Raw genomic sequence first — 72,089 nt, forward strand, 5'->3', positions numbered from 1 at the left:
AACAGTATTTATCAAGGTCTTCTTATCTTTAAAAAGCACTCCAGCTGTTTGGAACATTGAAACCAAACTACTCGCATGTAGCCTTGATCCTTCGTGTGCTCTGCTTTTCAAGCTTTTTTTTTTTTTTTAGGCTGAGGCAGTTCTGCCTTAGGTCCACAAACTCCAGATAAATAGCATTAAGAAAACAAACCACAATACTGTCACTGCGCTTTTACTAGGAACCTGAACGATTATGTACTCGGTTGGGAAAATGCTATTTACAACTTTAAAGAAGGCAAATACCATTGAATGAACTCCCCACCTTTTTCTCAAGGACCTCAGTTGGTCTGACTAGGGGACTAAGTTTATGATTAGAGACAGAAAAAAGGCTCTACTTAATAGGAAGGGTTTAGAAGTCTAGGGAGCACTAACCTTCAAACAGGGAGCACAAGCCTGTGGGTGCGGCAGAACAGGAGGCCAAGAAAAATTCTCTAGGGGTGAAAACAGTAAGACTTTTGAAAATAAAAATGTTGAGTGTTTCGTTAAAGTTGTTTCTTTGGCTGAAATACCTTTTTCCCTCCCCATGTAATCTCCTCTTAGTAAAGTTCACTGCTGAAAAAAAGAAGGTTTTGCGTGGGAAGTTTTATTTTTGCCGGCCTTTGCTTTTCTAGGAGGGCAGTGTGGGAGAGGAACCCATAAAAAGTGTTTAAGTTTGACACAGGACAGGAGACACAGGAGGGGCAGTGGGCAACTGGGAATCAAAGTAATTAAATAGAAGCAAGGAGCAGACAGAGTGAATGGGGAGCGGTGTTGGGAAGGGCTTTGATCTCCTTAGGACATGGAAGAAAGTCAGAGCCAGTCTCATCTAGAAATTAGAAGGAAGGAGAACCATAGCTACTGCTGGTAAAAACACTCTCACCCTCTGTCTGACTCTCTGTCTCTCTCTCTCCTTCTCTTTGGAAGGTGGGTAGTTAACAGATAGGTAAGTATCTTTACCCAACTTAATTTTTTCACCCTTGGGAGGTGTTGCTTTACGTCATTGCACTTCACAGGTGTGTTTTTCACAAATCAAAGACAAAACCCTCCACCAGCAGAGCTGCGGCTCACTTTACTGGGGTGGAACAGCCTTCAATATCTACCAGGTGTGCCTGCAGTAGCTTCTATTTAACTTTATGGATGAAGACATTAGAGCCCTGAGTGGCTTTCCCAGGTCACTCAGGAACTAGTGGCAGAGGTAGGGACTAAACTGGGCTTTGACTCTAGTGTAATGTTTATTCTTCCAGGCAACCGGGAAGTGCCTTGGGCCGCTCCCTGAAAAGCACACTCCTTTACCGCACTGGGGCCTGGGGCGGCTTCTGTGACTTAGCATCTACAAAGCTGTCTTGAAACATGAGTGACTCTAATTGTTTATTGATCTATGATCTGATCCCTAAAGAAACAGGTAGGTGATTTAAAAGAAATGAATGACCTTTGCCTTATCCCAATTCTCTTTTTGTTTTTCAGCATTTGCTCTTCATCAGAGTCAGTTTTCTTGGGTGAATGTTGTCGAGAAAATAGAACATTGCCGTTTCTTTGATGGAAATTGCAGGAATTAGAAAATAAGCATGATGAAAATATGGGAAAGGGTTCATTATGTGGAATTTAGGGACAAGTGGGAGAGAATGACAAGTAGGCTGCGATTTAAATAAAATACTGGGAAGGTAAGAAAGGCAGTTAAATGTCCGTTAACATAGATGAGATCAGATGTTAATTACAAATGGGAGCAACCGGAAAATTTGCAGATGAGAAATCACAGTGAGGAAGGACTGTGGAGGCTGTTAAGGAAGAAGAGGCTGAAGAAAAGCTCATCATGGCATTTCTGACAGTGGAGGGTGGTGAAGTCAGAACCCAAAGCAAGGACAGAATTGGAGAGTGGACAGCTCAGGCAATTCAGGTGTTTTTGTTTTTTTTTTTAGGGTTGTGAGATAAAGTTAATTTCATTTCCTTATTTGCTCTTTCAACTTTTTCTAATTTTACAAATACAGTTTTTTTGTCTATTTCTCCCATCCCAGCCTCCCCCGCCCCTTGCTCCCCACCTCCCTCCCATTTCCACCCCCCTTAGTTCTCTTCCCTGTGTCCTTCCTATTTGTTCCTCCAAATCCCTCCCCCTTTTTCCCCTTAACTTCCCTTCCCTCTCCCCTCTGGTCGCTAAACAAAGCACGTCAGAGGCGAACTTTGACTCGGACTCCACTAAGGAGCAAGATCGAGGAACATATGAAGACACCAGAAGTGCAGAAACATTCAAGGAGAAAAACCGTTCTCTCTTATCTCTCTGTGGGGAGGGGAGGAAGGAAAGGAGAGAGGGACAGAATTAATGAGAATAAAGCAGACAAGACTATTTCAGGAAATAAAGAGCCGAAGGAAATTATGAAAAGTCAATAAGAAAAAAGATTGTTGGGGGCTGAGGGACTGTCTGAAAAAAGTCGAAGGGATTAAGAAGTACAAATTAGCTGTACAGAATGGTCACAGGGATGTAAATTACAGCATAGGGAATATAGTCAATAATATTGTAATTTCTATGTACGATTCCAGGTGGTACTAGACTTACTGGGGGAAAATTACTTCTCAAGTTAACTAAGTATCTAACCACTATGCTGTATACCCGAATCTAATATAATATTGAATGTCAACTGTAATTGAAAAATTTTAAAGAAGAAAAGATATTGTTCTAAATGAAGAGTCACAAAGCAGCAGAGTGGCACGGACTGTTGAGTTTTTTAGTGATAAAGACCTCAGAGAAGTGACTAATTATGTAATCAGAGTACTCAGTGGTGCAGAGATAATGAGGGAAATTTCACACCAACTCCTCATACTACACAGAGAGAATCAAAGAAGCAGGAGTGGAAATAAGAATGAAATAAAACGAAAGCCTACAACAGTGAGGAACAAAGAAAATATTTTAAAAAATTTAGAATAGAAGAAAAATAGGTCAACCATCTGGAGGTTAATGGCAAAAGCATAGTAGTTAGTTGCTACACTATGCATTATTTTATATAAATCCCATTACCTTTGTATCAAATTTTGGCCAGTGTAATCAGGTAACTAAGGTATTGAGTTTTAATGCCTAGACTAGCTGGTGAATGGTGAAGTCAGGGTCAGACCCAGGCCTGTCTCCAAAGCTTATACTCTGGTACCCTTGTTAACTAACCCTTGTTTGCTAACATATAGTATTAATGAGCATTAACAGTCTTTGAAGACTTGACTTTAGTATACATTAAATAGGAATATTTTTCTACACACCTAAAAACATTATCACACTTCACAAAATCAATCATTATTTTCAATACATCCAGCCTGTATTTTATAAGTTGCCATCAAAATATCATGTATAGCTGGTATTTCCAATCAGGATCTAGTCCAAGTCACACTGGTCCAGCTGTATTCCTTTCCTCTCCTGTAGTCTAGAAGAGTCTCTTCTTTCCATGATGCTGAGCTGTCGTGTAAAATGTTTTTCTTCTGGCTTTGTCAGATTAATTTTTGTGTGGCAACATCAACTTACTCTTCCGCCTATTCCCTGTGAGCTGAAAGTTACAACTAAAGGCCCATTAGACTCATGTGAGATGCTGTAGTTGAGTACATGGCAGGTGATATGTATGCACCACAGGTCGTCCAGTAGGCGATGCATCAAACCTGGTTGTTCCACCGTCATGGGGGCCAGGTTTGGCCAGTGAGTTAGGAAGACGACATTGTTCCCTGCCTCATTGCTCCTCTTCACGGAAGTTATGATGTTCCCCTTGTGATGAGAGTGTAATCCACTAATAATTTTAACACCAACTGGTCATCCTTGCCCGAGTCAATAATTTTATGAGGGACTGCAAAATTTTGATTTTATATTTCTATCATCATCTACATTTGTTAGCTGGCATTTTTCCGTAAAGTGCAATGAGGGCCATTGGTACTCAGGAGCATGGGGCTTACTGGAAAGGCAGGATAAATACATACTTCCCTCTGCTTACCGGTTTCCAAAGTAAGGAGCGGTTAATGGCTACCTCAGTGGTGACGAAGAGGTTCCAATGACTCCTCTGAGAATCATGAAGGCCTTAGGGGTTTTTACAGACTTGATTTTCGTTAACTGATATTTTGATACTGAAACGGTGCCAAACGAGGCCAGTGGGAACCGCTGCAAGCTGGCTTTCGTGCCCTTTTGCTCTGACTCCACAGGTCTTTGAAATCACCTTCACTTCCAGTCACAGCATAGCCTGTGCTCATCTTGTATTTCCCTGTCCCTGAAATCAGCCATTTCTTCAAGGAGCCCTGGTTACTTTTTATACTTTAAAATTTCTATTTATTTATTTTCAGAGAGAGGGGAAGGAAGGGAGAAAGTGAAGAAGAGAAGCATCAGTGTGTGAGAGAAATATCAACTGGTTGGCACTTACATGTCTCCAACTTGGGGACCTGGCCTGCAACCCAGGCATGTGCACTGACTGGGAACTGAACCAGCAGCCTTTTGGTTTGCAGGCCAGTACTCAAACCACTGATCCACACCAGCCAGGGCTTTTAAAAAAGATTTTGTTTATTTACTTTTAGAGAGACGACGGTAAGGGAGGGAGAAAGATGAGGGAATAAAATATCTATGTGTAGTTGCCTCTTGCATGTCCCCTACTGGGGACCTGGCCTGCAGTCCAGGCATGTGCCCTGACTGGGAATCGAACTGGTGATGCTTTGGTTTGCAGGCCAGCTTCCTGGTTAATTTTAGTGGGAATTATAAAAGACCTAAATTTGGGTCGGAAATGGTAAGCAGGGTTAAAAAAAAAACCAACTAGACTCCATTGATTTGTTGTTCCACTTTATTCATGCATTCATTGGTTGATTCGTGTATGTTCCCTGACCGGAGATCAAACCCACAACCTTGGTGTATTGGGATGAGGCTCTAACCAACTGAGCTATCTGGACAGGGCAACTTTGCTCTTATCATGACTTTTTTTCCCACATCACTAAAAATTCTATGAAACATTTAAAAATAACAACAGTATTATATGAAGGCACCAACCTATTTTGTTGAATAGATTTGTGCCTAGGAAAACTGTATCACCTGCAGAATTTTCATTGACTAACCTGTTTGTTAATGCTATCCTTTACCAGCTATTCCACAGATATTACTACACTGAATACATTTTTAATAAGAATTCTCAAAATTTCTTATCAGTAAATAGCCCCAGAAAACCAACCCAAAAGGAAGACAATAAACAACAAAATCGATATCTTCTCTGGATTTATTCACTGGTTTCCAATGAGTTGTATCATTTGTCTATCTTTAAGTCCATTATAACATCTTCAGGCATGTTGTGTTGGTTAGTGCTTAATTTTGTAAAAAAAAGAATCAGAATGAAGAACTGAAGGATTGTGTTGTGATCTTGTTCTGGAGATGAGAACACTGGGACCCGCAGAGTTGGTGGTAGACACACGATAAGGAATTCAGGGCCTCCCACCTTTATGCCAATTGCTCCATTTTCATTTCACAATCCTGCCACTCACATTTCTATTAGCAGACCTGGCAATCGTAAAGTTGCACCCACTCTTTTGGAGGAGGGAAAGGTGAAGATGAAAGGAGAATTCATGATAGTGAGTAGTGGTGAGTGCAGAGATATAAAGAACCCAAGAACTGAAATCTGAGCAACTCCAATTTAGCATAAAAAACGGAAAAGGAGTAAAGGAGTAATTTATTGGCAGCGCATCAAAATGCAGTAAGCATAATCGAGGGAGTTGAGACCCTAGTGGGCATTTTAAATTTCTTCCAGGGAGAACGTTCAGTGGCCATACACCAACGTGATAAACAACGGGGCAATGTTTAATGAGCAATATCACACCATTAGCTAGTGCCCAGATGTACTGACATTATCGATATTTTTAGAATTTAACATTATTGCATCTTGGAAAAATGCTAATTATTTTTAGCCAAGTATTCCTTATCTATACTGTAGGAGGAGAGAAAAAGCAGAACTAAATAATACTGATGTCTGGGTTACTCCTTGCTCTTCTTTGAATGAGTAACTTCTATTCTGTCCCTTCATTTTACTAAACCAGCCAAGGGAAAGATAATGACATGAATTCTTTGCCAGGGCCCACACACCCTCTGGTGGAGAGGATAAGTAACCAAATTCCCATACACAGATGTCCTAATGTTAACTCGTCAAAGGTAACTAGAGATTTTGTTTTACTATCGGCAGCTTCTTTGTGAAAATTAACAGGGCCTGTGACCTTAAGCATTTATTACCAGATAACAACATATAAAAAAATTCATTCACTGTTAGTTCACATGACTCCTCCTTCATACATACATATCAGCAGGTGAAAATGCACTTCTTCTCATGTTACATCCTGGGCTGTTGCATGAGATTGGAGGGATCTCAATAACTGATATAGAACTATCCTACAAGGCCATTGTAACCTGAACAGCCTGGTGCCGGCATAAGAACAGGCACATAGACCAATGGAACAGTAAAGAGAGCTGAGAAATAAAACCATGCTTTACGTACAATTCATGTTTGACGGAAAAGGCAAGAGAATACAATGGGGTAAAGACCATCTCTTCAATAAATGGTGTTAGAAGAACTGGACAGGTACATGCCTAAAATGAAACAAGATCACTAACTTACACCATACGAAAGAATAAACTCAAAATAGATGAAGCCATAAAAGTCCTAGACGAAAACACAGGCAGTAAAATCTCACACCTCTCTCATAGCAGTGTTTTTGCTGATATGCTTCCTAGGGCAAGGGGAACAAAGGAAAAGAATAAAACTATATCAAACTAAAAACGTTCTGCACAGCAAAATAAACAACAAAATGAAACAGCACTCCACAGTAAGGGAGAATATATTTGCCAATGATGTATCTATCTAATCAGTGGTCAATTTTCAAAATACATAAAGAATTTATACAACTCAATCCCAGGAAGACAAACAATCCAATTAAAAAATAAGCAAAGGCTCTCATTATACACTTCTCTAAAGAGTACCTACAGATGGCCAATTGAACTATGAAAAAATGCTCAACCTCACTAAACATAAGAGAAGTGCAAATTGAAATCACAATGAGATGCCACTCACACCTGTCAGAAGGCTATCGTCAATAAATTGATAAACAAGTGCTAGCAAGGATGTGGAGACAAGGGGACCCTAGTGCACTGTTCGGGGAAAGCAGGTTGGTGGACCCACTGTAGAAAGTTTCTTCTACATTTTTCAAAGTTTCTTCTACATTCTTCAAAGTTTCTTCTTTTTGAAGAAAGTATGCAGTTTCTTCAAAAAATTAAAAATGAAACTGCCTTATGACCCAGCAATTCCTCTTCTGGGTTACCCTAAGAAACCTGAAACATTAATTTGAAAGACTCTATGCACCCCCATGCTCACAGCAGCATTATTTACAACAGCCAAGATCTGGAAACAGCCCAAGTGCCCCTTAGTAGATGAGTGGATAAAAAAAACTGTGGTGCACTCACACAATGGAATACTATATGGCCATAAAAAGAAGGAAAATCTTATCTTTTGCAACACATGGATGGATCTTGAGATTATTATGTTAAGTGAAATAAACCACTCAGAGAAAGACAAATACCATATTATGTGTCTTATATGTGGAATCTAATGAACAAACTAGTGAACAAAATAGAAATAGGGACATGGATATATAGAACAGACTGACAGCTGTCAGAGGGAGGAGTCGAGGGAGTACTGGATGAAAGAAGGTAAAGGGATCAGCCAAAGAACACATGTGCATAATCCATGGACACAGATACCAGTGTGGCGATGGCCTGAGGGAAGGAGGGTCAGGGACTGGGTGGAGGTGGGCAATAGGGGCTGGGGGGAGGGGATTTGGGGACATCTGTAATAGTGCCAACAATAAAAACAAAGTTAAAAAAGAACCTTTTAAAAAAAGGAATGCAAACACCTTTTATAATTTTATTTTCACTATTAGATTCAATTTTAAATATCTTTTTAAAAAACAATTTAGAAAAAGAAAAACAGTTTGTGAATCATCAGTGGTCCTGTGCACTTGAGGAGATTAGATCAAATGAACAGATGCCATGGCATTCTTGGAACTAAATCCAGCCTCTTTGCTACTTTCATTATACCTAAAACAAATGGCCTATAATGCTTGTGACTAAAGTGCTACATTAAAAGTAATTTCTTATTTCAAGATTGCATATAGAGAACCCCTGCTCACTTATAATTATAAGCTTTGGTGCCATTTTTAATGTCAAGTATGCTTAAGATTTGTACTTACGTGTTTTTTTAAAAGAAACCTATGCACATTAAGCAAGTACTAGTTGAGTATTTTAACATATATAAAAGGTGGCTATTAAGAAATATCAAAATTAGAAGAATTCTATAATATCACTGCCTTTCTGAAAAATAAGAACATTGAAACTCATAGATGTTTGCAGATATCCTTGGCTGTTTAAAAGGTTATTAGGAAATCAGTAACTCCAGGTCTTTTCTGCCTTCTTTGCTTGTGTAGAAGATTGGGTAACGGGGTTAATTTAGAGAACAAGAACAATATCTAATGACTAGTGAGTATTTTCTTTACAAGTTCAGCCAACTTGAGAGGGTTGCCAAAGTCAACATCTCCTCAAATTAGTGTGATTTTAAAGTGATATCTGATGAGCATCTAGTATCATCCTTCTGTAGCTTCTCAGTTTATAAAGGTGCTTACGTATATTTTAGCACACTCCCAATTTATTGTGATTAAATTTCATAAAATCAACTTTCACTTTTTGGAGCTTATCAGCATTAAAGTAAATAAATGATGATGTAGTATTATATTCTAAAATGAAACATCAGCCCTGGCTGGTGTGGCTCAGTGGATTGAGCGCTGGCCTGCGAATCAAAGGTCATTGGTTCTATTCCCAGTCAGGGAATAGACTTGGGTTACAGGCCAGGTCCTTAGTAGGGGGCGTGAAAGAAGCAACCACACATTGGTGTTTCTCTTCTTCTCTTTCTCCATCCTTTCCCCTCTCTAAAAATCTAAATAAATATAAAAAATAAATAAAATAAAACATCAATGGCTAATAATTTAAAATTATGTGTAATTAATAAAATATATCAAGGAATAGCTATTATAAGGCTAGTGGTATTTTAACTCTGATATACAGATACAATCTATGAGGAAATTTTTATTATAAGCAATCAGATTACATGACAAGTGACCAATATACTTTCCTCGGTAATCAAAGAGAACTTAACAGGTTGAGAGGTTTTCATTATGTCGCCATAGAACAGTACTCACCTTTATCTCCAAATTTCTAAATCACAGCACCTGCCTTGTATCGGATTCAGACACACCCAGGTACTTCACGTACTGTTATTTTCTCAGGAGGGCATTCCTCAGCCCTCTTCATCTGTTCTACTCTGGGAAACTGCCAGGACCTCTCATTTGCAGGAACAGGTGCCCCCACCCCTGGAAATGAGCCAAGCTGCTACTTATACAATATGTCTCTACCCCTTCCTTTAAAATCCAATCAAAATGTACGAGCGTTTTCTATCACCATTGTTAATTCTGTTGACACTATTCTGAATCTCCCATTTTTAAACCATCAATGCATAGATTCCAATGTTCAGAGGTCCCATTCATAATTCATAGATTTATTACTGGTTAACAATTTACTGAGTGACTCCTCCATTTAAGATACTGCTCTAGGCTGCAAGGATACAGCCATGGAAAAGAAAAATACCTGCCTTCACAAAGTCGTTCTGAGAATCTGGGGTGATAAAGTTAATTCATATATCAGGACTCACAAAAGGGAGGCGGCCCCACATCACAAATCTAAACCTAAGTCAGCTTCACGTATGGGAAATAGGACCTACTATCTTTATAAGGACATCCTTGCCCTTCTAGCCCATCATGGCCTGTTTCGGGTTGCCATTATAAAACTCACTCTTGCCCACATCCCTTGCTCCACTGCTTGTGAAGCACTGTATCTCCCCCCTTACTCGTCTATCGATAGACGTTCCCCCCTTCAAATAAAGAGCATTAACCGCATCACTATATCATTTTGGCATATGACAGGAGGTAAGAATGGGAACGGCTGCCTCTACGTTAAGAGATGGGGTAAATGTCAAGCAGACCCTCCCATCAAGATGGCAGTGTAGCAGACATGGCTCACCTCTTCACACGACCACATTGAAATTACAGCTAACATACAGAACCATCATCAGATCCATCAGATATCAAGTTGAATGGAAGTCTGACAACTATAGAATTAAAGAAACCCCATCCATCCGGACTGGTAGGTGGGGTAGAGACACAAAATGGGCTGGTCCCACACCCATGCATGGTGGATCAAAATTCGGGAGGGATATCTTGGGAGCAAGGAGTCCCAGTCCCACACCAGGCCTCCCCAGCCCAGGGTTCCAGTGCCAGGAAGATAAGTCACCACCACTTCTGGCTGCAAAAACCACTGGGAATTGAGTCAGTGGAAGAAACTTCTGGACCCTCAAGCAGTTTCTCTTAAAGCAGCCACACATGGACTCACCTACTCAGACTCACTCCCTCTGAGCTCCAGCACCAGGGTAGCAGCTTGAAAGGCACCAGTGACATAAAGGGAGGAACTAAAGTATCTGGCACCAAGGCAAGAGCTAGGGAATAGCTTCTTCCCAGACAGAAGCACAGGCAAAGGCCATGGTCCCTTTCTTAAACCCGCCCCCACAGAGAGCCACTGAGATGGCAAGCAGGTGCCATATCTGAGACTCCATCAACCTGGCTAACACTGACTCACCAGGGAGATCTACAGAGACTACAACCCACACAACTTATGGGCCCACACCAGCTGCTTTTCCATATGAATAGCTGGTCCTGGCTCTTGAAGCACAAATTCCTAAATCCTCTCAAACAAGCAACAGTTGGTCTCAGTGAAACCCCATGCCTGGCACTAGCAGCAGCCACCCTAAATTCATATTTTGGCTTCACTTGGGAATCTCCAATCCCAGCACAAGTAGCAGCCATCTCAGATTGCTTTATAGCTCAGGCAGGGTAGTCCCGGGAAAAACACAGGTGGGGGCTGACCTTGGCCTGCACCACCCTGCTGAAAACCCCAGGGCACGCCCAGTAGACAGCTATAGACCACATGTGAACCCCACCACCCTGCCCCTGCACAGCTGATCCTCCACGGAGGGCGGAAGTTGGTGGTCAGTGATCACAGCCAGTCCTTGTAGCTGACTGGCCTGGGTGAATCCTTCCCATTGATCTGCTAATAGGAACCAAGGCTCAACTATAAGAGGAAGGTGTACTCAGCCCACCCAAAGGGCACACTTCGAGTACCCAGCTTGGGTGATAAGGAAAGCTGTGGTACTGGACCCGATAGGACACTTACTACATTAGGCAGGGCACACTACCAAGATACAGAGTCAAAGAAGCTCTACCTAATACACAGAAACAAACACAGGGAGGCGGCCAAAATGAGGAGATAAAGAAACATGGCTCAAACGGAAGAATAGAGCAAGACTCCAGAAAAAGAGCTAAACAAAATGGAGATAAGGAACCTATCAGATGCAGAGTACAAAGCACTGGTTATAAGGATGCTCAAGGAATACAGTGAGGACCCCAGCAGGATAAAAAAAGATCTGGTCAGAAACAGAGGATACACTAATTGAAATAAAGAACAATTTACAGGGAAACAACAGTAAAGTGGGTGAGGCCCAAAATCAAATCAATGATTTGCATATAAAGAAGCAAAACCAGACAATCAGAACAACAAGAAGAAAAAAGAGTCCAAATAATGAGGCGAGTATAAGGAGCCTCTGGGACAACTTCAAGTTCTCCAACATTCACATCATAGGGGTGCCAGAAGGAGAAGAGAAAGAACAAAATATTGGAAATCTATTTGATAAAATAATGAAAGAAAAGTTTCCTCATTTGGTGAAAGAAATAGATAGGCAAGTCCAGGAAGCACAGAGAGTCCCAAACAAAATGGTTGCAGAGAGGCCCATGCCAAGACACATCATAATTGATGGGCTAAAGGTTAAAGATAAAGAGAAAATTTTAAAAGCTGGAAGAGAAAAGCCGTTAGCTACCTATAAGAGAGTTCCCATAAGACTGTCAGCTAATTTCCCAAAAGAAACTTTGCAGGCTAGAAAGAATGGGCAAGAAATATTGAAAGTCATGAGAAGCAGGGACCTACAGCCAAGATTGCTCTGTTCAGCAAAGCTATCATTTAGAATTGAAGGGTAGATAAAAAGCTACTCAGATAAGAAAACACTAAAGGAGTTCATCATCACCAAACCATTATTATATAAAATGTTAAAGGGATAATTTAAGAAAAAGAAAGATCAAAACTATGAACAATAAAATGGCAATAAATACATATCTATCAACAATTGAATCTAAAAAAAAACAAACTAAGCAAACAAGACCAGAGACAAAATCATAGATATGGAGAGTGTTTTGATGGTGGCCAGATGGGAGGGAGTGTAGAGAAATGGGTGAGGAGGTGAGGGGATTAAGAAGTACAAATAGATAGTTACAGAATAATCGTGGGGGATGTAAAGTACAGAATAGAAAATGGAGTAGCCAAAGAACCTATACCCACGACCCATGGACATGAACAATGGTGTGGGGATTGCCTGAGGGAGTTGGGGGTGCTGGGTGGAGGAGGGCAAAGGGGAAATCAGGGGAACTGTAATAGCACAATCAATAAAATATAAAAAAGGAAAAAAATTCAAGATCAACAAGAAAATGTCAGGTATTGCTAATGCTATACAGTAAACAGAGTGATGTACTGAGAGAGACAAGGGGATGATTTTAGGTTGGGGCATCAGGAAAGGCTTCTCTGAAGAAACCACATTTAAGTTGTGGTCAGAGAGCAACTGTAACACTGACCATAAGCAACAGGCTGCTGCTAAATATAGGATTCTGCTCTTTGATAAATGTCCAACACAAGTAGTTGTCTCTAAAATATGTACCCCTTATTGAAAATAAATCACGCAATGCTTAATATTAAAGATATAAAGTCAGAACAATTTGAGTTGCTCTAGAACACCTCTGTATACAATATTTCAAATAGTTACATTTACTTACACTATAAATATTCAAACTAGGTTTTCAAGAGGAAAAAGACCTCTTAGCCTGGTTATCACCACATATTTTATATCATGCATGTATAGAAGATTTTTACATAGAGTTTTACCACATTAGTAAAAATGACCACCTGACCTCAGAAAAGGTCAAATCATTGATTTGTAGAAAGGATGAACATTTCTATTAGATGTTACTTCATCTCACCACCTACTATGCTCAAAAGCCCAGGCCCCATTTAAAATTCTGTGCTGGTGAAAGGAGGACTCCACTTGAAGTCAACCGTGTTCATGCTTCCACTGTCAAGCCTACTGATGTTCTGAATATTTGTATTATTGTTACTTTTTAATCAACATAAATTCTTATAGAAAACTAAAAATTATACTTTTCACCATTCCTGATTCTAGGAAGAATGATAAAATCTGTTAACAGCAGAAGAAACAAGGCCATACCACGGTTAAAAAGAAATGGCAAGCCCTAAATGGAGTCCCTTGTGCTAAGCAAAGCAAGATGTAACACCTAGACTACCTGCTGTTATACTTTGCCCAGGAACGCAACAGCCACCGGTCAGGGTGACATTTTTTGGGTTATCATCTATAAAGTAATCTACCACATAGGCCTTTCCCTTTCTCAAAGGAATACAGATAACAGAACACCCACACCTACAGGAGAACTTTACAAAGAATTTATTTGAGTCAAATTTTGAGGATATGCCTAGAAGCAAGATCTCAACATATGGAGAATATGGCTCAGAGAATTACAGCTCTGCAGGCTCTTTCACAGATTTAAAATAAAAGAAGAAAATGTTAAGGAAGGTCCACAAGGTCCACTGATGGTACATTTGTGTCAGGGGAAAGCAAAGCACGGAAATCTCTGGGACTGGAGAAAAAGCAAAATGGAGAAACACATACTACTTCTACATTTATGGTACAGGACAGATAATAACTAACATTTATAGCACACAGAGATGGTATTTGGGGGAACAGGACAACCATGAGAGGTTCTGTGGTCTTGGACTCTGGTGGGAGGTTATGCCCTGAGGAGTCAATAAAAGGAAATCACTTTGACATATGTAAGGTATGTTACCTTCGATTCATAAGAACAATGCAAAGGGCTCTCTTAGCAAAGGTAAAGATTGAGCTTTGTAAGAAAGTAATAGGCCTGGGCAGTTAACTACCTGCTATGACCTCACCAGCTGGGAATTCATGATCAGAGCACCCTGCACGGTTGCTTTTGGTTACTCAGGCCTGCCTGCCATGTGACCTCCGGAGCCTGCCAGGTTTATTACACAGGCCTTCCTTCTGCTCACAGGACGATGAAGTAATCTGCCACATAGACTCCTTCCACCGCCACAGGCATGTTACCTCCACCTGAAATAAACTTCCTTGTCTTGCCTTTAAACACCTTCCCCTTTCTGTACCCTTTGGCGCTCCTCTCTACTTGCTAGGTGAGAGGCTGTCTGATTCATGAATTACACAATAAAGCCAATCAAATCTTCAAATTTACTCTGAATTTTTTTGATCACTGAGCAGGGACAAAAACTCGAAGGGAAAACAGGCTGCACTTTATTAACAATATACGTTGTGACAAGGTTTTCAGAAATCCACTGTGGCAAAGAGCTGAGGAAAATTTGCACCTTTATTTTGGTGGAATAAAAACAGAAACAGTAATAGGAAATTGGGATTCCATTGCTTCGGCTCAGTTTTTTTCTGCTCATCAAAAAGAGGCATCATAGGAAATGTCACTCCTGCTTAAAATACTCTATCAAGCCACTCAAGTAAAACTGCAAATCAAGGAAATTTTGAAAAGGACTTTGAGTTTCTGTGAAAACATTCTTTATTGGTAAGCAGACACTTGAAAAGTTTGTGATTACATATGTCATGCAAACAACCGATTTCACGCACAGTCGCCTCACTGCTGTGACAAACTCTTTTCTGAGAGGATTACAGATTTTCAGTTACCATGACTGCAGAAGTAAAAAGAAACCAGGAAAATGACTCTGAATGATGCAAAATACTATGTAGTTCATGTAAGCTTCGTTCATCCCTTCTGTTTAATTCTCTCTCCTAATGTAAATCTCTGCATTTTGGAAGACTGCTGTGTACAAAAATGGCAGTTGTTCTGTATGCGCGCATAATTGATAAAAGTCAACTATAAGAATAAAATTTCAAGTAATTTTACAGGGTTTGGCTATTCTCCCCCACCCTCATTTTGTTAATTCAAAGCAGAACAACGCCCTTTTAGGTAAAATGCTCATTTGTTCCAATAGCACATTTCCTTAAGGAAGATGATTTTGCTCCTGAGAAAATGCAGTGTATCCCTTGTCAACTTTCTGAACTGAGACTCATTCTTTAAACTATTATTTATATATTTTCCAAGTTGTTTGCAATGAGTGGGAAGAAACAGGGTGTACTATCCTGAGGAGACTTAGGAATAATCTTACTCTCTAATACGACACTCCGAGAAAGTTGTCTTTGTGGTGGTGTGGTCAACACTTCCACAGGCGGAAATTCTGGTAGCACTCCCGGTATTCAAACCCGAGACACAGGTAAAGCCACTGCCTTAAAACCAGGGCCCCCTGAGAAAGGTGAAGAATTCGAAATCTCTTGTTGGCACATTCATGGCAACTGGCAGCAAGCAGGCGAAAAAGTTTTCTAGATACCTGGAAGTGGGGCGCTGCCGCAACAATGCCCTGAAATGACAGAAGTGGCTTTGGAACTGCTGAGTAGGTGCTGGAAGACATTCTAAGAGCCCGACACAGAAAAGCCAAGACTGCCTTTAACACGGTCGGTCAGGGCTCGGTGACGCCTGGGAGGGCTCAGAGGGAAGTGAGGAGCATGCTGTTGGAAACTACAGGAAAAGAGATGACAGTTACTGGCCAAAAGCTTAGCTGGTGCCCTGCAGTTCTGTGAAAAGCAGAAATTTTAAGTAGTGAACTTAGTTTGGTTAGCTAAAGAGATTTCTAAGCAAAGTGCAGAAGGTGAGGCTGGCTTCCTTCTTGCAGATGAAAGTAAAATGTGAGGGGAGATAAACTGAGGGAACAACTGTTAAATACAAATAGGACTTGATGACTTGAAAATTCTTGGCCTACCCAAACGGCAAAAGACATTAAGATTACGAGATTCTGGAAAGCCTGCTCTGGGGAAAGGGGCAAGAGGGCGGCTGCACAACTTTTGCTAATACCTCGGTCAGATGCAAAGGCCTGAGTGTTCGGTCACACAAGAGGCTCTTTGAAGAGATCTGGAGTGTGACTTATAGACCCTCAGCCATCTCAGAACAAAATCAGAGATGGAGTTACTTATTTAGAAAAATTCAGGTGGAGGAGCCTTTAGTCTATAGTGAATCCTGTAACACACAGAAGATCCAGCAGACAGCACCCGCTTCAACTAAAAGGTGCAGAGTGTATATGAAATGGCAGGTAATCGGACCTCCCAGATTTCCAGACAGGAAACAAGTTGATGAAACTATTTGGCTGCAAACACACGCTACCTTTCATGAAAAAGGTGAGGACGCAGAGGAAGCCTTGAGCCCAGAGGACGGTGCTGTCCGTCACAGAACACCAGTCCCAGGCTGACTCGACAGAGTGCACCTAACTAAATTTCTAAGTTCCTTGGCACTGGTGCATCCTTTTTCCATTCGTTTTCTGATTTTTTGAATGGGAATATCTGTAACTGTCATTCTATGCCTGTCCTGTCTTCATATTTTGGAAAAAAATCACTGGTTCTAGGGTCTCAGGTGGAGGGGAACTGTGTTTCAGGAATCATACACAGGTCCCCACTCATACCTGACTTAAATGCTTTAAATGAGATTTGGGATTTTTCAGTGAGATTCAGATAAGATGCTGCACTTGAAGCTGATGCTGTAATGGTCTGAGATTTCTGAGCACCTCTGTCTGGGATGACTTTTTGGGGTGGATGTGAAGTTTTGAGGCAGGAGTAAACTGGTGAACAGAGAGTACCCCCCAGCCCCGGCCTCTAAAATACTCATAGTCCAATCTTCAAATCTGCGAGTTGTGCAGATGTCGTATTAAACATTTTGAAATGAGATTATCCTGGATTATCTATGTAAACTAAATGTAATCACAAAGATCCTTAAAAGAGAAAAGCGGAACTAAAGTTGGTAGTAACAGGGGTAAGAACAGAAGCAGACTGGAGGGACAGGGACGCGAAGATCGGCGAGGGGATGCCAGCAGCCTCTACAAGCTGGAAGAGGCAAAGCACAGACTCACTCCGGGAGCCTCCAGAGGAACCTGTGATACGGTACTTTGCACGGTAAAAGAGAATTTAAAGATGTGGTTAAGGTTCCTACAGACTTTATGATGGGAAAATAATCCTGGAGACCTAGTGGACCCAATCTAATCACGAGTCCTTGAAAGCAGAGAACCTTTCCTGGCTATTGTCACAGAAATAAAATGACAGAGAAAAGTCAGAAAGATACAATGTTGCTGGCTTTAAAGACGGGGACGGAGGGCCACAGGCCAAGGAATGCAAGTGGCCTCTAGAAGCTGAAAAGGCCAGGAAATGCATCCTCCGGAGTCTCCAGAAAGCAAGGCAGTCCTGTCAGCACCTTCATACCAGCCCAGCGAGGCTAGGTTAACCTGAAGAACTGGGAGGTAATGAGCCTGTGCTGTTATGGGCCACCAAGTTCGTAGTCACCCGTTATCAGCAGCAACAGAATACTAATCAGGAGTGGTGACCAAGATGAAGTGGTCTCTGGGAAGAAAAAAAGCTTTTCTATCATTCCTGACATAGCCCGCCTCATCCAGGAAATACCTGGCTTCAGCAGAAGTGCGAACACTCCTGCTGGCCATTCTTTAGATCCAGGCAGCCCGACAGAATTGACATTCCTTTATTCCTACACTTGTTTTGTTCTGGAGTAGAATACATTCTGGTGTTGACACTTCGAATAGTGTTTAATATCTACAGTGGGTCCCCTAAACAGGGGACTCCAACCGTTTTGGCACCAGGCACTGGGTCTGTGGAAGATGGGGTGGGGGGTGGGGGTTGGGGGTGGGCTGGGACAGGTGGTGAAGGGTAACACGAACAAGGCTTCACTCCTTTGCCTGTGGCTCGCCTCCCGCTGTGGGGCCCAGTTCCTAGCAGACCATGGTCTGGGCCAGGTATGCGGCCTGGCGGGGTGGGGACCCCTTTCCCAGAAAGGTGTTGAACAAATAAATGCATGTGATCAGGCAGGCTCTGAGAGGGACTGTCATTTCTCTGTGTTAGAGTGCTGTTGACCACATCTCAAGACTGCTGACTGTTATGTCTGTTTCTAGGTTGGGATGTTCATAGTTCTGTAAAATACAAGGCCAAACTCTGTTTTCTTGATACAGTAATATAGCTAAATCAGCAAAAAGACGTATAATATCTTAATAGGAGAAATAATCATCATATGATCAGAGCATTTCAAAAATCAGAATACAGATACTCTTTAGTATATGTTACAAAAATTTTTTTCAAAATATTTGATCAGAAGATTCCTTAATGGCTCTTGATCAATGCAGCATGAAGAAATTTCAGTGTAAATTTCACCAAGTTTATCAAAATGGAGTTTTGTTCATTTTCACTGCCAACATATGTTGTTACATTAACACTGAGCATGTCACAAATTGGTTTGACTGGATATTTAAAACCTATGAATATAAGCTGGCCCTACAACTAAAAATTCAACACATTTATCTTGAGATCCATTCCCAGTCCAAATTCATTTATGCTAAGGTTGGAGGATAGAATAAGAGTAAAACCAAAAAGTATCTGTATAAATAATAAAAACAATTTGGCATTTTTAAAAGAAAGTTTTCCTTATTAAATATGGCACATTATCCCTGTCCTATGTGACCGCATGAACAGGAGAAGCAGCATCATTTTAGTTGCTGGAGTAGCACAGTGTTAAGAATATCTGCTTCTTGTAGTGTCAGGCTTTCATCTGTTAGCTCTTTGTTTGGAAATGAAGTCACGAGAATAAAGTCAAGAGCTGCGAATTCAGGGCGGGACTGTACAATGAAATCCCGAACATCCAGGATCCTGAAAAACAAGATACAGATAATTTGTGATACAGAAGTTGTATCGCCATGGAAGCTTTTAGCTAAAATTAGATAATAAAAATTACACAATTCTAATCCTTTTTAAAATGTGTTGTAACTTTAATTTATACTATTTCCATGGATGGACTTAGCTTTAAGACAAAATATGAGGAATAACTTTGGAGTGCATGTAGTATCTACTTTTACCGTAAAACAGAGACAATCTTCATGTGAGTTATGCACAAAATATCAACCATCTTTTTTTAAAGACTTTATTTATTTATTTTTAGAGAAGGGAAGGTGGGGAGAGAGGGAAACATCAATGTGTGGTTGCCTCTCCAGCGCCCCCTACTGGAGACCTGGCTTGTAACCCAGGCACGTGCCCTGACTGGGAAACAAACCAGTGACCCTTTGGTTTGCAGGTGGCACTCAATCCACTGAGCCACACCAGTCAGGGCTCAACCATGTTATTACCATGAAAGTGCAGGTCCTAGTTTTTACAGAGCATAAAATATTTTAGCAGCATATGACCCAGAAAAAGCTACCTCGAATTGGCCTGTGTCAGAGTAAGTCTGAAACTATAAAAAGTGTAAGTCATAAGAATAATTTTCAAAAATTATTTTGACATAGGGCTGCCAGTCAAGATGGTGGCATAGGTAAATGCAATACTCAACTCCACTCACAACTACTTCAAAATTACAACTAAACTAGAGAATAACCATCATTCAGAACTCCCTGAAATCTAGCTAACAGAAGTTCTACAACTAAGAATATAAAGAAGCCACACTGAGACTGGTAGGAGGGGCAGAGATGCAGAGTTGGCTGGTCCCATAGCCATGTGTGGCAGATAAAAATTGGGAGAAACATCTAAGCTGCAGAAGACCCCCCTGAGAATAATGGGTCCCAGCCCCACACAAGGCCCTGCAGGCCAGGGTTCCAGTGCCAGGAAGAGAAGTCCCCATAACTTCTGGCTGTGAAAACCAGAGAGGATTGTGGTGGCTCAGTGAGACGGAGGGTTGTGCAGTCCCTGGCATTCCTTCTAAAGGGCCCATGCATGGACTTACTTAGACTCACTCACTTGAGCTCCAGCACTGGGGCAACAGCTTGAAAGGCACCAGGGACACACAGGAAGGAACTGAATGTCTAGCATCTGAGGGTGAGGTAGGAGGGGCAGCTTTTGCCCAGACGGAAATGCTGACAGAGATAACTGTTCCTTTCCTGAGCCCTCCTACACAGAGCCGGCAGGTGGGCACCACATCTCAGTCTCCATCAACCTGGCTAACAACGTTCCACCTGCCATGGTGACTCCCTGAGACCCTGCTCCACCCAACTTGTGGGCCCACCAAGCTGTTTCCAGTGCCTTTTCCATACAAATGGCCTATCCTGGTTTATGATTCTGATGTTCCTAAAATCTCTAAAACAAGCAGCATCTGGTCTTGGAGTGCCCCCTACCTCTCACTAAGTGGCCCTAGGCCCAGCATGAATGGCGGCCTGCCTTGGTTCACAGCATGGCCTTTCCTTGGTACCACCAAGCCCAGCACAAGCAGCAGACAACTGCAGATCACTTTGTGGCTCATGCTGCGTGTCCCAGGTAGAACACAGGTGGTGGCGGACCTCTGCCTGCATCCCCTTGGAGGAACCAGAGCCAGCACACCCAGTGGACAGCTTCAGACCACATTAAAGCACTACCCAACCACCTCCACAAGTGATACACTTAAAAGAGGCAGACTCAGCAGGCACCAGAGGCCTGCTGAAGTAAGTCCCACTCTGTGGGATGTTCCCATGCACAGCTGATCCTGCACGGTAGTAGCTGCAGCCAGTCCTTGCAGCTGATTGGCCTGGGGGTAAATCCCACCCACTGACGTGCCAATGGCAATCAAGGCTCAATGACTAGAGGAGTAGGGTGTACACAGCCCACACAGGGGGTAGGGTGCACCTCAAGTACCCAACTTGGGTGATGGGGAGACTGTGCCACTGGACTCTATAGGACATCTACTATATAAAACACCTACTATATAAGGCCACTCTGCCAAGACTGGGACATGTAGAAGTTCTACCTAATACAAAGAAACAAACACAGAGAGGTTGCCAAAATGACAAGACAAAGAAACATGTCCCAACTGAAAGAATAGATCAGAACTCCGGGAAAAACTAAACAAAATGGATACAAGCAACCTACTAGATACAGAGTTCAAAACACTGGTTATAAGGATGCTCAATGAACTTACAGGAAAAGTAGATGAACTTAGAGAGAACTTCATCAGCATATAAAAAAACATGGAAACCATAAAAAGAACCAGTCAGAAACGAAGGACACACTAACTGAAATAAATAATAACTTAGAGGGAATCAACAGTAGAATGGATGAAGTTGAAAATCAAATCAGTGATTTGGAATAAAAGGAAGCAAAAAACACTCAATCAGAACAGGAGAAAAAAAGAATCCAAAAACATGAGGATTGTGTAAGGAGCCTCTGGGACAACTTCAAGCATACCAACAGCTGCATTACAGGGGTACTAGAAGGAGGAAAGAGAGTAAGAACTTGAAAACTTATTTTAAAAAAATGACAGAAAACTACTGTAACCTGGTGAAGGAAATAGACATACAAGTCCAAGAAATAGTGTCCCAAACAAGAAGAACTAAGAGAGGACCACACCAAGACACATCATAATTAAGAAGCCAAAGGGTAAAGACAAAGAAAGAATCTTAAAAGCAGCAAGAGAAAAGCAGTCAGTTACCTACAGGGGAGCTCCCAAAAGTTTCTCAACAGGAACTCTGCAGGCCAGAAGGGACTGGCAAAAAATATTCAAGTGATGAAAAGCAAAAAATGCAACAAAGATTACCCAGAAAAGCTATTATTTAGAAATGAAGGACATATAAAGAGCTTCCCAGACAACAAAAAGCTAAGAGTTTATCACTACCAAACTAGTATTACATGAAATGTTAAAGGGTCTTCTTTAAGAAGAAGAAGAAGAAGAAATAAGAGGAAGAAGAGGAGAAGATGAAATATGAACAATAAAATGGCAATCTATCAACTAAATCTAAGAAACAAACAAACAGAGCAGAAACACAGTCAGATAAAGAGAACATCTTTACATCTGCCACAGGCGGGCGATGGCAGGGATGCATGAAAAAGGTGGAAGAATTAATAAGTATAAATTGGTAGTTACAGAATAGTCATGGGGATCTAAAATACTGCATAGGGAATATAGTCAATAATATGCTAATAAATATGCATGGTGTCAGCTGGGTACGAGATTTATCAAGATGCGCACTTATTAAGTTATATAATGTCTTATCTCTGGGTTATACACCTGAAGCTAATACAATATCAACTGCAACTGAAAAATAAAATTGACTTAAAGTAAAAAAGATTACTTTCACATATAGATAGTAACTTGATTAAGAGCATGAATGTATTCCTCAGAAGGATGCAATGAACAAAAATATTAACACAAATGCTGATGTCCAAGTGAATGTTAAAATAGCATTTATAATGGTTTAAATGAAATACTTTACAATACCACAATGAAACTTTACACTACAGATTTATATTATGAAAAATTTGCTATGTAAAAGTTAATCCTGATCAGAATTACCATAAATTTTTATATGAGTGAAGTCCAAGTAAGGTTTTACTATATTAAATTAAATCTGATTCCACTTCACATAGTTTCGGCAACAGTACAAAACTGCAGCTTTTAACTTTTTTCTTTATTTCTTTTGAGTGATACCTGGATTTGCATGAATATTTGGACAGTTTACAAAATATATTTAATTACTAAGTATTTCACTTCTTACACATAGCTATCACCCTTTTAAAGTTTTTCTTTTGTTAAAAACTTACTGCAAATCTAAAGAATTTAATATTCTGCATTATGCAAGCCACATACAATTTACATAAATACCCATGTGCATGTCAGCGAACTTGAAGCTTACCTGTGTGTACTATTGAATCTTTGTATCAAACGACTCCCATCTACCAGCCTGATTTGAATCTTTGTTGTTGGCACTGAATCATCGATAAGAACAACTGCATTAAGTATTGACTTATCCTCCTCTTCTGGTGAGGAAGGCGTACTGACGATTTCAGGTGTAAGGCTATGAAAGAAGAATGCAAGACTTAGAACACAAATCCAAACACATAAGACCTAAGACAAACAGAAGAAGTGGAATAACCACTGAGTCCTACACCTGACTCTCGAGCTATCCTCCTCCTCCACGGCTCCTGGACTAGCAAGAACATGGCCTCCTCTGTGTCTCCTATACTTCTTCCAACTTCTTTCATTATATCATACACTACTTTGGATACTACGATTTTGATTTAGTTTTCTAATCTCTTTCAAAACCCTGTCTGTATATCCATTCCTCCTTTTATCCCTTTGAAATTTCATGAAACTGTTTAGCACCAACCTTTGGTCAGAAATCTGAGCAACTTTGAGTTAACATCAAACAATGGTTAAGAGCACAGACAGACATTACGTAAACTTAAATTAATCTCTTTGAATCGCAGTTCTATCATTCATAAAATGGGGAAATGTTATGGTATGGAGGTATGTTACACAGGCCTACCTCGAAGATAACGAGACTTGGTTCCAGAGCACCACAATGAAGTGACTATCACAATAAAGCAAGTGGTAATCTTTTTGCTTGTGAAGGGGCTTGCCTTCAGTTTGTCAAAAATGCAACATCTATGAAGCACAACGAAATGAGGTGCAATAAAACAAGTTATGCCTGTACCAGTAATCCTAGGACAGTGTATGAACAGGTCACAGCTACTTTTGCACTCATCATAAATTAACGTAATATGAAATAGAATATTTTTAAAAGTTATGCTAACTTAATGTTTAGCCTTCAAAGTCTCATCTATTTGCCACTTAAGACTTTCTCCTTATCAAATAGTATAGGAAATGGAGAAGCCAGAGAACTTGTATGTACGACCCATGGACATGAACTAAGGGGGGCAATGCTAGAGGGAGGAAGGATTCGGGGCAGAGGGGAACAGAGGGCAGAAAAAAATGGGACAATTGTAATAGCATAATCAATAAAATATACTTAGAAAACTTTCTCCTTATCTCCCAATTAATCAAATGATAGTGACATTGTTAATATATTGTTTGTATGTTTCGAGTACTACATTAAAAAAAATTCAAAAAGGGAAATAGTGAAGTTAATTGATAAAACAAGGTTTCCGGGCAAACTGGAGGAAAGGATGTAGGTTGTAAGCATACTTATTCCCTTGGACAGAAGGAGAAACATCTTCCAGCTGAAAAGAAGATAAATTAATAAAGTCAGAGGTTAAGGGGAATATATGAACAAAGTTAATCCTTATCAGGCTCTATGTTCTCAGTAAAGCTGGAAGCAAAGACATGTGCCGAGGTGGAAGGGGGAGAACAGGAGGCTGGGGGAAAGCAGGGACTATGTGGGAAGTTCTCCGACAATGGGAGAGGTGCGGCTTGCCCGCCCAGCACCGGTGTGCAGTCGCCCTCAGCAGCACCAGACAGCACAGGGTCAGACAAATCCCATGGCTGTACAGTATGGCAAGGGGGCCACAGAATCCCTGGGTTAGGGAATGTGGGAAAGGGAGGAAAGAAAGGGCTGGCTGTTAGATTTTACAGAAAACAGCCCTCCAGGTCCAGAGACCAAGGTGAAGTCAGACCCCAGGTATAGCGGCTGGAATGAGTGAGGGTAGCAAATAGAATCTTTGGGATTGAACAGTGTGACAAACAGGCAGTGACTATTAAGTAGAGAGAGAGATTGTTTCACATCACATTCTTCTGCTTGTCCTGATCTAGCTCACTAAGCTTATTTTTATTAAATAATACCGTCTGTTTTACCATTGTAACTGTGTTACATAGTTCTATATCTATGATTTATGCTCTTATTATATTAACTGAAAGTACTGGTTAATGTTTTTCTTTATGCTTAGGTTTACCCCATAATTATCTGTATGTCACAATAAAAAAATTAGGTTAGTTTTCATCTATGTAGTCTTCTGTTTGCAATTAGACTGCCAGATATGGAGGACAATGAAATTACTTCCATTTCTGGGGTTTTTTTCCTGCTTGTTTTTAATTATTTCTCTGTTTAATAAATAGCTGCTTGAAACTGGGGAAATGAGCTACTTCAAAAAGTTACTATTATAACAGTCAGAACTTTTATATTTCAACATACAGTCCTATGTTAGTACTCACTTGTTGGGAACTGCCCTGGCTGGTTTCAAAACTGTAACTCCCCACAGCTAAGGCTGAGTAAAAGACCTTGGCACCATAAGCCATTAAGGACACAAAGCTTATCTTCTCGTCAGGGGCTCCGCCTCTGCACCCTTTCACTTTACCCTGCCTGGCCTCAGGCGGATGACTGGTTAGCCAATAATGGGTTAGATTCCTCAAAGGAGGGATGACCTAAGACAGGCACAGTCATGAATGGGCCCTCAGGGAAGGACTTGGGGGGCCACAGAACAAGGGGGTGATGGACCCTCGCCCCTTGGCTTTGACATAGCCTGAGTCCTCATTCTATCTGTGAGAAGTCTCCTGATCCCTTGGCTGCAGTACTTCCCCTGCCTGACTTAAGCCTGAAACAATGCCAGAGGGTGGTGCAGCCCTGTGCTGGAAAGGGCAGGTTTCCCAAGAGATGAGGCATAAGAAAGAAGCATGAAATCCTGTGAAACCTACTTTGCTAATACCCTCAATTTAAATGATAAGGGTCCAAGCATGAAATGAGTTTGTTTTCCCAAAGTTTTACGGCCCTTTAGCTATCTGACTCTTACTCAAAATAAGCCCTCATAGTTCTTTGAATGTTATTTATTGTTTGATCATTACTGCCTGACAATTATTGATGAACTTTACATATATACCCTGTATTCCTCAGCAAATTACACCCAATAAAAGCCCATTGAGGAACAGGTTCCTGGCTCTTCTCCTTCAAGAGACTGGCCACCTTTCCTCCCCAAGCAGATCATGTCTTGATAGACTTATTCTCATCTGTGGCAGCCTGTGGGTGAAGCCCCCGCCGACTCATCAGGCCCTATATTCATCACATTTTGACAAGGGAAAAAAAAACGTTTCGTCACTTGGCACTTACTAGAACATGTATGAGGTACACCACCACCCGGCAAGAGAAAATGCTTTATCACTTGTCACTTGTTCAGTACTCGTCAGTTTTGGCCCTTGTTAAAAGTTCCAGAATGAATTAACAATAACAATAAATACCAAGGTATCACTGAAATTCTTAATGTAAAGTCTTCAAAGTTTTCTATGCAATTCTTCACTTTCTTGCAATATATATATTCAATTACTCAGTATTTGGATTCATGTGCATCATATAGGCTCAGAATATTACATTAAAATTCCTATACATGAGAAGCTGAAAATTCTAAAGCTCTATTTCCCAGACTCCTCTGCAGCTAGGATATTATACAATTCCACCTTTACTGAGCAAACTAATAGTGAAAGTAAGCACTGGAAGTGGAGGCTATGCAACACTTCTTGTTACCAAGGTGCTAGAGGCATTTCATTCTTCTAGAGCAGCCACAATGGAATGTTTTAGTATCTGGTCCCTAGATTCATGAGCACTGTGCAAACTGATGCGGACACAGGAAGTGTTTTCTCTACAAAGGTCCCTGTTGGCTTATTTCTGACTAAGGAATGCTTGGTTTGCTATCTCTTTCAGAAATTCTGCAAACTATCCAAGGATCTGTGAGACCCTTTACTATTTAATATAGCAACTAGATTTTGTTTTCTGCAATCAAAAACCCTGACCAGTATGACTAATGTTTAATGCAGCATTACCATCTCTATTCTTTGTCATTCTCCTCCATCATTTTCTCCTTTTTTCATCATTTTTCTCTAGCTATCTGCATAATAAGAAAAAGGCTGGCCTTTATAAGATACTATAACCACATAATATCCTAATTTTCAGTAGTGAAATTACTGATTATAATCAGCTAACTTTCCTTCAGCTAACTTCTTCAAGTCTAAGTTTATTGTACTTCTACTGACAAGAGACATGCATTCCAACTTTAATTCTTGGTCATAAATTTATATAATAAAAAAAGAGTATGTACAGAACAAAGAGATGACTGGATATTTCATCTATATTCTAATTAAAATAATAATCTCAATAAATATTAAGTAAAAATGAGGAGTCCTAGATTAATATTTTTAAAAAATCTATCTGTGAGTCAGAGCTATAAAAACAAAAGGAGATAAGAAAGAGAACAATTCAGGAGAAGTCTGGACTGTGTTGGCAGTAAAGAGAGATGAGAGAGACCTGGGACCAGGCACTGAAGGACTTGGGTGCTAAAAAAAAAGCCAGGTCCATACATGTTCCTGTATTTCCTACATGTCTCAGGAATCAGCCTCTAACAGCAGAAAAGGATACAGAAATGGGGACCTGAGATATGAAAGGCAGGAATTAGGGACCAATATTGAGTGGGGAATAGAGAACCAGGATGTGCAAGGCAACTGAAAAGAACTTGGAAGGGAAGGACTCATATGAAGAGAAATGAAACATGTACAAAAGGGTACATTGGACACACTGCCAATGTAGCAATTCCATGGTCACCTGTAGTGATACATGGACAGATAGAGAGTAACTTTTACCAACTTATTTTACAAGGTTCATGAAGAGTCTTTGAAGCCAGGTGTCATAAAGGAGTCCATCCATACATTATACTATGCACATAGGTTTCTAAACTGCTCATCGAAATTCTAGGAGTTCTTTGGAAATGTCCCAAGAGGTAATTCCTTCTTCTCCTGCAACCAGAGGAGCTCAGGTTTTGTATGTGATTTATATCTTGGGCTCCCATAACTTGAGTAAGAGTTTGAAAAAACTCTTAAAATATTTTGAAAACAACCAATTTAAATACACTGCTCTTGCTGCATGAACTTAATGGCAGACAGGACTGCTTAAAGCTATCATCTAAGATATCTCTTGTTTTATCTAATCAACAACCCTTACAATATCCCCTTTGAACCCAGGTAATCAGAAAGAGGCAGGATGGCATAATGGTAAAAGCAGACTCTAGAGCCAGAGTGCTTGGTTTGAATCCCACACACTAATCCCTTCACAGCTCAATCAGTGTGGGCAAAATACTGTATCTACAAATGGAATAGTAGGATTGGCATGTGAAGAGCTGTTGTGAAGATTAAGTGAGTTAATGTATGTACAGTGCTTAGAGGGCCAGGCCCAAAATAATTGCTCTCTAACTATTAGCAACTAATCGCCAGATCTGCATATCTGATCCATGAGCAAAGTCTTAGTTTTTACTTTCAAGGTTATTCTGATTTTTTTTTTTAATTTGCAAAATAAATCCTCAAAACAAAGACAAGTCTTTTTCTCATTTTAGAATTCTACCTTCCGAGTTTTTGTCCTTCTCCACTAAAAGCCTTGAACCTCCATCTGGGTTTGATGTATTCTTGATCCTGATGGTCCTCCATATCCAAGTTCACTTGGCCACCATGAACCAGTCGCTGAAGCTCTGGCGGAATTTCTCTTAAAAAGAAGAAGGTTTTTAGTTAACTTTGGAAAAAATGAATCAAATTGTGAGCTACACTGGAACACCACACTTCTTTGTAACACAAAAATCTCTGTGATGATTGGTTAGATATTTATCTAACAAATAGTTCTGTAGATATTTCCTTCTTAAAGTTGCATCACATTTTTCCTTAGTGATTCTCACCAAGGGTTTTTTGTTGTTGTTGTTGTCCTGGTCATCTTGGAGTGGTTCTGACAAGCTGTGAGACAGCAGTTCTTACCTAAATAAACACTAGAAAATTCCTGTGAGGACATATAGTTAATGCAGATACTTCTTTCTAAACTCTCTGAAGGAAGTTTGCAAAATGACAGGGGTCTTTTTTATTATTGTATGACTCCTGAGAGCTGCTGTTCAGTCAGGGTGGGGACGAGAGAGGCTCTGGCATGGGGGAGTCGTCCTGCACAACGAAGACTTCTCAGGTTCCACTGGCCCACTGAATGCCCTGCCAGAGAGTCATATGATGCCAACACTATACCCAAGCCTAAAACCTAAGGCTTAGGCTCTGTCTTACCTATAAGCAAAAGCTCAAAAACTGTTTTTTTTTGGTACTGTATTAATATGCTTTGAAATTTCCATCTTCCATATAAGCTGAGAGAAGATTACAACTTGTTTTATTTAGAACTTGACCAAGTCCATGACTGTGATGCCGCTTATAGTAATGAAGTTGCCAGCTTCACATACCTTATTATTGTTTTTATGTCAATGTCACATTTATATGAGAAATGCTGCACATAGGTGCAAACTATCTGACTGCTTTGTTGTATCTTCTGGTGTGGTCATATCCAGGCACTTAGAAATGGAAATATGTATAGTTTTATGGTAAATTACTTTCTTTTATTCCCTGAATATTTTAAAGATATAATTTACATTATTATTATTTTTTAAAGATTTCATTTATTTATCTTTAGAGGGGAAGGGAAGGAGAAAGAGAGAGAAACAGCAATGTATGGTTGCCTCTCGTGCATCCCCTGTTGGGAACTGGCCTGCAACCCAGGCATGTGCTCTGACTGGGAATCAAACCAGCAACCCTTTGGTTCATAGGCCTGTGCTCAAGCCACTGAGCTACACCAGCCAGACAGATATTATTTTTGAGTTCTTATTTGATGATGATAAAGATGGTATTACAAAATATTTGTTGTAAAAGGGGGATAATGATTACACAGTAGATAATTATCTGACATCATTCACTGTTTTCAAGGAGTCTTTTTTAAAACTGTTTTTAATCATAATTTGCACTTGAGGACATGGTGTGGTTCAAATTAAAAAAAAATTAGTATACCATGATTGTGTGAACACTAGCCTACAAAGTTCAGAGATTATTTTCATTTAATACATTAGTTTTGATATACAGTATAGTACATTCATCATCAATATGTTTTCTTCCACCATCTTGAAATAAGCATCAATTTCAACAGTATTGTTGGTCTTCACTTAGCAGAGGAACACTTTGCCTACTCAGTCACTCTCAGCTCTTCCCAGTGATCCTGCAGGTTCCATGTCCACAGCATTGACTTAAAGTATTACGTCCTTGTATTTATCACTCACCATATACTCCCCCCAGGACAGCATCCCACCTTTCTCTATGACTTCAGCATATCACTAATAGCATCTTCTCTCCTGTGTTGTTTTTCGTTTTTGTCTTTGTATCCTGATAATTATCTTTGTAGAATTCAAGTTGACAATTCATGCTAATTAGTGTCCTAAAATATCTTTCCTTCAAAGTTCCTTCACTATCTCAACTCCAGTGAGTTTCATCTTCATTCCACTGAAGCCACTCTCCTCAGACATACTCCATCACTTGGATGGGCAGAGAAGCCCCTCCTTCAGTTCCTGGGTGGAGCATAACCTCCAACTCCAGTCCCTTCACTGCTACTTAAATCTCCCAGTTCCTCATCAATATCTCAGCAAAATATCTTATCCTTCAGAAAGAAGAGCTAGTGAGTTATGATGTTCTTTAGATGGGTCAGAGTACTTTATATCCAGTTTACTTTCATAAAGTAGAACTTCAAACTAACCTTTTGAAATCTTCTGCGAGGAGTAATGCCACTTTAAAAGATTTCTAATATAAGTTGCTGAATTTCAGGCATACATGCAATGAGAGTCACCCTGTCAACAGTAAGCAGGACAGTGGCTTAGTGGATGGGCAGCTACATGCCAGTCAATTCACCGATTTATTACATTGAGATGCTTCTTCTTAGAGTTGGGAGCATAGCTTCAACAGACTTTTAAAGGGACCAAAGTCTGACTGCCTCCCCACTCCCCAGAGTTAAAAGCCAGCAATATACCCTTTATCTACTTAAAAAGACCCTTCCCCAGGAACTACTCACATAATAGAACTCTTAACCAGTAGTGCCCTACTGAACAGCATTCTGCTAAAAAAAAAAAATCCACTCTAAGTAACAAATAGAACACAAACAATCAGGCTTACCCTCTCTTAACAGATTCCAGAAACTGAGCATTTGTTGGGTCGTTGTAAGGTCTCAGTTCTCCATCATCTAAACTGAACCCATTGCTCCACAATTTAAGCAAAACCTGAACCTTATGAGCAAAGGAAAAAAAAGATAAAGTAATTAAAAAAATCCATTGGCATCAAACAGTTTTAACTTTCAGATGTGATATTTCTCAATATATTAAATCATTAATTTAAAATATGGGGTTATTTGTACTATTCTTTATCCACAGTTAAAATACGGGCATAAATGAAATGATATGTGTCTGCTAAACCAATCTGTATTCAGCTTAACAAACGGACAATGGCCGAAAAACTGAGGATCCCACAGGTCTCATACCTGGACCCTGGCCTCGAAGTAAAAATATTTCTAGTTCATTGAGAAAACAAAAGCAGTAAGAGCACCTAGTTGCTACTCCACACCCACCCTCTTTCTGTGCCCAATTTTCTGGTACAGAGCTTACATATTCATTCCAAGAGGCAAGAGAGAATTTCTAGTGACACTCCAACACTAACCTACATGCTTAAAATGAAGTTATAACTATAAAATTTCAAAAGGTAGTAGAAATAATGACTTAAGGTGTTATTATATTTACAACTTAGCTCACTCTATATTATGACAGTACACCATTTATAGTAATTATGATATATATGTAAGCTCATTTTACAATGAATCATATATTATTTCGACAAATAGTTACATGTCTATTTTTGTAGGCACATTTGGGATACAAAAGATAAAATTTGAGACTGAAAACATACACATTAACATTTTAATCCATGTTTCACAAATTAAGAAAACAAAAAGATATTTATATAAACAATTTTTTAAAAGATTTTATTTATTTAGTTTAAGAGGGGAAGGAAATGAGAGAATATTAATGTATGGTTGCCTCTCATGGGTCCCCTGCTGGGAACCGGCCTGTAACCCAGGCATGTGCCCTGACTGGGAATCGAACTGCGATCCTCTGGTTTGCAGGCCTGTGCTCAATCACTGAGCTACACCAGCCAGGGTATTTAAACAATTTTTAATTTTAAAAACAGTAGTAACGAGAGGCCAATATCTATAATTTCTCATTTGGATCACTGTACCTACATCTTGCAGCTGGTTTTCCCCATAGATGTACTCAGACTGCTCACCAAAGGAATTACCCAATCTGTACCCTCCGCCTGTAAAAGACTAAAATACACAGCCAGTGAGCCAAAAATTCACTAAGGCTTATTAAGCAAAATCTTACAATAATGTGTGACATATATTTTAAAACTAGATAAAACTGTAATTAGTCAAACTGGTTTGTAATTTCTAGGAAAATGTTAAAATAAAATTAAAGTCTTATGTTACAGAGAAGTGTATTCAAGTAAAAAATTGTTTCTTTCCATAAAAACATTAGTCATTCAGAAGCAGAAATAACTTAAGCCAATCTGAAACTAAAAAATGCATATATACATTAAAATATAAAATTTCAAGTATAAACAGATTTTTAAAAGCCGTCACTAATATTTTATGAGAAGTCATAATAAAAACTATAATGTTTAAATCATATTTCACAAAGTGAGTGAGTCATAAAGAAAGGATTTTATAAGCGGGTATAAATCACCCCAAAGAAAAGCTGTCTACTTATTTTGTATGTTGCTTTTTATTCAACTTTAACAAGTCAACTATGACTGTGCTTTTCATTTTGCTACACTGACTACAAGGTCTTCTGTTTTTCAGGAAGGATAGCTTATGAGGTTAAAACCTCCATTCCCTTTAACCACCATTTATATCATAAATGAGCTTTTAATTATCAGATTGGTTTCTTTCCTCTAGACTAAATTGTATCAATTCCACATTTTTCTTACAGAATTACAGAACTTTCAAGAACCAAAATTACCTTAGATTTCACTACAAAAAGAACTTCAAACTATGGTAAGTAACAAAAACTAAAATGTGTTTTTCATTAAAAATAGTGTCTCTCAACAGCGATGTCTCCCAATGACACGCGTCCGCCCAAGCATATGGGAAAACGACTGGTCTGTAACATCTGAGATGATGGAGTTTAGAAAATCTCCCCAAACAATTTGACAGGGAAAATCAGGTGGAGAAATGTTAATTATGAAGACATACGATAATTAACACACAGAAATACATTAGTTTTCTTTAATATGCCAATACTGTGTCTACAGTTTTGCAGAAATTGAAGAAGGTACAGAAATAATCCAATGAAGGAAAAAGAGCCTTTTCAATAATGGTGGAGCAGCTTGGTCCTTCACTACGTCAAAATATGAACCTTGACTTAAACTTTATGTAAAATTAACTCAAAATGGGTCACAGGTTTCAATGAAAAATGTAAAACTATGAAATTTCTCTAGATAACACAGAAAATTTAGTGACCTAATGTTAGATAAGGAATTCTTAGAAAAGACACTAAAAGCATAACCCATTAAAAAAAAGATAAATTGGACTTTACCAAAACTTTTGCTCTATGAAAATACTGGTAAGAGAATGAAAAGACAAGCTATAGTCTAGGAGGAAATATATGCAAAAAATATATCTTCCAAAGAATCCACATCTATTAAAATAAATAACTCATTTTGTTTGTAACAAGACAATCTAATTTGAAAATGGGCCACAGTCATGACGAGACACTTTTATTATCCATGAAGGAAAATAAAGACAGTGGCAAATAAGCACATGAAGAGATATTCAAGATATAACTGTTAGGAAAATACAAATAACATTAGCCACTAGGGTAAAGGGGGAAATGTGTAAATGGTACACAGGACCTTTCTGTGTACATTTTATAAATTCCCATTAGCCTATAATTATTTCAAAATAAAAACATAAGTAGAGGATTTATATAAAAATGTAAGAAACTGCCTCAACTTTCAATCATGAATAGAAAGATTATATAATTATATGAAAAGGAATCAAACATTTAAAAGAGAAATATATAGTTAGGAAAAAATAATGTTCCATAATATAGTAAACTTATAGAGGACATCAAAAATATAAATAGCATACTTAGTTTTAAAATTGAGCATTACCTTAGATTTGTCATCACCTGAAGCTCTTGTGGCTTCATTCAGAGGGACAGCCCCATGTTCCCTTGCCTCTTTGAAAAGTTCATTCACAATTTTCCCAGTTGAAGGTCGAGCTATATGTAACCCACTGTATTCATGCTCACTTGAATAGAACCTTTAAATATCACAGTTCATGAATAAAAACTTAGCATACAGACAGACATAAACTACTTTAAAGTAAAAAGCTATACAGTCTTAGAACAAAACTTTTTAAAAGGAAAAATGTATATGCCTTTTGTGGATATATTTAATTTTAAATGTCGGATTAAAGAATTAAATAGTGAACAGTTCATATGGTTTCTCATGGGGTTTGTGGGGACTCCTGTAGCAAGCTCAGCATGTGGCGTGAGAACCTGCTTGCTCTTCCTCCCTCACGCTGGGCAACGGTTATCAAATGCACGTTTGGTGTGTGGGGCTAAGCCTCTTCCCTGAGGAATCCACACTCAGCACAGACTTAGTGAAGGGACCTCTAGATTCAGACAGCGTGAACACTTAACTCTAGACTACAAGGGCTACACGTAGAAGGCTTACTCAATTTTTTGGATTGAAAAATTATAACCGCCTGTGTTAAAGGTAAATAATTTAGACCACAAACAAGTTTTTTTTAGTGTATAAACTAATATGTTGAAACTGATTTCTACTCTCACTCCAACTTCAGAACGTAAGAATTTCCTTTACGTTAGTATCCTATTTTATCTTTTTAAGATTTTTTTCAATCAAGAATAACAGAAAATACAACCCATGAAATATCAATACAAGCAATGAGACACTTCTAGTATAAGATGTCAATCAGAGCTCATGTTTTTATTACCTACCCATTCCCTCCAAACCAGTTTCAAATTTGCACTGAACCAATTCACAAAACAAAAGGAGAAAAATTAAATCAGCACTGGAGACTAAGAATAGAAGTCACCTCTCCAAAATTAGTATGTGCAAAACTGAACAGAAAGAGGGAAGGGCAAACCAGCTCTCAATTCACTACAAGTGAAGAAAAAAAGTCCACCTGGAGAACAAGTGGACACCAGCAAGCAGAATCTACTACAGAAGCTAACAGGAGGCTGGCTCACAACAGCTGAGGGCGGGGCTGGGAGTGGAGGTGGGGTTGTGTCTGTCCTGCTAGAGCTCTGGTGAATACACTGGGGCCCCTGGTCACCCAGAGCCAATGGAGGCCTTCCTGCCAAGCCTATACTCAGAGAGTCCATATGCTGCCACAGCTGGCTCTCTTTTCTCTTCTCTTTATTTTTAAACTTTATTTTTCAATTGCTATTTATATTCGGTATTATTTTGTATTAGTTTCAAGTGTACCGCACAGTGGTTAGACAGTTTGTATACTCTACAGAGGGACCCTCCAATATTTCAAGTACCCACCTGGCACCATACACAGCTGGCTCTTAAGACAAGTGTTAGTATTGGGAGCTGGACAGCAGATGATTTTAGGTAGCTAAGAGAAAGGAAGAGAAAGGGAAAGAAAATAATAAAGAAAGGAAGGGGAAGGAGAGAAAAGAAAGAGAAGAGGAAAGAAAACAGAAAAGAGAGGAAAAGCAAGGCTTCTGGATACAGCCATCTCCTGTTGCAGGTCCTTCGCTCCCTACCCCGCATCTCTCATCTGGGAAGCACAAGTACTGTATGTAGTTCCTTTTTATCACGGTCTCGGTGAGAAAGACTTTACTGGAGAATCAGATGTTGGAAAAAGACTTACTAGCTCCTTTACGGTTAGTGGTTTTTACTACCTGTTTAAGAAACCTTTGCCTACCTCAAAGTCATGAAGACACTAAGTTTTGTTTTCCTTTTATATTTGGATCCACAATCCAGCCATCTTTCCTCTTTTGAAATTAAGTAGGACTGTGTCCTTGACCCTTGTTCTGTTTAAACTCATCTGATCATCAAATATGTCCACTCCCATAAATAACAGCATCCTCTATAAAGATGACTCTCAAATATGTTTTCAGTACCCTCTTACTTATGGTACAGTGATGAATTTAAAAGACCCCTACTTGAATCAAGTTCATTTCTCCCAAAATGAACTTATGTTTCCCACATAAATCTTCCCATTAACAACCACGTTTTTCCTGTATCTCAGAATAAGAACCTTTAAAGACTTCTGTCTTTACCCTTCACTTATTCCCTATATCCCATGTCATCTAGTTTCAACAACTTTTGAAGATATCCTGTATGGATTTCAGCCTTTCTCCTCCATTCTACTGACTCCACCCTAATCCAAAACTTTACATTCCTTAGATTGCCACAGTTGTTTTCCTCGTGATTTGTCTCCTTATCCTGCTCTCCCATTACTATTAATTTTCTATTGTATTTCCTTAAAAGTATATAATAATAGCTAACATTTGTCAAGGTAGTTTGTGTTCCTTTACTCCTCAGTAATGATATTCTTCCCATTTTACGAATAAGGAAACTGAAGCTTAAGGAATTTAAAACACTTTTTCATTGGCAAAACATGGAAAAAACTGTAACTGACAGTACCAGTGAAGCATGAAACCAGCCTGGTCCCTTCTTGGCTCGGGCTGTGTGCCAGCACCCACCACACGTCCAGAGGCGTGCCCAATACACTCCGCCCGCCCCACTCATTTGCCACTAGTGTGTTAAAGTCTTGCTGGGTCCTTTTTCCTTTGTGCCTATGTGTTGTTGGAATTTCGTCTTGTCTTCTGTGCTAATCAATATCCTAATAATTTTTAAGACTCAACTATGTACCGACACTGTGCTAAACAACTTAGACACTTTATCTAATTTAATTCTCAAACCAATACTATAATCTACTTACTTGTAGGGGACATTTTTTTAAGTTCTCACATTTTTTAAGAAGGATATTCAAATTATCTTTAAAGTTCTACTTGTGATATATAATCTTTTGTGGATAAATGTGTTACAATAGGTGTCAGGATATATTCTGAAAGTGTTTCTGTCAATTCTGTTCTTCCTCTTGTAAACATAAACCATATTGTGTCTAGAGCTTCAGACAGTAAAAATATATTAGCTTAAATGACAGTAAGCAGACACAAGTCTTGATATCTAATACTGTCTAAAAATGTAGAATATGGAAATGAGCACTATTTTCTGTACTAAACAAAGCAGTAGGCATATAATGAAACTGAGGAAATACCAATATTGAATATGAACTCACAAGAACTGTTTACTTAGTATTAAAAATATCATACTTAGCAAAAAAGAAAATATTGCTAATAATGTGTTTCACATTGCACTTTAAACAGGTTAAACATAGTTTAAGCACCAACCAAATATCAATTAAGGCAACTCCTGCATTTGGATATATAAATAATTCTAGAGATCAAATCTGACGCATGCTGTCCTTAAAAACTGCATTATCAAATTACAACGACTAATGACAACATTCTTTCAGATAGCCTATCTAAACATATGTAGCACATAAGAGAAAAGAACATTCATTAGAATGTCTTAATGATTATATATGAACAGCAAAGAAAATATTAACATACTAATCTTATAAGTCAAATATTTTATTATATAGTGAATGAATTAAGTCATTAGAAATATACCCACATTGGAAACACAATGGGCAAATAGTTAAAGAATAAAACTTTTGTACATAAATATTTTAAGTATTTTCAAAACTTTGGAGAATGTATAAACTAAGGAAGCAGTTAAAATATATAATATAGGTATTATACACACATATATATGTATGTATGTATGTACACACATACATGTCAAATAAGAATGAAATGAAAGGCAGGATATTCAAACAGTGCCAAGATACCAACCTACATATTACAAAGGGAAAGCTGTACCTTACAATGGAGTGATGTGGTGGTCAGCACCCTAACCAAATGAACATATCAGCAATAGTGGGAAAACCTGAAATTATATGGCTCCTGATATGATATAATAAATACCAGACAATATGACTTACTACTATTCTGGACAAATAGGTTTAACAAGAATCTAATCATGAGAAAACAGTAACTTTGAATGCAGAACATTATATAATACATCTGGCCTAGACTCTTCAAAAAAGTCAATGTATTGGGTTGGCCAAAAGGTCCATATAGTTTTTTCTATAAAATAAAAGACGCATTTTTCATTTTTACCAACAATTTTATTGATTTGGATATTTTGAGTATGTCCGCTGCCTCCTGCTATTGGCGTCTAGTGGGTAGAGGCCAGGGTGCTGCTAAACATCTTCCAATGCATAAGACAGCCCCACAGCAAAGAATTATTTGGCCAAAATGTCAGTAGTACCAAGTATCTTCGCAAACCAATTTTGACACATTTGATCAGTCACAGCACCTACTCCATATCCTGCACAAATCTTTTTTGTGTTTCAGTTGTTTTTGGCCTTTCTTAAAATAATAAAACATAATATGCTGAAAATGTTGCATATTTCTTCCATCTTCAATACTAAAATGGCTGCACAAAAATTCACCAATTTTAATGTTTTTTAAAAAATGCTGTCACAATACATAAAATCTAACAAAATTGTTTTGAATGAAATTAGACAGCTGTTACTGGAGCCACTGTACAGAAAAGACTACGTGAACTTTTTGGCCAATCCAAATTTTAGATTATACAGATGAGCTTATAGAAAACCAAAATGCTGGGGAGGATGTCCGATTCAGATTCAAAGCAAGCATAATCAATGGACTGCCTGGCCCTTGGCTCTAAGAGATGTCTGACTACGGGTTGTTAAGTGATTTAATGAAATTACTGTTCATTGCCGAAGGTGTGACATGCGATCCAGGTTATAAAGGAGTGTGCGCTTCTCATAGGAGGATGCCCACTGAGGTGTGTAGGGACGAAGTGTAACGCCAGCTGCAATTTACTCTCAAACACTTGAGTAAGAGAATGCTTGCGTGAGTGTACTGCCGCCACATGTTGACCATCCATGAAGTACACAGAGCATGTGGCTCATGGTACAATGTTTTGATTATCTATGGGTTTGAAAATGTGTAAAACAAAAAGTTGGGGAGAATTTTTTAAATGTTACTCTTTCTTCTCATTCAGGTCCAGAAAGATGTGTCATTTTTAGCTGCCGTACAGAAAGAAATGATGCAGAGTAGCAACAAAAACAATAACAACAAACGAAAGGAAAAGAAGAAACAATTTTCAGTGAATTTTTTAGCTTTTGGTAAAATGACAGATTTTCTGACACTGAGACATAATGGGGGAATTCAAGTGCCTCCCCAGTGATGATATTTGCGGTACTAAAAAGATGGTAATAAAGTTTCCTAGAAAGAAGAAAATTTGTGGCAATAAGAAAACTCTCATCTCATTATGAGAAGATGTCTCATGCCCTGGCTGGTGTAGCTCAGTGGATTGAGCACGGGCCTGCGAACCAGACAATCGCGGTTCGATTCCCAGTCAGGGCACATGCCAGGGTTGCAGGCAGGTTCCCTGCAGGCCAGTTCCCAGCAGGGGACGCACGAAAGGCAACCATACATCGATGTTTCTCTCCCTCTCTCCTTCCCTTCCCCTCTAAAGATAAATAAATAAAATCTTTAAAAAAAAATAAGAAAAAAAAAAGAAGATGTCTCATAATGGGACATCATTATGAGGTGTCTTAATGAGAATCTCATTAAGACTCTTACCTCCTAAATCTTCCTGGTTGGTTCTTTTGATAGTTCAGAGACTTTAACAATAGTAAACACTGCCTAGGAGATCACTTATTAGATGGATAGTCATCCAAGGGAAGCAAAGACAGATTCCTGAAGTTATAGATTCTTAAATGGAGGACAATACACACATAAGGGACTCAATGGATGGGCTTTAAAATTTTTTTTTTAATTTACTGACTTTAAGGAGAGAGAACAGGAGAAGAGACAGCTAGAAAGAAAAGAAACACCAATTTGTTGTTCCACTTATTTATGCATTCATTGGTTGATTTTTTTATGTGCCCTGACTGGGGATTGAACCTGCGACTTTGGTGTCTCGGGACAATGCTCTAACCAACTGAGCTACCCAGCCAGGGCTGGATGGTCTGTAAGAAACACAGAAACCCTTAAAAGCAATGGACAAAATTGTCCATAAATGTTTTGAGAGGAGAGGAGCTTCAGTAGATCTTCAATGAGTCCTGTGTCTCAACAAAGAATCACATCATTCTATGTTATATGTATTTAAGATTATGTTTCCATAAGTTTCTTCCAGCTTTCTGACTATTACAGTTTTAGAAATAGCACTAAGTAACATTTATTTTTACAAACTACAGATTTTTAAAAAATGTCCAAGGCCATTTAAAGTAATTTAGGATTAGTAACTAAAAAGGGATACAATTATTATTATTTTTTAAATTACTGTATTTTTTCCATTACCATTTAATCTCCTTATATACCCTACCAACCCCGTGATCACCATACTACCCATATTCATGAGTTCTTTTTTTCTTTTTGCTCGATCCAGAAAAAACTTACCTTTGAGGTGGGGTTCGTGGGCTTTTAAAGATTGAAGCTTTAGGTCTATCAGATTTGGAAGATTTGCGTTTCGCTTCATCCTCACACAGTTCTGCCAAGGCCAACTATAAAATAACAGATTCATTATTCAGTGTAACAACAGAAATAAAGTCTTCTACACAACGAGAAATTATGAGTTGAACACTAACTTGTAACTGCACAGTAAAGGCTTCTAATGAAACATGAAGGCTGCTGCATCAGACGATGACTCCCTTTCAAAAGAAAACCATCGCATCTCTCATTTTATAAAACAAAATGCCACATTTATCAGGATAGATTAAAGTTACAATGATTATTTAATTGTTTTCAAATAATTATTTCGACAGTTTCAAAAACCATGTTTAGTAACAGATCATTTTTAAAGTTGAACCTACAATTCTGCAATTCTTTCAAAACTGCTTGAAGATGTTTCAAAACTTGCTCTCATTAGATCTCAACAATTATTTCATTTAGCTGTTCAAGTTTTCAAAACCCAAACACATAAAACAATTTTAAAATTATTGTATTTGAAAGTCTACCAGACACATGAAGGGGACCCAAAAATAACTGGAATTATCTTCTAGAGGGAGGGTCCGTTGTAGTACAAGCTTCTCCCACTAGCAGAGTGTTCTAGAAACCCATGTGTATCAGTGTACCAGCTGGCAATTCTGGGAGGCTGATTTCAGCTTCGGTGAATTTTTTTTTGAATTCTCAATGTGTCTGCCAATTTCACAGTGGGTGATTTACCACTGCACCTGCCCACACCTCACTGAGTGTTCAGTAGTTTTGACCAAAAAAATGACATAACCCCCATGCCCCACCCTCTCTATTCACCTGACCTTGCCCCAGGGATTCTTTTTTTGTTTCCCCAGATGAAAAAAGTCCTAAAAGGGAATGAGTTTTGCTGACGTGGTGGGGGTGAAACAACAAATGGCAGAAGCACTAAAAGGCATTTTCTCCACAGGTATATTACATCAAATGATGTGCATTTTTGAAGGTGATTAACGTTTAAACATGTAAGAATATATACACAATTTTTATAAATAAAGTCCATTTTGGGGGGCTCCTCCCTCGTAAGTTTCAAAAAGTTTAGGAAAATGAGCTACTGAAAAATGAAAGACAATGAATTACATATACAGTTTGTATAACTTTTAGAAATACTACCAAATTATGCATTATAGATATGCGAGTGGCTATCTTCAAAACTAAATAAACAAATTCTTGAAATTGGAATCTAAAAAGTTATCCAAATATTTCAATATTAAGTTACTTTGTTCCCACTTTTGATATCTTTGGACAACAGCTCAAAAACTTTCCTTAATGCCCCTGGCTATTCAACTGTAACTGGCATGGCCTTGGGAAAACAAAAACAAAAAAACCAAAAACCAAGATAAAGTGATCCTTCTAGAAACGTAAGAGATAAGAAAACTACCTCAAGAGTTTCTTTGCTCACAAGGAAAAGAGAAATAGGGAATTGGGTCAAAGTTAACTCTTGTGAAGAAAATTCTACTAATCAACTTTTAAAATACACACGCAACAAAACCAAAATAAAAGGCTTTATTTTTCCTCCCTAAAATTTTACCCTCACCTGCCCACATACACTTCAACTTTCATATTTTTAACATAGCAATTTGCAACACATCCTACTCACAGAAATGCTTTGCAATCTAGATGAACTAATTAGGTTCTAACCTAGGCTCTTACTGTGACTTTGGGTAATTTTCTTAACTTCTCTCTGAGTACTGCTTCCCTCACTTTTAAATATCTATTAAAAAATTGCCTTAGAGGATTGTTTTATGAAGTACATGGTGGATGCGAAACACAAGTCTTCCTTTACCAGAAGATATTATTTAAATATGTTTAATAATGATTACATCATTATTTTCATTATATAAAAATGTTTTGTGCTCCCCAAGATCTCTTTTCTTTCTGCAGTGTTGTCTATATACCTGCTGTGGCTTTTTCTACCTTCACCCTTAAAAACAGCAACAAGAACGGGAGAGTGCGGGAGACAGGGACAGAACCAGGGGCAGACACTCCGACAACTTGGGCCCAAACTTTCTGGAAACTTTACCTCCCTGAAATCTCTTCAAAAACAGTATTTCTTTATGAATTTCCTCCTGAGCTGATTATATTATTCTGGCCCTATGAACTACTTTTATAGCACCCCTTCTCCCATCAATGGAAAGGTTATCCGTGTTTCACAGGCTCATTTCACCCACCCTTCACAGAGCCTTTCCTAATTTTTCTCAACTAAAGATATTTCTTTTCTAAATGCTCATGGCATATGCCAGCTTATTACTGATATTTATATTAAATGTTATATTGCTATCACTTGTATAATTTTCTTACTATTTTATTTCCCCAGCTATATTTTAGGCTTTCTAAATTGTAGCTAATTTAGTATTTAATTGGCATCCAACAAATTCATGTTGAATTATGTAGACTATGAACACAACATAAATCATAAGAGATAGAAATAAAGTTACAGATTTTTAAATTAAGTATTTACTAGTCTTGTATCTTGTTAGGTTTTTGCTTTAAAAGGATCTGAATAAATCCTGTCAATCAAATAATTTCTTCTATGAGGTAAATAAAATAACCATTGCCTTTTGACACCATGGAATGTGGAATATATATTAACAAAATAGGAACATGAAGAAAATTATATAAGAGCAGGGAGTCCACCTTGCTGAAAGGTCCTAGTTAGTAATGGTACCTCATTAACTTAGAAGAAAATGAATGATATTCAGAGGGAATCAATGCCACGCCTCATGATGTCCCTGTCACGTAATATGGCATAAATTCATTAGCAAATATTTGAAGAAACTTAATTTATATTATTTGATATAACAAATGATATCGCATCATTTGTGATAATTATCAGAGGAATAATTATTTAAAATGATCAAAATAAAGTGAAGTTCTAGTCAAAACCAAGAGAACAACAACAAAATCTCAGTCAAATAAGGAGATACAACATATGTATTGTGACATAATGATGTATTGTGAATTATCAGGGTGGACTGCTCCACAAGTGAAACAATTTGATTACGAAGGTATTTCAAATATGCAGAGAGAATAAAGTATGTAAGCATTGATAATCTTCTTTTTGGAATTTGCAATGTGAAGATCATAAAAAGAAACCGGAAAGCAAGGTTACTGAAAATGAGAAAAGTATATAACAAAAGATTAAAAGTACCGGAATTGTCGGTCTTAGAGTAACAAAGACCAGAAGGTATAATATAGATATTTTTTATGTAGAGTAACATTGGCATCACCTAGCAACCTTGAAAATGCAGATGCCCAAGCCCACCCTAGATCTAAATAAACTCCGGGGTGGGGCCCAGCAATTGAGTTTTAACAAGCCTTCCTTCCAGGTGATTCTGGTGCCCACTAAAATTAAGATTCAATGATACAGAATACTGAGATCAAATAGGATTAGGATACTTGTGGCAGCTGTAACAATGTATCAGACAATCTTATTCTTTTCTTATTTACAGAACTTCCCCTTTGTCCCACCCAAAGTAGAATCCTAACCCTAAAGTTATCCCAAATTCCCTTCAACTCCAATGTATATGGAAATGCAGAATTAAGAACAGAAAGCCTTTTTTTTTTATATTATTCTGCAAAAACTGGGACAGAAGCATGTGTAATCTGGTATTTTAAGCTACAGTTAAATCCACATGTGTGGCTTGACTGAGGGGCACCAGAAGTTACAAAGGTCTCTGAAAATGTTCAAAAATAAAGAATGCTGAGGTTTTTACGGTTAGTAGTTACTAACGAACCTGCCCCAAACTTTCCCCCAGAATGTTTCCAAATTTGGGAAGATGAAAGGAGCAGATAACTACTCTCAGTTTGATACCCATAGGAGATTGCTGTGGTTTTTAAGTGGGAGGCCACAGTGCTGGGAGGTTTTCTGGGAAACAAGTATTCATCCTTCTCCTTGTGGGAAACCTCTCCCAAATTTGGGTCGAGAAACCCTGCACCATGTGGCAGCCAAGAGATATGTACTGAGGGGTACATTTGCTTCTTCTATTAGTAAAACATCACCCTTTTCCTCTATAATACTGTGACAGACTCTTAAAGCAAGCTGTCAGGAAATCAAAAAAGTATCTTCAGAAAACTGGCGAATGAGGTAGCTCTTAAGATAAGCATGGTTAGATTAAAATATAAGATAATCCAAACATAATTAATAACCAAGAAACCAGTCAGGGAAAAGAACATTATCCAATTCTTTTAAACCTCTGATACATACTCTATTTCTTCACATGTCATCACTTGTTGTTTTCAGGTTTCTTTGCAATTTCTTCACATTCTTACTAAATTGTAAAAGGAAACATTATCAATACATAGTGTATTTAATATACCAACTCGCATTCATTAAAGAGAAAAAAAACTCCCCTGCCACGTCCTCTTCCAACCATGTTGTCTAACAAGGTCCGGGCATGGAGGACTCGAGTTCAAGGAATTCATCTCCCCAGAGGAGAACATGGCATCCAAAATGGGTTAACAATGGCTGTTTTATTTTAATTATTTTACTCTTGCTACTAAATATAGACATTGTACTGTACTTACTTATTCCTGTGAAAATCACCCAAGAGGAAGGGGCAGTTCAGGGGAACACATTAGTATTCCCCACGGAACTGCCTGAAAGGATGGAAAAATCCCCAGAGATTCCCCTCTCCCTTATACAGGGGGGTACAACAGCCAGGGTAATATAATTGTTAACCATAAGAGAAAACATGTCAAGTTGTATAAATTACCCTGGTTTGAGAACTTAAAGCGATCAGGACCGCCATGGTACACCAGAAATAAGAAAAACAAGTTAGATCTCTTAAATAAATAGTTAAGGCCAGTTAATAAAGAACCAGGTTATTGTTTCAAACACAGGTTGTGCTGCCAACAGTTGAGGGAATGAAAGAACAGATTAGAAAGACTTTCCCACGCCTGTTCCTTACCCACAGATACAAAGGGTCTTCCAAAAAGACAAGTAAAAACTATATAGACCCCTACCCACAGCCCAGGGATACGGTCGGGACGGTTGAGATGCATCTGCAAGGCAGAGGCAACTGTGGCTGGATTTCCTGTCTATCTCTCCTTACATGTTTGTTTGGGTGATCAAAAGGTGGTGGGATTGTTAGACACTTGTATGTCAGGTTCATTGATTAGCATAATTCCAATGAAGTTGTACAAAATAATTTCTTGACCAGAGAACAAAGTCCCTGTATGTCTAAAAGTTATTGGAGTAACAGCCCCTTCTTTACCTTGAATAGGAATATATATCAATTAGACAGGCAAAGAAATAAGAAACGCTGGTTAGCAATTACAAACTAAACAAATAGAAACAATTACCAGGGAGTCAGAGTCCATAGTACATAGAGAAACATTTTAGACAGAAAAAATAGATAGCTAAGTTAGACATCATAAACGCCTTATAATGAATTTCCTATTATCCTTTTGCCCCATGACAAATTCTGAGAAACTTTAATAAACATTAAGACATTCAAACTCTGTATATACAGCTACTTCTAATTGTCTGATTTCTGGCTCTCCTGGTCAAAACAATCTTTGTTTAATACAACTGAATCTATGGGAACTTTCTTACTCTCCCTGGTTACCTTTGTATTGATTTTTTCTGCTTAATTGATCATGCTATACTGCAAATATTAATCGCTACCTAAAATGAAAATATAAAAACCTGCTTGTACTTGCAATAAACGGAACAGAGCTTCACTGTCCTTTGAGGCGTGTTGTCGTCTGTTACCCACTGCCAACGCCTTACCCACCTTTCAGGAATCCCTGGACCCTGCTGCGGCTGGACCGCGGCACTCCCCAAACCTCATCTTCTAATTGATGGTGGAAACAAAGGCATTCTCACAATTAGTGGCATCACCAGTATACCTCTGATCATTAATCACATATTAATCCACTGGATTGTTGGTAAATTTGCCAAGAATCAGGTGATCAACAATCAAGCTGTTCTCAATGATCACATAAAAAGAAATGGACTTAAATTAGAGAAGGGATATTAAGTTACATAGTTTTAACTTTAATGACATTAGAATGGACTAACCAGTGAAAAGTTGTAATTTTTCTTCTTTAAGGGAAAAGGAATCAAATATTTATCAAGCAAGTACTGGGCCAGGATAATATGGGAGTTCTGCACAGGCATTTTACAGATGTCATTTCACCCATGACACCAACGTCATCACCACTAGTTTATAAAGAAAACACTGAGGATGACAGAGGTTAAGACATTTCTCCTATGTTCACACAACTAGGAAGTGGGAGGACCCAGGAAACTCCATTCCCGCCCAGCATCCCACGTTGCCTCTCGGCGATGGTGGTCTACAATACAAAAGTGAAGGTGGATGATGGCTTCCTGGTGCTTGATTTTCTTTACTACTCCTGGATTGACTTATGGGCACTGGACCTGTTCTACACTGATCTTCCCATTCTCCAAATCCCTCATTTTATGCTCTGTTTATTTTGGGCACTCAATCATATGCCATCTTAAATGCTATGTTAAATATATCCATATCCTATATCTGCAATAACAAAAAATAGGCGGAAATGTCTTTTTCACATTCTATCCTTTCCAGCAGTGTCCAGACCCAACTGTGGGTTTGACGCCCTATGTATCTCAGCACCCCCAGAGCTCAGCAGTGTGCCGCAGGGCGGGTGCTCGGACTGTTGGTTCCGAGACGTAGAGAAAGAAGGTGTGGCCATAACGTTAACAGAATTTTCTCTACCAAGACTGTGGAATCAGTGTCACTTATGTTTAAATATATAGCTCCTATACATAGTCACTTGTTGAATTTTATTAATGACCTTAGAAGGAGACAGAAAGCAAGCCTAAAATGAGCCAAGTAGTGTTAAGCATCTGCTAAGGCCAAAGTCGGTGCATTCATATTTAGTAATGTCAGTGTCCTATAACATCACAAAGTTTTATTTCCTTGAGTTTTAGCTGCAATGTTTCATAGACTGTAGCTTTTACAACTAGGCTGTGCAGCTGTAGGATGAAATACTCAAGTTCACTCCTTTCAAAGGGAAAAGCTACCTGACTTAAAAAAAACCCACATTTTTATATACAAGAAATCGAGACAGAAACACCATCCAAGACAAAGATCAAACCGGCACACCTGTTACTACTTTTTAAAGTGATCGCTCATTTCCCCACGGCCACCGTAAAGCTTTCCTCCTCAGCTGGTCTCCTGAAGCATCGACCTGTGAGCCACTGAAACGATGCCACAAAACGGCACTCAAAACGAACAACCGGTTCTTAAATTGCCAACGGACACTTGTTTCCAGAAACAACACTACAATACGCTCCGCCAATTCTGTCCCCAGATCGGATCTGAGGAAGGCTCGGCCGAGGCCAGAGACAGCCTCGCACAGGCCCCCGCCCGCATCTGCCGCCAAGCCCACGTCCTCCGGAGCTCACCGCACCTGCAAGTCCCGCGCGCTCGGGGGCCGGGGCCCCGAGGACCTGTCGCGCTCGCCCGGCCCTGCCTCCCCGCCTTCCGCCATCTTTGACCCGCTCGACGGTGTCCGCAGCCGCAACTTCCGGGACCGGTTGCTAGGCAACTGCGGGAGGCGGTCCCCCGCGCGCCCCCGCTTCCTCCTGCTTGTGTCCGCCCCTTTTTTCCGGCGCCAGCCCACCGGGGCTAAACCCTTTTTTCCTTTCTTAAGGGGAATTAATTGGCTCAGAGAATCTCTCCACACAGAAGTCTCTACGTGCGTCTCTTGATTCCACTGTGGCACGTATGAAAGTGCTGTAGTCCGGCCTAGGGGGCAACGTAGACTTGCAGGTTCTTTTAACAATGGGAACGTCCTTTGCATGTCTATCTGAGCAGTATTGCTGCCTTACTTTTCTAGTTCAGTTCTCTGGTGTTTCCTACCAAGGATTGGGTGGCCCCAAAGCGCGATTGGTGTTGAGAATAAAGAACATCGTAAAAAGCTCTTTGCGATCAGAACTAGAGATTGCTAAATCCTCCGCATTGATCTGAGGTTGATACAATCAGAACTAAAGACTACTAAAATCTTCACTGATCTGAGGTTTATTTAAACTCGTGTCTTATCCAAGGCACTTTATGCCCCCTAGATGCAAAGGTTAAAAAGCTGTCCTGCTAGCCCTGGTTTGTGTGGCTCGGGGAATTGAGTGCCAGCCTGTGGGCCAGGGGATTGACGGTTCGAATCCCCATCAGCAGGGCACATGCCCGGATTGCAGGCCAGGTCCCCAACAAGGGGCACATAAAAGGCAACCGCACGTTGATGTTTCTCTCCCTCTCTTTCTCCCTCCCTTCCCCTCTTCCCCTCTCTAGGATAAGTAGCCCCACTCAATATAAATATAGAAACTCACCATATCATCAAACTCACCATCTCGTGGGGAGGGACGTGAACAGATAATAAAATGCAATTTGCCATAGAGCTTTGCAGGAAATGTGGGGTTTAAAGGGAAGTATTCTTTTGGTGCTTACTATGTGCACCAGGCTGGCTAGGTGCATTCTGTGTGTAATCTCATTCATCGGCCCGGATAAGTATTAGTATTGTTATTACCATGTTATACTTGAGGAAACCAGATGATGACTAAATTTCAACCCGCTGTAAATGGTGGTACCAGATAGTAAAACTTGCATTTCTTGTCCCAGTATTCTTTTTAATACACATAATACAACATTCTGCCCTATCTGGATCTTTTTTATGTCCCATAGAGCTAATGATATTTTGGCTGAAACTTAAAGGATAAATACTTCTAGTAGGCTGTGGACCAAAATGCACCACAGGAAAAAGCATAGGTTTGAAATATAATGTGTGGTAATAAACAACTACGTGGTTGAAGCTTAGGAGAAATGATAAAAGATGGTTCGTGGATGGGGTGTGTGGATCCAGGTTGCAGAGTAGGCTAGACAGATTGAGGGATGTTGCCTTAGTGAAGAAATTAAGCGTTACCTCTGGGCCAGTGATTCTCAAATGTTGCTGGACATTAGAACATACATCCCTCCCCCCTTACCCGATGTACTCAGATTTAATTAGTATGTGGTGGAATTCAAGCATTATATTATTTAAAATGCTCTCCAGAGGGAAGGGAACTTAAGGGGAAAAAGGGGGAGGGATTTTGAGGAACAAGTATGAAAGACACAGAGATGAGGACTGGGGGGGGGATGGGAGGGAGGGGGGAGACCGGGTGGGGGGGTGGGGTGGGATGGGAGAAATAGATAAAAAAAAATGTACTTGAAAAGTAACTAAATAAAATAAAATAAATAAAAAAAATGCTCTCCAAGTAGACTTTGGTTCTGGCAAAGGTAGTGTACCTGAAACTGAACTTGCCATCCCACTCTCCCGAAATAATAAAATAGGAAACATCTGTTTTGGGACATTTGAGTAATAGGCAGTACAGGTCTGTGATTTTCCAGGGAAGGGAAACAAGCAGGATGGGCCATATTTGCTGTGGCTTTCTGCCTGGAACTCTCCCACAATGCAGTGGGAATGAAGAATGGCATTGCTACATTGGAAAATAGTTAGACAGTGTCTTCTAAAGTTAAATATTCAGGTGTCATAAGATCCAGTATTTCCACTCTTGAGTACAAACCCAAGAAAAATGAAAATATATATTTACAAAAATATTTGTGCCCAAATGTTCATAGAAGCTTTACTCATAATAGCCCCAAACTAGAAATAACCAATCACTAAACAATAGGTAACGTTTTGATAAATTCACACAATGGAATACTACTCAACAGAAAAAGGAAGAAATCATACACCATGGATGAATCTCAAAGACATTATTTTGAGTAAAAGAAGCCACATGCAAAAGGGTAAATATTTTCTGATTCAATTTATATGAAATTCTAGTATAGGTGAGACTAAACTTTACTGCCAGAAAGCTGGTAGTTGTGTGAAACAAAAAAACTTCCTGGCCAAGAGCTTTTCTAAAAAAATAATAATAATAATAATAAAGTTTTATTGTGCCCCATGCTAGCCAGGAAAAGGACCAGGTACTGGGGCATGAGGTCTGAACCCCCACCAAAGGCCAGCTGGGAAAGCCAAGCATGTCCGCAGTCCTGTGCCCGTCAGGGTTTTCTTGTAGAGTGAGTTTGCGGAAGAAAGATGTAAGTCCTTTTGAAAGAATTCACATTGGTTGTAGATAATGCAGTTGGGAAAAGGAGAAGTGGAGACAGTTCTGGGATAGGTGCGTAGGCCTTAAGGAAGAACTATTTGCTACTTTTGGATTGCCTGTGGGCAACAGTCTGGAAAGTTCACGCACAAGCAAGAGGTGGTAGCCTCTAATGTTTAACTATTCCCTCTAGATAATAGCTAAAATAGCCAGCTGAAAGTTGCCTCAGAGTTTCAGCTTACACTAGGAATGTAAACAGTCTTTTGTTTCTGCCCACAAAGGTTAACTGGTTAACCTCCCTGTCTCTCTTCCCCATTCTCAGGCCTGCTGTCATTAAATTAAGAACGCGACAGAATTTTTCTCTTATCAGTTGCTTGACATTGTTTCTTTGGAGAAGAATAAGCTTGGGAAGTTTGATCTAAAAAGGGACATAGGGAGCCTCTTGAGATGATGGAAATCTTTGATATCTTGATTGTGGTGACAATCACACAGGTATATACATTAGTTAAAACCACAGGGAGCTATTTACTTAAAATGAATGCACTTTATTATGTGTAAACTATACATTTATAAAGTTGATTGAAAAAACCTAGGCAATTCTGCCATGGTTGAGAAACACCCATCTAACGCAATTGAGAGCTGTTAATGGATTTTTAATTTAGAAAGATCATAGATGCATCACTGTTGATTCAGTCAGATTTAGAAAATTCAAAGGTTATTACAACAGTGAGGCATGATTAGGACCTAAGTTTTATCAGTGGCAGTGACTATAGAGAGAAGCAATATTTAGTAGAACTATTAAGGTCAGACTTAAAGGTGCTAGTGTCTGACGTGTGGGAAATGTATGAAAGAAGGAAGAATAAAGAATGACATCGGGGGTTTTGGTTAGATAAGTTCATTAATGGTACAACCTGCAAATTACTGAGTTGAAAGAGAAAAATAAACTTCAAAAGGACAAACTATGTTATGACCAGTTTGAATTTGAAATTTATGTGAGATCTAGGGTAAAAATACACCATGGTGCAATTGTAAATTGGGGTGTAGATATGAGAAGGCTAGGAGAAAATTTTGGATTGGGGATAGAGATTTGGTGCTGCCTGTGTAGAACCGATAGCAGAGTAGGTGAGGCTTCCAGGGGCGGTGAGGTGGGGGAGAGGACGTGAGGACTGAGAATGCTCAGACATGTCGACAGTGAAGGGCTCAGGGGAGAAAGGACGTGTGAAATAGACTTAAGGGATACTCAGAGGTAAGATGAAGGGAAGAAACTGAAAAGCATTCGTGACGGGAAGCATTCTTCACTGAAGAGACCAGTAGTATCATTTCTTACAGATAATCAAGTAAGATCAGGACTGAAAAGTATCCACTGGGTTAAGGAAAGAGGAGGTTGCTGTTGCAAAGGTCACTCCTCATTTCACACAGAGGAAAATCTATATTTTAGTGCTTCAGAGTGACAGGACTGTAAAGACTATGTTCTTAATCTGCTAAAGTCAACGGTGTACAGGAAGTGGCTTTTGCCGGCTCATGAGAGCCTATTGTTAAATTTTCAGGAATTTTATAGGCAGTTGTTAAACACAGCGATTATTAAACATTAAATGATATAAACTTACAATAAAATCACACTAAAAACAAATGTAACAAATACTCAAAAATCATTTCCTGATCATTTAAATGCTTTTTATGATTGTCTATGCTCTTGAGGCTATTTGTGTCTATTGCATCTACCTGTTTGTTACTCCAGGTGCCATATGACGGCATGCTACTGCACACCTGTTTGTTACTCCACATTCAGCGACAGTGTTGGCAGTGTGAAACTCACTGTGGTGGAAATACGTACGCCTCCACAATTGGTAAAAACCACAGGTAACAATTGGTCTATAGTTTTGTTGATTGTGTACTTTAGATCTAAGAATGTGGTGGGGAAAATGTTTATAATGCAGTTAAAACTTAAGAGTGTGCTGTGTCTATAGCTATTATAAAGTGAATAGCAAAAAAAAAAAAAAAGGGGGGGATGGGGGGAGACATTTTCTTCCAGTATTGAAAATTATTAGCCAATTGAAGAGAGAAGCTGCTCATGTCACATCATTGAGTTACTGCATATGTTGGTATTATTTCACTTACTTCTTGTTAATGTGAATAAAAATATCAGCCAGCATTCACATGGTCCCTTTAAACTCCCCTTTCTCTTAGCTTGTGATGAAAGTTGTGGTATCTTTCCCCTTTCTTCTCCAAAGAAGTCTGGTCACAAGTACCTCATTCTCTCTATTTTATATTCTCAAAGTTGTTGAGGGGTTCAAGAACCATGGAATTTATTCTGCATGGATTATCTTCCGGGAGCTTCTGTCTCATAGTTGCTTTGACGTATAATGTGTATTGTTCTCTGGGATGCTTAAACTAGACACTTAATTTTAATGCCTTGCTATACTTCCTTTTTCCCCTTCATTAGACTGTAAGATCGTAGAGGCCCTGGGCCATGTCTTTATCTCAAGGGCTTTAATATATATCCTGGAACATAATACGTACTTTTAATAATGAATGAATGAGGGAGGTAGGGTCCATAACTCAAACTCAGGTTTGACTTTCTCCAAGTCCATTCTCCATTCATAGAAAGTCAAGCTCTAACAAGATATATCAACAGAGATCTTCACCATATATGGGTAGGAGAGATAATAAAAAGCAGGCCTATTCATCTTGGACTAATAAACTGTATCCAGCTTCAACTTCCCAATACAAATGAAACTCATACATAATTTTACTTAATGGAAGGCATGATCAGAGGTCACTGTGGTCACAATGGCCTTATTTCATCCTTTAAAATATTTTAATCTTGATTTTTTTATTTCTATTTTAGATTTTAGACAGAGGGGCAGGGGGAGAGAGAGAGAAATATCAATGTGAGAGAGGAACATTGATTGGTTGCCTTTCATGCTCACCTCAACTGAGAACCAAACCTGCAACCCAGACATGTGCCCTGACTGGGAATCGAACTGGTTACCTTTTGTTTTGCAGGGCAATGCCCAAACAATTGGAGCCACAGTGGCTGGGGAAAGCCTGGTTTTTTAATGTTTATAGAATATAGAATATTTATAGTTGCTTATTTTCATAGTATGTTATTTTATGGAATCTACAACATATGTCTTCATTCTACAAAAGTTACTGAGAAATAAAATGAATTTCCTCATATCATCCAGCTCTGAAATGGCAGAAATAAGCTTTAAATTCAGGCCCAGTTACACTTAAAGTATATGCTTATTCTTTGTACCTTCTACGTGTCATCTGGGAGCTTTTTTGAATCTCCTTACATTGGTGACTGTTCCCATCCTGAAATTTCCTCAGGGATTAAATCCTCATCATTCCTCACCTACCTGACCATCCCTTCTGAACTTTCCCTAACCCTTCATCTCCTGTCCACCTTCTAATTATGTTCCCTCGAGTTCTGCCTCCAGCCCCCTATGTTCTCCCTGTATATGCTTTCACTACACAGTATCATCCACTCTCATACCTACCATTTATACACAGTAAATTCTTATTATTTGCACTAGTTATGTTTTATAAAGTTGCTCAGAAAACTGAATTAGTTCATACTGAACCATTGTTCCTAAAGGAAAGACAGAGTTAGGTTCCTGCAAGATTCTGGTCACATTTTGAGTGACTCATGACCTTGTTTTGTGACTGCTTCTGTTGAAAGACAGTTAATTTAATATTTACCATTGGTTCATTAACACTGAACTCACAGCCAGTACTGTGTGAAACGTGCCTGAAGGGAGCTTATCTAACGTATGTATTTTCTCTGCAAGGCACATTGCAGCCTTCTAGTGCTTAGGATCTTGGACTCACAAACAGTAGTTCTGCATTACACTTGGGGTCATTTTCAACAGCAAAATCATCAACAACATGTACAAAAATGCAAAGACTATGACATATGACCATGCATTTGTTTATAGGATGAAAGGTAAAACAAGAAGCTAGAACATTTTCTTGTTTGCCCTCAGCTGGGAACATGCTCATTGGGCAGCTCGGGTTTTTTGCTTTTGTGCATAGGTCTGTGAATGACCACGCAAACCCATGAGTATTGACTTGGGGTTTCAAATACATTTTATTGAGTAGGTGAACTTGCAAATATGGAATCTGTGAATGAAATGGAGTACAGGGCAAGGGGTGCCTGGAGAAAATAGGAGAAAACTTCCACAGCCCATGGTTTGGGGGATAGGGGAAGTGGACGATATGACATAAGATACTTTTCATAACAAAGGCTGGTGTAACAGCTGAGCTACTGCCTCAAGATGGGCTTGAGTTTCAGAATATATCCTGACCCGTGAAGTAGCAAAGGAGGTGGATCTCCCTGGATCATTGAGTCACTCTTGACTGGGGATGGCAGTTGAATAAATGTAAGCAACACAGAAGAACTGGCAAATGCAGCTCACTGTGGGAGGATTCAGAGATGAGGTCACACAGGAGGATCCAGATCAGGATTTAGACTAAAGGCAGGCAACCATGGGGGGATTCAGCCATGTGACTTGGAAGGGAGTGGAAAAGCCATGAGGGAGGAATGATGTAGCAGCCATGTGAAGGGAGAAGTAAGCAAGCACGTAGGTTGTAGTCAGGATCGGGCCATGTAGCTTGGTGTGGTAACAAATGAGACATACTGCTGCTCTGATTGTGCCTGCCCTAGCTGACTCTGAAGGCTCTCCCTTGCAAGACATTGACCTTGCAAACCGGGACTCTCTCTGGACACTTGGTACTTACGTCTTTCCTGAACTTCACCATGATCCAGTACACCATGGCATATGCCTTCCTGGACTGTAATGTGGAGGCTGATGACACCGTACCCCAGATACTGGAGGAGAGAGCTGCTGTGAGATTTGATGCAGCTGCCTTAAGATAAGGCGATGGGAAACTTTGGGGGCTTCTGGCTTATAGCCTTTTAGGGACCAAGGGAAGTGCTGGGAAAGGAGGGCTCAGAGCATCAGTGCTCTGAGTGCCCCCAGGGTTGGAATATTATAAATAAAAACTTGTTCCTTCCAATACCTATGGCTGGGTCGTTCACTGAGGTACCACGTGGGCATGCCCATTCCCTTAGTTTCATGAATAGAGGATCGACTGCTTTTAGGACTTCCAAATCTATTTCCCAATACCTACTTTTTACTGTTACCTTTCATATTGTTCTTTTAACCTATTTTTATTTTGATACCTTAAACCAAGCTTTTTCTCCCTCCAGTGCATTTCTCTGAATGCTCCAAAGGCGAGGGATAGAGAAAAGTGGATTTTCTCTGCTTATACATAGGACCAAGAGGCAACTGCCTGAGAGGAGGGAGACAAGCTTTGTTCCTGGAGATGGGATGAGAGGGCGCTGGGTTCTCACTCAAATCCTTTGGAATGTACATGTATCTTCAAGGCCTCAGGTTCTCATGTGTCTCTTTTCTAACCTGGAGAGGCCTCCACAGTCCTGAGCCTCATTTTCCCTCACCATGTGAACACATACCATGAGAATTTCTGGATTTCTCTCTCTGGGTCTCTTCCTATTTCTAAAGTTGTAAATTAACTTCCCAAGACTTCCTCTTAAGTCAGGATTCAACCTTTTTTTTTTTTTTTTTAGCAGAATGTATTCAGAAAGACCCAACTCTGTATAATACAAAATATCTTCTCTAAGCTCTGCAGGTAATGACTGACTATGCCAAAAGAGATGTTGTCCTCTCTGACTTACACCTTACCTTCCTCGCTCCTCAAAAATGTCAGAGATTGATGTCCAAGCCTTGCCATATATTGTTAGGTTTATTACAAAGGCCTCTACTTTTCTCTATTCTCTGCTGAGGGCTTTTAGGATCCAGGGAGATTTTGGCATCTCAGGTTACTCAGAGCGGGGAGCGGGGGTTCGAGAGGACACCAGTTAGCCTGTGTTGTCTGTGGCCCCCCTCTGCTTCCCAGCACTGCCCCCAGGGTGAAGGTGGGATTTCTCCCCCTCCCATCCCCAAATCCAAACCTTCCCTCCTTTATGAACCAGAACAATTGTTTCAAAGTGATTACTACTGAGAAGTGGTTTTCAAGGCTATGATCAAGCCATTACTTTTTAACAAGTTCCCTTAGAAGAATTCTGGTGAATCCCATCAGTTCAGTCTTATCAGATCCGTACTTTCTTGATCATGTAGTGGCCTTTGAGTGTACTTCCTGGTTGTTGTTGGCTTTATGAAATTTTTCTTGGCCTATGAATGAGGTGTTCCTGTAATTAAAAAAAAAAAAAAAAAAGGAAAAAGAAAAAGCATGTGCAATGCAAAAAAAGTTCACCAGAGGGAGTACCAGCTCACAGATTTCAGGTGTAATTTGAGGATCCCCTCCAGCTTCACATTCTTTCCAAAACAGGATAAATATATTATTGTGATTGTTTTTATACAAAAATTTAAAATCAAATTTGGTATAAAAGAGAAAATGAGATAAAGAATGAATTACTGATGTAAAATTCTTAGTTGTTGTTTTCATTCATTTTATAATAGCTCATTCTTGAAAGCTGAAAGTTGAAAAAATTATTTAAAGCATCTAGTGTAACTAAATTTTATTAATTGATGTGATTGCAAATTTTAGGTAAGCTATTCCTTAAGCCTTCATCTTTTTGGGAAAAGCACTCTTTCTCTGGAGGTTTAACCAACAATCCAAATTTTGTTTCTCTATTGTCCCAGGGCCTCCCCAACCCCACCCTGTCTCTTAACCTCAAGATAGACAGACACTCCCACTCCTGACTCTCAGAGCAAGGACCAGAGTGAGGGCAGGACACGTGAACAACAGTAACACAATATATGACATTTCACCCTACATTCCTCCTCTGACACCAGGATCCTCCGTGTCCAGAACGTGAGCCTGGCAGTTGAGTTTACATTTTGCAGAATGAATAGGTTATTCCTCATTGTCATAATGCAGCATAAGTCTGAAAAGAAAAACCTTTGAGATTTATGAGCTACAAGACTAAAACAAAAATTGCCTTTGGAATAAAAAGAACCGTCTGGCTTTTGAAACTGGGTGAGACTTGTTTGGGTCTGCTGCTGTTTGGCTCTGACTGTAGCCAAGAACGGACAAGGTCAAAGTTAAACAGCTTCGATGTTATTCCTGTTTATGTTTCTTTGCTTTTTACAGTAGAAAAGATAGGGGGACTCTCTTGCTGGTTCCCTCTTTTAACTTTTCATTTGTCTTCTACTTCTTGCCAAGTAACATGAATAAATCTGATCAAAAGACTTGGTTGCAGGCTCCCATTGTTCTCCAGCCACCAACAAAAGCATCAGCGGGCTTCTTCAGACTAAGCACAGCTATATAAACAGCGTCTGCTCCTGGGAGTAACGGCTGAGACAGAGGGATTAAAGGAACACGTCTGTTAAATAAGTAAATACAGCAAAAGTGAGTGGATGCATTTAGGGCTGCGCAAAGCAGCGGTAATGGGTATTTCCATGGCTGTTTCCCTAGGCACAAGTCAGAGATGTTCAAGAGCATCAGCGACTGCAATGAGGTATCACCTAGGGAGCCCAACACTTAATAATTCATTAAGGCCATTCAACTAAATGAAATATGCCAGAGAAATTTAAAAGACAAATACTGCCTGGTATCATTTACATGTAGAAATTTTTTAAAAAGAAGAAGTGGAATTCATAGAAAAAGAGTTGATGGCAGTGGCCAGATGCTGGGGGCAAGGGAAATGGGAGCCTGACAAAGGGGTGCCAACTTTCCATTGTAAGACAAATGAGGACTGAGTGTCTAGTGAACCACATGGTGAACATAGTTGGTAACACTATATAGTATAATTGAAATTTTCTAGGAGAGTAGATCTTAAGTCTTCTCTCCAAGAAAAAAGTAAATATTTGAGATCATGGATGTGTTAACTTCACTGTGGGATTTTTTTTACTATATATATATATATATATATATATATATATATACACATATACATACACATACACACACACACTTAGTATATATATTTACTATATATAAATATATATTTTACTATATATAAATATATATTTTACTATATATATGTGTGTATATATATATGCACACACACATATGGTCTGTCCAGAAGGTATCCAGCTATGTAATATAAATAAGAGAGCCCTGGCTGGTGCGGCTCAGTGGACTGAGTGTGGGCCTGTGAAAAAAAGAGTCACTGGCTTGATTCCCAGTCAGGGCACATGCCTGGGTTGCAGGCCAGGTACCCAGTGGGGGGTGTACAAGAGGCAACCACACATTAATATTTCCGTCTCTCTTTCTCCCTCCCTTCCCCTCTCTAAAAATAAATAAAATCTTTTTAAAAAATAGAGACATCTATTGAAGAAGCTACAAGATACAAGAAACATTGTACATATGACAACGACTGCTCAGTCTCTTTCAAAGTAGGCACCTTGGGACCTCACACGGTTCTCTCAATTGCCATCAGCTGCCCCATATTTTCCTGAATCTCACTGACAGTCTGAAATCTCTTCCTTTTCAATGGTGATTTTGGGAAAGGCCAAGAGTCGCAGGGCACCAAATCTGGGCTGTAGCAGGAGGAGCTGAGTCACCTGGGTGATTTGATGTTTTGCTAAAAAAACTCTGCGCAAGACATGATACATGAGTGGGTACATTGTTGCAATGAAGCTGCCAGTCACCAGTTGCCCATAGCTATGTCCTTCTGAATCATCCAAATAATTTTCACGGAGGAATGTTCAAGCTTGATGCAAAATTTGATGCAGATTCATTGCTCTACTTGCTCAGTCATTTTGAATGTGATGGCCACACAGTGCACGTGCTCACTCAGCAGTGACTACCACCCCCACTGACGAGTATAGTGAAGTCATCGTTGTCCATGCACGTGCATTGCAGTCCACTCGCCTTGGCCTGCAGGTTACATCCATGTTGAACAAGCCATTCTTGCTATATTAACAATGGCTGGACTTTTTTGCAAGCAGACTATATAAATATATATATATCCAAGCATCAGATACACTTTAAATATCTTATAATTCTGTTTGTCAATTACCCCTCAATAAAGCGCTGAAAACAGACAAAAATTTATGCCAGAAAACAAATTCTAAGAGTTCCTTTCACTTTAAGGATGTTTAAGTACCAAAGTCCATATAAACAGGAGAAATGAATAAGGAATAATTATTTTTATTTCAGGAGTTTTTGTTTACTTTTCAAAAGGTTGTAGTTTTTTTGGTAGGTCTTATAAATAAAACAATTCTATTGAATGTTTATTTATATTATAATTATAAAACTTTGTGTACATTTTAGGGATATAAGTATTATTAAAGAAGTGATACTGTGTAATATTTTTATATTCTAAACATTATGTTCCTTTTGAATCTCTATGTCAAGCCCAGTTCTAAGTGCATCATAGATATTAGGTTGATTGACACTGGACCCCAGCCATTAAAGCATCAAAGGCCTTAAAAATACAATGAGTCCTCACTTCACATCGTGGCTAGGTTCTGTGACTTTAAGTGAAATGATGTATAGCAAAATCGATTGTATCATAAACCATTGGAAATAAACACAAGTTAAGTTCCTATTACATCTCATCCACATTATAACACAGCATTCAATGACACGATGTTATTTGAGGACCTGCTATGTGTATCTGTCTACATCATAAGACAGGTTGGACCCTTAACGAATGCGCTTCAGTGTATCTTAAAGGGAGACTGACTTTACACACAGATGGAACGGAGTGGCTAGATTATCATCCAAGGAGGGCTGGGGATTGACAGTCTCTGTCCTCCCCACTCCCAGCCTCTACTAATCAGTCACGCTTCCTAAAATTCCTTCCATTTGAATCACTGGGCCATCGAGTTTTAGAACTCAGAGGAACTTCAGCAGTCATAGCTCCTTTCTTTCATTTAATAATTGAGGGAAAAGAAGATGTGAGAAGACTCAAGCAGCACAGACAGTGAGTGACAGAGCTAAGGTTTTGGGTGTCCCCTAGTTACGACTGCACCTCATCCACAGAGGTGAGGCCTGGCAGCCACTTGTGTGACCCCGACCCCTGAACATGGATAAAGGGGTTCACATTAGTCACTCTCGCTTGGCCAATCTTGTTTCCTCCTGGAACACGGAGGTGAGATTCAGACTTGGTTAGGCTGCTTGAGGAGCTGGAATGGAAACATGCAAACCGTGGGCGGCCACAGAGGCAAGAGTGACAAAGAACTCTTAGGAAGAGAGAAGTAAGGGCAGGAAGCAGACCTCCAGATAAAAGCAGAGGTGATGCGTGAGCACCTTCCGGGGTTCTGGCATCTGTCGCCGCCTGCCTCCAGTAAGTTTGTGTCAGGCCTCTCCGCATGGGATTCTTCCAGCCTAGAGAGGTGGGCATTGTCGTCCCCACAAACACACACACGCACTGACACACATACTCAGAGCAGGTGAAGATGTGGCCACGTTACCCTGCTGGTTCCGTGGAAGAGGCAAGTTTGACAAGAAGTCACTGGCTACAGATGCTGGTGCTAGTTTTCAGATACTGGGTCAACACAGCCGTCCGGTCCTTCCAATCTCCTGCAGCACAGCTGGGTCCTGAGCAGATCTCAGAGGGGGCAGAGGGCAGGAAACTCCGAGGGGGCCGTGCAGGCTTTAGGACGTCCGGGAAATCCAGGGGAAGTGAGAACACAGAGGAAGGGGAGAGTGTTTTCCCCTGTGAAAACGTTCTCCTATTTGGTGTATCTATTTTTTAATATTCTGTGTAAACAAGTTTAAAAAACAACTATGAAATACATAGAGATGGACAAAAATCATTCAGCCAGGGTATAAAGCAAACACGAAACTCTCGTTTCCCCTGCGGGGCACACCACGTGCACACTCCTGAGCTGAGCTTCCTGGGAGAGCCCGCGGGGGAGCCTCAGGCTACTGCTCCTCAGTTCGAGGGGCAGCCAGGACCCCCAAACTGTCACTTGGTTCAGGACGCCTGACTGGCGTGAGGTCCGAAGCAGGACACAGGAGCAGCTTGGAGGCCGGAAGTGAGCAAAGGCTTGTGGCTTCTGCAGTGGCCCCCCATTTATATCTCCATGTATATGGAGATATTTTATTGTTTAAAAATTTTAGACATATGAGTTTAATTACCTGTTAGATCACCCACATGGGGCATGTACTAAATACATGGAAACAAGGGTCATAAACTTAAGAGAGAGGCTGGCATTTTCAGACCAGTTTAGGTTTTAACATTCACTAGACTGGAATATTTTATAAGATTTGACATAACTTTTTACCACAATGAACAAAACAACATATTAAAACTCCCAGAATTATCCAAAATATTTTTAACATGAGTTATTTTTGTCACATTTCTTTCACCGTCAAATTTTCTTTGACAAATTTACCCAAAATACCAAATTTTCACTTTAGAATTTAGTTTGTATTTATATAACAGAGTGCTCTAAATTTGATGCTCACAAGGATACCTTCCTCTAAGCCCCAATGGTTCATAGCTTCCTTTAAACTTACTTGTCATATATTCTGGAGAAAAAAATTATTGATGGAGCACTTATAAATTCTTCCTCATTTCTGTGTCGCGGGGCAAATCTATCTTGTAACCAGCAGCGGCACATCTACTGAGTAAGGATTTCTTGTTCTCTTCAGACGTGACCGGCCGCACCTTTCAAAGTGACAGCTGCTGCAGTCGCTTCACGGCTTTATAACCTTTACACCGAGTGTGGCTGAAGCAGGCTGTTCTTCCAGCTCCACCTTCTGACTGGTCTCTGAAGGCCTTCTTTCTCCTACAGCTACTTCACCATTTTGCTTTTTCTTTTAATCTTCATTTGGGAAGATTCTCATTCACAAAATCATTTTGGAGACCACCTCCAGGACCCAGTATCGACTGATGGAGATTCGCATGCATTGATAGTTTTTTAAAAATTTATTGTTATTATATTATGGTTGTCCCAGTGTTTCCCCTATGTCCTCCTTACCCTGGCTCACCCTCCACTCCCATAGTCAATCCCCACACTGTAGTCCATGTCCATGGGCCATTCATACATGTTCTTTGTTTAGTCCCTTCTCCTTTCGATCATTATCCCCCCTCCTGCTCCCTCTTGTCACCATCAGTCTGTTCCGTGTTTCCATGCCTCCGGTTCTATTTTGCTTGTTAGCTTAATTTTGTTCACTAGATTCCTATTACAGGTGAGATCATATGGTATTTGTTTTTCACCAGCTGGCCTATTTCACTTAGCATAATTTTCTCCAGTTCCATCCACGCTGCAATCTTGAAGGTAATTTTCCGAATAGGTCCTTTGTCAAGTTCACTATGTGTTTAAACTTTTGTGAAATTCCAGTTTCCTTTTGTTGATAATGCTGGTTTCTCTGAAAGGTTCTGATTGTTTCCTTCATTTTCCATTTTAACACATTTTATCACACTGTAACGGGATTGAATAAAAGTCTTGTTTTCCTTAATTGTCCTCTAAGTGTTACATTCGTAAGTTGTTTTCTTAATTATTTGTATCAGAAGATGGTGGACTGGAATAGACCAGTGGAGCGCTGGGTAGAATCACAGATCAGTCTAATGGACTCTCCATCTTGAAAATAAAATCTTGGTTTACCTCACGGAAAGGGAACTCTGTCCTCCAGAGCTGCAGCTGACCCTGGGGAAGTCCAGCTCTCACACGTCCATTTCCCTCCATCATCCCCCAACTGCAGAAAGTGTGGGCAGTGGCCAGGTCCTGAGGGGTCCTATCCCGGATGCAACTCCGTCCATGCATGGCATCCAGGTACCCTCGTGTTCCGGGGCTGCCATGACAGAGCATTGCACACTAGGTGGCTCAAAATAGTATTTTCTTCTCTCACATTTCTGGAGGCCAGAAGTCTGAAATCCGTGAATTGCCAGGGTGGTTCTTTCTGGTGGCTCCGAGGGAGAGTTCATTCCCTGCCCTCCTCTGAGCTACAGGTTGGTGGCCCTCAATTCTTGGCATCTCTTGGCTTATAGATGCCTCACTTCAACCACGGCCTCTGTATTCACATCACATTCTTCTCTGTGTCCCTGTGTCTTCTCCTTTTCTGTCTCTTTGAAGGAAACTCAATTGGATTTTGGTCCCATCCTAATCCAGGATGATCTGATCTTGAACTTTGTATCTCCATAGAAGGTTGCTTCAAGTAAAGTCACCATCTTATGTTCTAGATGGACATGAATTTTAAGAGGACACTCTTCAACCTAATACACCAAATACATAATTCTGTCTACTTGGGGCTGATGGACCCTTTTTGGGGCACCCAGAACACTTTGAGGGTGACTGCTTTAACAAGGCACATGTACTTTTACAAATTAGATGTTATTTGGGCTGTGAAATAAATGGTATGGAAATGTTAAATTAAGTTGGTAATCCATTCATATTGTCAAAACAATTTTAACATTACAGTTATCAATGAAAAGAAAGGAAAAGCTATTCCATTAAAAAATAGGCTGTCAACTATGTGTCAATCTTTACATGATTGTAAAATGTTTTATTGTATGTTAGTGCAATAAAGTTTTTCATCAATGGTGGCCATCAAGAATTAGATTAAATAATTTTTTAAATGTCTTGATTGGGAATTACATACAGCCATTTCAAGTGTAAAATCACATATGTATTAAAATTATATTGGTTGCAGCAAACTAACAAATACATTAAATATTTGAAAACAAATTTTGAAGCTTAAGTTCAATATTTAATATCTTTCCAAATACTGTCTACATTTTAATTAATTTTGAAACATAGAAAAAATCATGGTTTTTGGTACCAGTTTGCACACCGATGCTCCTGAATCCCTTCCAGTTCACCACAGAGTGCAGGGCATGATTTTGCTGTGAGCCATAACTTGAGAAGCTGTGACATGCCTGAAAGAGCTTTCTGTGCACAAACACATGTACTTTTGTTTATGTGTATACATGTATGCAACCACACATTTATATTGTATGTAACTATGTAACTGCATAAATGTGTGATAAGTATGTAAAACCACATTTTAATATATATTTACTGTGAAACTTATAAAATTATATAGTTTTACATAAGTGGAGTAATAGTACATGTATAATGCAAAAACTGGCTTTTTTCTTTAAAGACACAGTTTACTCTTCTTACAGGTACTCATAGTACTATGTCATTTTGAAAAATTGCTGCAGAGTATTCCATATAGTATGGCTATATTGATAACCTGTAATTTATTTTATCAGTTTTCTATTAATAAGAGTTAGATGGTCAGATTTATTTTATTTTTTCCTGTCACCAATAATGCTACAATTAATATTAGCAGAATAAATTTCTAAAAGTGGAATTGTGGTGTCAAAGGCCATGCGATTTAAATTTTTGATGCATACTCTGAAATTATTAGCATACTTTAGCACCAGTTTATTCTCTAACTTGCAGTTTAAGAGGTAGCCTGTTTTCCTACTCAGTTTCCAATGGCCTTTTAAATTGTCAGTCAGAGAGTTGGAAAGTGCTATCTTCTTATGGGTGAGAAAATAAATGGGAGATACGAGAAACTAGACTGCTCACACTAAATAATTTTATCATAGTCATCTGTAAGATAAAACATAAAAACTTAATAGAAATTTAGCTCTTAACTATTCCATGAGGCAGTAAAAAATGAGAAATTATGATCAACAATGTTGGTAGAAAAACCATCTTTGCCTTCACTTTGCCTTCCATTACCATAATGAACGCTGACCGTGAACATGGTGTCTGTCACTCTCAAAGGGCAAGTTGCAGTCCACGGATTCTGGGAGTGAGAACTAGCAGGCCTGCCGTATAGGCTTCTATATCATGGGTCTTTAAGAACAGGGGTGTCCAATCTGCAGCCCGCGGGCCACATGCAACTCAGGGTGGCTGTGAATGCGACCCGCACAAAATCGTAAATTCACTTAAAACATTATGAGATGTTTTTGTGATGACGTGTCACAATGCATTTAATGTGCGGCCCATGACAACTCTCCTTCCAGTGCGGTCCGGAGAGGCCAAAAGTTCCGACGCCCTTCATGGCGATTCGGGGCAAATCATTGAACCATCTAGTCTTTCTGTATATATGTTCTCATGTTTATAAAGAAAAAGGTCAGGACCGCAACACTTAAAAAATATTATAAACCTAGAAATGTCCAAATGCAGTCATGCCGTTGGTGACGATTTCTAAAGTAAACCCTTCTGATTTTAATTCTCCAGTAGGTGGCGATATTAAAACATTCAAAACAGTTGCTGACCTCAGTAACTGACAGCAACTCTCCCTTCAGAATTTGTTTTAGAAATAGTCGTTGCCATTATAGTAAAATTTAATGTTATACAAGAGTGTATTTATAAAATTTATTATGTCACATTCAATATATTCATTTAGGATATCGACTGTTAATTTGTTTCATGAATAAAAATCAAATTTCAAATCCAATTACTTCAGATGACATGATTTTCAATCTCTCATAGTTTCTGTAATTCAGTTAATTTCATAAACAGTTTTGTTTTTAATTAATTTATTTAATTAGAAGAATAAGGCTGGATATAAATTAAACTTTGTTTAATTAAAACATTAAAAACACTGTGCAATAAGATAGTTAAAGGGGAGCCTCAGATAAGGTCTCTGGATATCTTGTTAGAAAGTCAACTTTTATTACTTGTATAATTATACAGAAAATTCAAGACACCAACCAAAAAATTGGAAGTTCACAGAGTTGTAAGATTTTAGTGTAATCTTTCAAAAATCAATTGCATGCTAACATTAATGCCATGCAACTAGAAAATGGAGAAATAAATGTTCAGTAATAAACATTTATAGTAATAATTTAGTAATACAAGTCTTGCATAAATAAGTAGTAATTTATCTTGGAGCATAAAATATATATTAACAAAATATAATAAAAACCTCAGTAGGAAATATTAAGGAAGACACAATTACAGAGATTAAATATAGTAAACATAAAAATGCTGTTTATGTTATGCATAGATGAAACGTAAATACACATTAAGAGATTATATGAAACATTTTATACAAATTGACAACAGTAAAAATCTGGATGAAACAGGAAGCCAGTACATAACACAATTTTTTTTAAGATAGTAATAATGGGAAGAAGGCCCAGGCAGATGGTGAGGCTGAGGCGGTGGAGGTAGGGGGAGGAGCGGGCTGTGAGTGACAGCAAGGCACGGTGATGGGTGGGGCGGGTGCTGTTCTTCGTATATCTTGCTGTGTTGAATGACCACAGGGTGATGGTGCAGGAGGGGAGGGCAGCAGCTGTGGCGGGGTCGGGGCAGGAGTTGGCAGGGGGCGGTAGAGATCCTGGGTCAGATCCTCCGCCTGAAGCTCAAGCCACAAGTGGGCGATGGAACCCGGTGACCCGACTCCGCTTCCCTCTGCTCCTTCCGAGAGATGTGGTACAGTGTGTTTCTGTGGGTACGGTGTCCTCTCTCCTTGTTCATGTCCCCGCCGAACTACTGACCTCTTTCCCCTCAGACAGCACAAATATGGGGCAGCAGTTGCTGGAGTGCGCCGAGCAGCAGGAAAAGAAGCGATGTCCTTTGAAGCCCTGGCCTTGGGTCTTGCACAGATGTTTTGTGTGGTGGTGGTGGTGGTCCCCTTTTTACAGGCTTTATTTACTCTATAGTGTACACCCTTATGCTATGACGTGGAACCTAAAGCTTATAGAATCATAGAAAAGAATATACAACATGAGATGTAGCACTTTCTTAGTTCTTCAAATGGAAGCAACTTGGGTGAAGAAGTATGTGAAGAAAGCATCTCAGCCTTTCTGAAGCTCCAGGAACTGCAAATCTTTTTTTGGACTCCTGTTGTTCTCAGCCAAAACAGACCAGGTTTTGTTTTGCTCTGTTTTGGTACTTAATTTAAGCAGCTGTACAGGCGCACATTTACCCCAAGCCAGGCCGCAGGTGCTTCTGGGTGAGCAGTCTCCACCCTAAAATCTACAGACTGCTGGGAGAAAGTGCAGTGTTGCACATTTCAGAAAAACTATGCAAAATACTGGTTTGTTTCAAAATACTGGTTTATTTCTGAGGAGAGTATACTGAACAAAAATGTTATTTAATCTAATCTTGATTAAAATTTGGTAGACTCTTTTTTGGCTCCATCTTCATGATCGTAAGTGCTGAATAGGTTTTGTTTGAGTATAGATTTGTGAACAAATTTGGTGCAATAAAACAGGATAAAAATCTATAAAAAAGATAATGATAATTAACTTACTCTATAAAGTTCCCAAATGCTTTACAAAAGTTTTGGTGAAATGAAATGATAACTGGAAAACAATGTTCGGGTGATCATTAAACTAGAAAAAAAATTAGAATGGATTAGTATGATAAAGATGTTTCACTGTCAAAATATAGCATGTTTACAGATTCTTATATGAAATATCTATGTTAATATAAATACATTTCTATAAGAATTGACACTAATGAAGGCTACCAATGCATAACCAAATGTTAGTTATTAATGTACAGGTTAAAAGGTTTAAGTAGGGTTATTTGGTGCTACTTAGAAAAAAAAATCTTTGACATTTTGCTCTATCTTAAAAAACCAAAAAGATTTAGGTTAGGCAGGAGGCATCACTTACAGAAAGGATTGTTACGAATTGTTTCTTTGGCAGGATGTGTAACTTGCTGTAAAAATAGGACAGGCAATGCTCTGAGTTGATTTAGGAGGTGTCTGGAATGAAGGCTAGGGTATGAGCTCAGAGAGGCTGCAAATTTCAATTTTCTTTTTTTAAAGAAAGAATAAATTCTAACTATCAAAAATCTTCCTGTCTGGACATAGAAACCTAATAGACTAGGATAAGTGGGAGCTAAACTTTCATGCTCAGCTCTCAGGGAAAAAAATAGAGTGAGATAATAGGGGATACTTATGTATTATTACAGCTTAAGCAAAATTGAAAGGAGAAAGGAGCCTAAGAAAACCAGAGTCTCATTTTGTCAAGTGCAGAGAGTGCCACGTGGGCACAAAAGCATTCCTCTCTCTCCTACCTCAGCCTGCTTTGAAGGTAGGTGTGGCCACTGAGGTGCAGGTGAGTTCAGACTTCCTCTGTCTCCTACCTCAGCCTGCTTTGAAGGTGGGTGTGGCCACTGAGGTGCAGGTAAGTTCAGACTTCCGAACCTGACCCATAAAACTTCCCTCAGACTCTTGTTCATCTCCCAGCCAAGTGCGTTGGAAGGAATTGGCCAAGGACTCCATGGCTGAGTGGATGGTAGAGCCACACACAGGAAGAGCTTGTCCCTTGGCTGATTCTTAACTAAACATTTGTATTCAACTTTGCATGAATGAAAAAATAAACTTTTACTGTGGGATTGGGGGATTTGTTTTACAGCAACTAGTGCTTCTTATTCTAACTAGTATGTGTTATGAATTTTAATTTTTTAAATCAAATTACATTTTTTAGTTGAAATTAATTCATAATGATATTTTATATGCTACTTTCTTTGCTTAACATTTCTATGAACTTATTTTTATATGTAAAGGATGTCAACATGCTAGCAATCTTTAGTGTACTATTCACATGTATTTCATGTTATTGATATTCTCTTGTGTTACTTATCCATTCTCAACTGTTTGACATTAGGTTTCCAATTTTTCACCATAAGTTATGCTACTGAGTATCTCTACCAATTATTTTGGGGACTTGACTGAAAATGAAACTATCTGGTCAAGTAAATGAATGGTTGAAAAGGACAAATGAGGTCAGTGGCTATTACACACTCTATGAATTCCTGAAAATCACTGAGTTCTGCAAAATTGTGCATGAAGGAAAAAAAATGGTAAGTTGGATTTATTTGAAACCAAAAACTTCTGCTCTATGAAAGACACTATTTAGAGAATGAAAAACAAGTTGGATTTTTAAGAAAATCTATGTAAAACATATATTTGGTACAGAACTGGTCTCTAAAATATACAAAGATTTCTTAAAATGCAACAATAAAATAAGAAACAACCCAATTAAAAAGTGTGCAGCCCTGGCTGGTGTGGTTCAGTGGACTGAGCGCTACCCTGTGAATCAAAGCATTGCAGGTTCCATTCCCAGTCTGGGTTTCAGGCCAGGTCCCCAGTGGGGACATGTGAGAGGCAACAAGACATTGAATTTTCTCTCTTTTTCTCTCTCCTTTTCCCTCTCTGAAAATAAGTAAATAAAATCTTTTTAAAGAAGTGTGCAAAAGATCTAAACAGGCACTTCACCAAAGAAAACATATGGATGACAAATAAGCGAATGAAAAGTGCTCAGCATCATGTCATCAGGGAATTGCAATGAAAATAATTACAATACTGCACGACTATTAGAATGACTCAAATCCAAAACACTGACAACACCCAGTGCTGGCAAGGATGTGGAGCAACAGGAACCCTCACTCAGTGCTCATGGGAATGCAAAATGGTAGAGCACTTTGGAAGATACTCTGGCAGTTTCTTCTAAAACTAAACATACTGTTACCGTGTGATCCAGCAATCATGCTCCTTGAGTTGAAAAGTTAACTGATGTGGACCCTGTCTCATGGGGTCTGCTACATTGTGGATGAGGCATGAGAAATTCACATGGACTACAGAGTCCTGTGGAGGAAAAGAGATGACATGGCTTTTCACTCAAGGGGAGAACAAAGCCATGGCCTCCGCCATGACAGGCCTTTATTTCTTTCTTAGCACATTATACAATGGTCCTCATTTACTATGCACAAGTTCACTTTAGGTGGTTATCATTTACAGAAAACAAAGGAGCTGATGCCACTAATCATATCACAGAAGAAGGATATCTGTAAATGCAAAGGGAAAAGTGGTCGAACCAGTTACACTCCATACTGGGGACTTTTAGCATGGATTTTTGGAAGTTACGGTGAGCAGTTGTGTCTCAATTCAGGGTGAGGGAGTTTTAGCAAAAGCAAGTCTCAAAGAAGTCTAGGTACAATGCAGGCCTGGTTCCCCACAGGAAAACCTATCTGTAGGCATGGGTCCTGTGCATTGGACCTTGCTTTCCACTGGGAGCTGGGCCCATGCCATGAAGAATGGTCTCCTACAGTTAATTGCACTCAGATGAGTTGACAACCTATGTTCACACAAATATCCGCACACAATTTTTATAGCAGTTTCATTCACAACTGCCAAAACTTGAAACTCACCAAGATGTCCTTCAGTAGGTGATGGATAAACAAACTATACATCCATGCAATGAGAAATTTATTCAGCAATAAAATAAAATGAGCCATCAAGTCACAAAAATGCATGGTAGAACCTTAGACACATATTACTGAGTGACATAAGTTAATTTGGAAAGGCTACATACTGTATGATTCCACCTATGTGACATTCTATAAAAGGAAAAATTGTGGAGACAGTGGAAAGATTAGTAGTTGCCAGGTGTCGGGGGGAAGGAAAGATGAATAGATGGAATACATTTCCGTAAAGTATACAACACAAACAGTGAATGATGGACTACAGTTAATAATCATGTAACAATATTGGGTAATCAAATGTAATCAATGTACCACACTTTTGCAAGGTGTTACTAACAGGGGAAACTGGGAACTCTCCGCTACATTTTTCTTTAAGACTAAAACTGCTCTAAAAAAAGTACTAATTGAAAAAACAAACAACCCAAATAATAAACAAACAAATACCACAAGACAAAAATGGGGTTAGGGACACCGCACTCATGACATACAATGATTTGACACATACTGGCCAGAAAAAAACTCCATTTTAAGAATGCTTTAGTTAAGATTGAAATTTATAAAACCTAAAATTGTCAATGCTGGTCTGACAAAGAAGAAACCATTGTACTTAGTTAGCGCTGCTCATCGTTATGAATAATATGGCCACGCAGTAAGGGCTGTGGATGTGCGTGGCTCACACCCATGGTGCGTGCAGGGAGCCAGCAGATACCTGGGGGTGTGAGTGTGTTGTCCATTCCTTCCCGCCTCAGTCGGGTGCAGTGTTCCTAGCTTTTGTTGCAGACAAAATTGAGCAAAAGGAAATGGGAAATTCATGGCATGCTCAAGTTGTTCTCAAATTAATTAACTGCCCTAGAAAAAATTTTATTTTCAAAGGGAGCATTATCACAAAGCTGACCAGAAATAAAACTTTTATTTCAAAACAAAACCCGCAGTCTTCTGCTCCACAATTCTCCCCTACAAGTCCCATCTCTGGTCAGGACTTACAACTTTCCTCAGGTACTTAGGTCCGTATATATTTTTGAATGCTCCAATTGCTATTTCTATTTTTAATTGTTGTTCAAGCACAGTTGTTTCCATTTTCATCCCACCACATCCCCCTTGCCCCATCCACCCCTACTTCCCACCCTCAAACCTACCACCCTTTGGCTTTGTCCATGTGCCCTTCATACATGTTCCTTGATGGCCTTTCCCCTATCATTCCTCCCCCCTCCTCTCTGGTAACTATCAATTTGTTCTCTATTTCACTGTCTGTGGTTGTATTTTGCTTCCTAATAAACAAAACAAACAAGCAAGAAAAATAAAACCAGAGAAACTGCTATTTCTTTAGTTACAATGTTACAAATT

The 72,089-nt window shown here is 39.3% G+C and overlaps 1 protein-coding gene and 1 pseudogene across 2 annotated transcripts; one reads left to right on the top strand and one right to left on the bottom strand.

Annotated features, from left to right (window-relative positions):
• Positions 1 to 14,844: 14,844 nt before the first annotated feature.
• Positions 14,845 to 48,059, bottom strand: UBXN2B (UBX domain protein 2B). Of its 2 annotated transcripts, XM_053661061.1 has the most exons (8): positions 47,967 to 48,059; positions 40,497 to 40,600; positions 34,063 to 34,213; positions 32,132 to 32,215; positions 31,015 to 31,124; positions 28,406 to 28,543; positions 22,988 to 23,149; positions 14,845 to 19,049 (listed from the first exon to the last, which is right to left on the bottom strand). In XM_053661061.1, exons 1-8 carry the CDS (start codon positions 48,045 to 48,047, stop codon positions 18,887 to 18,889), a joined length of 993 nt encoding a protein of 330 aa, XP_053517036.1. In that variant the 5' UTR covers positions 48,048 to 48,059; the 3' UTR covers positions 14,845 to 18,886. The 2 variants fall into 2 exon arrangements, with proteins under 2 accessions (XP_053517036.1, XP_053517037.1); XM_053661062.1 differs by lacking the exons at positions 14,845 to 19,049; positions 22,988 to 23,149 and adding an exon at positions 30,602 to 30,692 and having other exon boundaries at positions 28,457 to 28,543.
• An 18,895-nt stretch (positions 48,060 to 66,954) lies between these two features.
• On the top strand, positions 66,955 to 67,189 carry LOC119035200 (transmembrane protein 170A-like; annotated as a pseudogene).
• Positions 67,190 to 72,089: the final 4,900 nt, after the last annotated feature.

This window comes from Artibeus jamaicensis, unplaced genomic scaffold, assembly GCF_021234435.1.
Source record: "Artibeus jamaicensis isolate MK-2021 breed Jamaican fruit bat unplaced genomic scaffold, CSHL_Jam_final scaffold_916, whole genome shotgun sequence".
Taxonomy (NCBI): Eukaryota; Metazoa; Chordata; class Mammalia; order Chiroptera; family Phyllostomidae; genus Artibeus; species Artibeus jamaicensis.

What these genes read in the sequence shown, in the direction of transcription:
- UBXN2B (XM_053661061.1), bottom strand. Translation starts at nt 48,047, where the DNA reads ATGGCGGAAGGCGGGGAGGCAGGGCCGGGCGAGCGCGACAGGTCCTCG. An exon ending in GAAGGACAAAAACTCGGAAG is followed by an intron (nt 23,150 to 28,405) that starts GTAGAATTCTAA and finishes CTTCTTTCATAG; the next exon opens with CCTTACACCTGAAATCGTCA. An exon ending in AGATTCAATAGTACACACAG is followed by an intron (nt 19,050 to 22,987) that starts GTAAGCTTCAAG and finishes CTTGTTTTTCAG; the next exon opens with GATCCTGGATGTTCGGGATT.